At 43.9% G+C, this 72,089-nt stretch overlaps 1 protein-coding gene across 4 annotated transcripts; it reads right to left on the bottom strand.

The window, feature by feature from the left end:
- Positions 1 to 15,875: 15,875 nt before the first annotated feature.
- Positions 15,876 to 68,301, bottom strand: C2H11orf65 (chromosome 2 C11orf65 homolog). Of its 4 annotated transcripts, none has more exons than XM_040340573.1 (10): positions 68,021 to 68,301; positions 67,767 to 67,875; positions 59,238 to 59,355; positions 54,361 to 54,453; positions 51,995 to 52,048; positions 49,837 to 50,046; positions 44,454 to 44,587; positions 28,636 to 28,806; positions 23,608 to 23,663; positions 15,876 to 16,082 (listed from the first exon to the last, which is right to left on the bottom strand). In XM_040340573.1, the coding sequence occupies exons 3-10, from the start codon at positions 59,337 to 59,339 to the stop codon at positions 15,982 to 15,984; spliced, it is 921 nt and encodes a 306-aa protein (XP_040196507.1). In that variant the 5' UTR covers positions 59,340 to 59,355; positions 67,767 to 67,875; positions 68,021 to 68,301; the 3' UTR covers positions 15,876 to 15,981. The 4 variants fall into 4 exon arrangements, with proteins under 4 accessions (XP_040196507.1, XP_040196508.1, XP_040196510.1 ...); XM_040340574.1 differs by having other exon boundaries at positions 67,767 to 67,866; XM_040340576.1 differs by lacking the exon at positions 23,608 to 23,663.
- Between the last annotated feature and the right edge of the window lie 3,788 nt (positions 68,302 to 72,089).

Here is a 72,089-nt window from a genome sequence, read left to right as displayed (position 1 = left end):
TTTTTCTTTTTTTTTTTTAAACATTTTTATATTAGCAGATTATTTCTCTCACACAGCATATGCATACCACAAATTACACCCCAAAACACATTCTGCTATTCCTCCCGAGTATGGCAATACCGCATGTGTGAGACTTTTACACAGCGTGGCCACATACAGAGGCCCAACATGCAGGGAGCACCATCAGGCGTTCTGGAGCACCCAGAACAATTCTGACATTCCTCTCCTACATGTAAAAATCATCATTTATTTGCTAAAAAATTACATAGAACCCCAAAACTTTATATATGCTTTTTTAGCAAAGACCCTAGAGAATACAATGGCGGCCATTACAACTTTTTATCTCGCACAGTATTTGCGCAGCAATTTTTTGAACGCGTTTTAAAAAAAAAATTTGTGCTTAAAAAAAAAAAAAACAGTAAAGTTAGCCCAATGTTTTTGCATAATGTGAAAGATGAAGTTACGCTGAGTAAATAGATACCTAACATGTCACCCTTAAAAATTGCACATGCTCGTTGAATGGCGCGAAACTTCGCTACTTAAAAATCCCCATAGGCGACGCTTTAATTTTTTTTATTGGTTACATGTTTTTAGTTACAGAGGAGGTCTAGGGCCAAAATTATTGCTCTCACTCTAACGTTCGCAGTGATACCTCACATGTGTAGCTTGAACACCGTTTTCATTTGTCGGCGGGAATTAAGTATGCGTACGCTTCTGCATGCGACCACACTGGGACAGGGGCGCTTTATTTTAGTTTGACATTCCCCCCCCCCCCCCAAAAAATACATATGGCATGACAGGTCCTCTTTACAGTGAGATGTGGGGCCAATAAGACCCCACATCTTACCTCTCATAAAAAATAAAAAAATTATCCTGGCTTTGATCGTAGCGGTGAGTCGGTAAAAGCACCGGAGGGTGGCGGGGGGGGGGTGTATTGAGGAGTATTGCACAGGGTATTGGAGTATTGCACAGGGTATTGGAGTATTGCACAGGGTATTGGTCAGGGATGGATGGCTGGATCTGTGAATGCAATTGTCGCAGATCCAGCCCACAGTGCTGCTGCTGCCTCCACTCTCTCCCCCTGGCGTCATCACATTTTACAAGTGATCGCTCCGTCATTTGACGGAGCGATCACGTGGTAAACGGCCTGCTATCAGCTGCAATTTACCGCGATCCGTGATGTGTCTGGTCTTCTAGACCCGGCGGTCACGGATGATTCCGGGGAGCGTGCACCAGGGGGCGCACAGGAGCAAGATTCTGGGAGGACATCCCAGGGACATCCTTCCAGAATAACTCGACCGCGCTGTAAACGTATTTTGTCTATAGCGGGGTCGGCAAGTGGTTAAAGCTAGTGCATTGTTGGTTCACTTACTTTTTCCTTCGATTTCCCTTCTAAATGTTTTTTTTTTTCTTTGTCTGAATTTCTCACTTCCTGTTGCTCCTCAGTAAGCTGTTCTGACTGACCACCGCTCGGATGATGGTGGCAAGTTTACTGAGGAGAAACAGGAAGTGAGAAATTCAGACAAAGAAAAAAACATTTAGAAGGGAAATCGAAGCAAAAGGTAAGTGAACCAACAATGCACTAGCCTAAAGGAACCTTTTTAGAAAATAAAAAACGAACCTTTACAACCCCTTTAATATTTTTGAAGCAGGCTAAGGTCTGGTAAGCATCAGTAAATTGTAGTTTTGTTTTTGGATTTAGATACACTTTACTGATGAGTTAGAATAAGGTAGAACTTGTGAAGTTGTGTGTAGAATGATATCTGTGACATAAACCTAACATTTCATTGTAAGTTTATCCTTAACCATATTAACATATAATAAATGCATTGTGATAATATCTAACAGAAAAGCCACTTGATTCGCCAAGCAGCGGTTACTACTTTTTGATAAAGTTTCTATCAATGTATTTAACAGCTGTCATGGATGAACTATATCAAAAAGTTCTAGAGGACGTTGATAAACCAATGGAAATTTTAAATAGAAATTTAGGAGGCTCATCCAGAGAAAATAATGGTAAGTTTTCATGGCTATACTGTCTTTATATTTTAACTATAAGTGTAATCAACCAAAAACATGTCAGTATTGAGAACGTTTCATTCAAACATACCAATAGCTGGAGAAGCTAAAATAAAAATGTTCACAGGCTGGTTACCACCCATTGGTTGCTGTAGACCAGTACCTTCAATGAGGGTACGGAATTCAGAGCTTTCATGTTGTACATGAGAGGGAGATGCTCTGTGCAGGCTGGCAGCACCCAGCACTGCCTGGCTGGTGATCACAGCCTAGTTCTATCCTTGACATCAGCCGGCCAGTAAAAGAGCAGTGTGGGACATAGATCATATCCACCCACTAACTCACTCACTGCCAGGAGATTGCTAGTCACTTAAAAAATATGAAATCTCCACTCTATAGGTATCTCCCCCACTTAACATACCATGTGAACAGGTACAATTAACACTCCCCTTATTCAAACCTGCTACTATTGACAAATTTGCTAAACTAATTTCCAATGCCCACCTGTCCCCTGGACCCTATACGCTCTCAAATACTACGGTTACCCTCCTACACTCTCTAACCCACACCTTCAATCTCTCCCTCTCTTCTGGCATCTTCCCCAATGCTTTAAAACATGCACTGATCACCCCCATACTTAAAAAGCTGTCCTGGAACCCAACCAATCTTAACAATCTACGCCCTCCTTGCTCCCATTTTATTCTAAACTTCTTTAACGCCTGGTCTATAACCAGATGAGTGACCATCTCATTACATTAAGATTAACCTTCTTTATACCCTTCAGTCTGGTTTTTGCCCTCAACCCTCCACAGAAACTAAAAAGCAAAAAATGCGGCGCTAGTGACAACGGAACACTCACTGGTGTCCCAAATACATAAAAATGGACACAGAAGTGTCCAGCAAAAACTGTGAGTGTCACAATTCCAAAGGCACCATATGGTGCTATTACCATGTGAAAATAAGATATGTGCACTGAGTGATCCAATAAACAAAATAGATAATAATAAAGACAGTGAAATGACACCAGTGGAATGGGATGCACAAAAGTGTTACAGTTCTACAATGTGGTCAAATGATAGATTCCCTTAGGAGAGGCATCAAAGATTGAGAGTCTTTGTTATGCAGCTGTAGCCAACATACTGGATGAACTGCTTCAACCATAGAGCTTGCACTTGAATGGAAACCAACATCTAAGCAAAAGGATAAGAAATGGGTACTCTTACCATAAGTAGAGGACACACACGCCTGGCGACGGTGTGTCAAATATGCATAAACAGAATCTCCTGGGCTTGACCTGGGCTTGAAGTAATAGTGTTGAAACAGGGACGCTGGATATCTCAAAGAATGCTGTCACAATCCGATGTTATCGATCAGAGTGAAACATGGATGCCAACATTAGCTTCTCATTGGATGAAAGACGGGGTCATCCAAAGCGGATGAAAAGCGGATAGTTGGAGGGTTTTCCCAGAAATTCCAACTCTTCCTTTCCATCTGCTGTGCATCTTCCACTTACATCAATGCCATTGATAGAGAGCACAGAGTGTCCAACTCGGATGTTGTCTCTCTGACCGAACGACACCAACACCCGATTGCCATGTACTTTGAGAACGAAGTCCAGCGGGTAGCTGAAGGTCTTCTCAGTCTCGGCTTGGGGGGTTCTGGTTGTCCAGCTGGTAGATGAGTCCTCCAGCCTTGTTCACCACATACACACTGAAGATCGCCTAGATCACAGAAACTGCTCTTCTAAAACTTATGAATTACTTACTAACAGCAAAAACCATGGACACTGTTCTATACTCCTACTTCTGGAACTTTCAGCTTCATTTGATATGGTTGACCACCCCCTCCTCCTCAATAAACTTTACTCCCTCGGTCTCCGTGACTGTGCTCTTCATTGGCTATCATCCTACCTATCCCACTGCACCTTCAGTGTCACCTACAATTCTACTTCCTCCTTTCCTCTTCATTTTTCTGTCGGGTCTCTCCAAGGTTCTGTTCTTGGACCTCTCCTATTTTTAATCTACACCTCCTTTCTGGGTCAGCTGATAGCCTCCCATGGCTTCCAGTATAATTTGTACGCTGATGACACCCAAATCTATCTCTCCACCCTTCAGCTCACTCCATCAGTCTCCTTACGCATCACTAACTTACTAACATACATATCTGTATGGATGTCACACCACTTCCTCAAACTCAACTCCAAAACTGTGCTCATAATATTTTTTCCCCCATGTGCCTCTTCCCCTGACTTCTCTGTCAAAAGCAATGGCGCAACCATCCACCCATTACCACATGCCAGGGTGCTATCCTGGGTTCTAAACTCTCCTTTTGGCCCCACATCCAATGCCTTTGCATAGCTTGCCGCCTCAACTTCCGCAACATCTCCAAACTACGTCCCTTTCTAAAGCTCCTGATTGCCTCCCTGGTTGTCTCTCACCTCGACTACTGTAACTCACTCCTCATTGGCTTACCTTTAACTAGGCTATCCCCCTTCAGTCCATCATGAATGCTGCTGCCAGACTCATCCACCTTACAAACTGCTCAGTGTCTGCTACCTCTCTCTGCCAATCCCTCCATTGGCTGCCATTTACCTAACAAATTAAATTCAAAATACTAACAATAACTTACAAAGCCATCCATAACTCTGCCCCCAGCTACATTACTATCCTAGTCTCAAAATACCAACCTAATCGTCCTCTTCATTCCTCCCAAGACCACCTATTCTCTAGCTCCCTCATCGCCTCCTCTCATACTCACCTCCAGGACTTCTCCCAAGCCTCTACCATCCTCTGGAGTTCCCTACCCCATCCTGTCTATCTCCAAATCTATCCACTTTTAGGCGATCCCTGAAAACTTTTCTCTTAAGAGAAGCCTATCCTGCCTCCACAATTTTCTTCATTAGATCACAGTTTTTTACCGTTTTGTATCACTTGACCCTCCCTCTTAGATTGTAAGCTCTAATGAGCAGGGCCCTCTGATTCCGCCTTCATTGAATTGTTTTGCAATTGTACTGTCTGTCCTAACATTGTAAAGTGCTGCTATATATAAATCCTGTATAATAATAGTGGGGCTTTCCAAATCCCACGGACACCAAAAGCGTAAATTATTCCTCTCACAGACACCAGTTATGGAGCACTGTTCTTTGCACTGAGACCAACAATGGGGAACCATTCCTCATTTGATACCAACAATGCCCTGGCGTCAGCAGGAGTAAAAAATTCTATCAGGATATTTTTTACTCCTACTGCCCATGACAAGGATTTTTTTACATCCACTGGCAGAGAGCATTTTTTACTCCTGCTGACGCCGGGCCTTTTTTTTTACTCCCGCTGATGCCAGGGCATTTTTTTACTTTCGCTGATGCCAGGGCATTTTTTACTCCCGCCAACTACAGGCCATTATTTACCTCCACTGACACAGGATGCAGGGAAAACTAACATTGCTCTTTTAGGGAGGGTGCATTTTTTTTTAAATTACCGTATTTATCGGGGTATTGAGCGCTCCGGCGTATAGCGCGCACCCCTAAAGTGGACCCGCATTCCTGTAAAAAAACACATTTTAGTACTTACAGTTTTGGTGTCTTACATGGCGGCCTGGTCGGGTCCAGCGTCCGTCTGCGGCTTTGGGTGTCCTCTTCGTCGGGTCCGGCGTCCGTCGTCCTGCGCCGAGTTTGAACACTGATTTTCAGGGCAAAAAAGTGTGCTGTATACGCCAATAAATACGGTATATGTAAAGTTCTGAGTGGAAGACGCTGCTCAAACCCACCCAGTGATCTCTCAGTGGGTGGTCTCAGCCAGCACTGCTCCGGGCATACCTCCTGTGGTGTTTCACCCCACCCAAAAGGAAATTGAGAAAACAAAAGATGTAAAAAAGAGAAATAAAAAAAGGGGGGGTGTTAATATTAATGTGGAAAAACAAAACTATAAAAATATGGAAAAATTAAAAAGGGGAATAAACAAGATTCATAGAAAAGAAAAGTGTTTAATGAAAAATAAAAAATGAAATAGATGCTAATAAAATTACAAAGACAAAAGAAATTAATAAAGGCAATGGAGAATAAATAAATTAATAATGTAGTGTGAAAATGTGAAGAAAATAAAATTGTCACTAAATAAAGAGGCAAGAAAAAATGGGAGTAAAAAAAGAGTAAGGAAGATTATGTAGTATAGTGTAAAGAAAAAAGGGGATAGAAAGGAAGTGAGAAACATAAAAAATAAAAAAAAATTGATGCATCCCCTGGCCAGGGATGTCATATAGGACATTAGAGAATACTAATTTAAAGGAACATACAAAATACAATATGTTACAGATCTTGAGCAAAATACACAAACTATATACTCATGGATGTAAAAAATTCAAGAAGGCTAAGGCCCCATACACACCATAGAATCTATCCGCAGATAAATCCCATCAAATGGGTTTCTGCGGATAGATTCTATGGTGTGTACACTCCGTCGGATATCTATCCGCAGATAAATCTCCCCTGGAATGGATTTCCAGCAGATGGATATTTGCTGACATGCTCAACAAATCCATCTGCTGGAATCCATTCCAACGGATGGATCCGCTCGTCTGTACAGACTTACCGGATCCATCCGTCCAAAGGGATTCCCCGCACGCGTCGTAATGATTTGACGCATGCGTGGAATTCCTTATATGACAGCGTCGCGCCCGTCGCCGCGTCATAATAGCGGCGACGGCGCGACACGTCATCGGCAGAGGATTTCAGCAGGGATTTCAATGCGATGGTGTGTACACGCCATCGCATAGAAATCTTCTGAAATCCTCGAGAGGATTTATCCGCGGATACGGTCCGCTGGACCGTATCTGCAGATAAATCCTCTCGTGTGTATGGGGCCTCAGATGCAAAGGTATATTACAAATGTATTTCAAAAATTTGAATTTCAGAAAACCTTTTTCAAAAATATATTCCAAAGGTTGATGGAAGTGAGAGGGTGCACTAAAATGAGGGGGGTGGCATAAGAGAAAAAAGTACAGAAGGGGGGAGAAAAAGAGAGAGAAGTGTGGGGGGGATAGGGGAAAGAAGCAGTTTTGAAGGAGCTGGTGTCAAAACAATGGCAGAATCTGAAATGTTTAGCGACGTTCGTATCCTTATTAATATTTACATAGGATGCATGAACTTGGTTACACACCACAGGCGTCTTCAAGTGTAATGCCACCCATTGCTCCAGCTGTTGCTATACTGGGGATTTGCATATTATAAAATAATATCGAGTATAACATCAGGCAATTGGTCAACTGCCAAACCAGGTATGTGATTTATGTAATCACTTGTGTAAAATGTAATATCCAATATGTTGGTTGAAAGACTCCTCTTTTCCTTTTTTTGCCATTCCCCTTATACTCCTTTTAGTGTCTCCTCTCACATACATCAACCTCTGCAATACATTTTTGAAAATGTTTTTTTTTTTGTAATTCAATTTTGTTAAATTATTTTTTTGTATACATTTGTTTTCATTTATACCTTCTTATTTTTTACATCCATGAGTATATGCTTTTTATATTTTACACAAGATCTATAACATATATTTCATCACTCTGTGGAGCGATCTTTTTTTTTTTTTTTAATTGGTATTCTCTAATGTCTACAGAGTTTTGTTTTTACTCTTCATTTTTGTTTTTTGCGCATTCCATTTTTTTTAGGTTTTTCACTTCCTATCTATTGCCTTCATCCTTTTATTCACCTTTTTTCTACTTATTCACGCCACACTACATGATCTTTCTTCTCCTTTTTTTTATCATCATGTGGTCATAGCTTTATTTTCTTCACATCTTTACTTTACATTATTTATTCTCCATAGTCTATTTTTTTTCTTTTTTGTCAGCATTCTTTGTTTTTCTCTTTCGTTTTTTCTTCTTCTGTTTTTTAAATTTTTCGTTTGAATCTTATTCCCCTTTTTTATTCTTCTATATTTTTTTCTACACCTCTATCTTTCCCTCCTTTTTTTTTTCTTTTTTTTTACTTTTGTCTTCTTAATTTCCTTTTAGCGCTCATCACAATATTTTTATATCGCTGACCCATTAACCACTTAAGACCCGGACCTTTAGGCAGCTAAAGGACCCGGCCAGGTTTTGCGATTCAGCACTGCGTCGCTTTAACAGACAATTGCGCGGTCGTGCGACGTGGCTCCCAAACAAAATTGGCGTCTTTTTTTCCCACAAATAGAGCTTTCTTTTGGTGGTATTTGATCACCTCTGCGGTTTTTATTTTTTGCGCTATAAACAAAAATAGAGCAACAATTTTGAAAAAAATGCAATATTTTTTACTTGTTGCTATAATAAATATCCCCCAAAAATATATAAAAAAAACTTTTTTTTCCTCAGTTTAGGCCGATAGGTATTCTTCTACCTATTTTTGGTAAAAAAAATCACAATAAGCGTTTATCGGTTGGTTTGCGCAAAATTTATAGCGTTTACAAAATAGGGGATAGTTTTATTGCATTTTTATTAATTATTTTTTTTTTACTACTAATGGCGGCGATCAGCGATTTTTTTCATGACTGCGACAATATGGCGGACACTTCAGACAATTTTGACACATTTTTGGGACCATTGTCATTTTCACAGCAAAAAATGCATTCAAAATGCATTGTTTACTGTGAAAATGACAATTGCAGTTTGGGAGTTAACCACAAGGGGGCGCTGAAGGGGTTATGTATGACCTAATATGTGTTTCTAACTGTAGGGGGGGTGTGGCTGTAGGTGTGACGTCATCGATTGTGTATCCCTATAAAAGGGATCACACGATCGATGACGCCGCCACAGTGAAGAATGGGGAAGCTGTGTTTACCAACAGCTCTCCCCGTTCTTCAGCTCCGGGGACCGATCGCGGTACTCCAGCGGCGATCGGGTCCACGGGTCCCAGTCACCGAGCTTCGGACCGGGTCGCCGGCCCACGGCTGGGTACTAGTACAGGACAGGACGTACCTGTACGTGCATGTGCCCAGCCGTGCCATTCTGCCGACGTAAATGTTCAGGAGGCGGTCCTTAAGTGGTTAACACTCATTATGCGGCCGATCATGCACATATGAACTCTTCTCCAGTGGCGTCCCGTCCGCCGCCCCCCTAATCCCTGTGTCCCCAGCCCCTAATCTACAAATGAGGATGCATGGATTTAATTTTCTATTTTTTAAGCACTTGATTGGAGAATGCGGCTCTAACTGGCTTAAAAAAGGCTGGGCTTGGGGCACAGAGCACTGTGTCCTGAGCCCACCCAGTTGTGTGACAATATCTCTTAATATTCACTATTGTCTTCCTTATTAATAATATGAGTCTTAGGACTGCAGTGACTCTGGGTAGGCGTGTCCTCCGTGCCTGAAGCCGCGGCCAAAGGGGCGTGTTTCGGGCGGCAGTGGTGGAGAATGGATCGGGAAGATGGCAGCCTGCCCTGTGCACCCTCTTCATTGTCCTCATCGTACCCAGCCTGACCCATTACATCGAGCTAAGCCCGGTACATGTGACGTATAATGTCCATCCCCGGGGACACCGCAGGAGCTGTCATGGTGGTAGAAATATATTCACCTGTATGGGAAGGAGAGCATGGCCTCTGTGTGTGCAGTGAATACATGGACTGGCTTTTGTATAGACTGCATACCCTCTTGGTTTACAGTGTGTGTGTGTGTGTGTGTATATATATATATTCATTTGCATTTGACATTGATACCCAAAAGTGTTGGAAGGCACAGAGAAAATTCAATTTTAGTTTTACATTTTTTCAAGTTTTAGAAATAGACCAACTTTTGTCTTATTGCCCACAAAGATTCTATGCTGCATGTCATAACATCAAAACACATAATGGTCATGAGAATCAATTTCTTTCTATTGACACCCTGTGGCGCTACTCTTGGCCTCTAAACTTGGCACATAAATTGGGCATTTTACCTTTTTATGTGTACTAATGTGTTTTCTTTTCTATATCTGTTATCTCCTTTCATCCTTTCTGGACCTACAGTCCCCACGTTGGATGTACCGGACGGCACACTATAGTGCATATTCTGTATTTCGATGAGCCAGTCTTATTTGACAATGTTTGATTGCATGACCTGCTTATGCCGCGTACACACCATCACTTTATGTGATGAAAAAAAACGACACTTTCTGTGAAGTAAAAAATGACGTTTTTGAAACTTCAATTTTCAAAGACGAAGTTGCCTACACACCATCGTTTTCTCACAATGATCTTGCAAAGTGAGGTTACGTTCCACCACGTTTTACCATTGAAGCTTGCTTCATAAGTAGCTTCTGGGCATGCGTGGATGAAAAAACGTCTTAGAAAACGACGTTTTTTGCTACACACGGTCAATTTCTGTGAAGTAAAAAGTGCACTTTTGAAAAACGACACATAAAATTGAAGCATGCTTCAATTTTTTTTGGTCGTTTTTTACAAGACATAAAATGACGTTTTCCCCCACACACAGTCAATTAAAGTGACGTTTTTAAAAACGTCATTTTTTTTCATCACATAAAGTGATGGTGTGTACGCGGCATTATTGTACATCCTTTCCATATATATGTATTGTTCATTTTGAAACTTAATAACATTTTATGCAGGAAAAAAAATGTGGGCATTTTATATATTTTTTATATCTGGTAACAACCTGTTTTTATGTTCTTATAGGGGATGAAGATGAGGATGAACTCGTTATTTTAAGAAAAGAACTCCCTCCTGACCAATCTGTGTCTTTAAGCTTGATCTTCTCAATATGGTTTTTGTCACTAGTTGTGATACCTTTATTTTCCTTAATTGTAGGTGCTCTTTGCACATGTTGTGTCCTTGGGATAATGAATGTCTTAAAGCGGATGTGCCACTAAAAAAATATATTAAAAGCCAGCAGCTACAAATACTGCAGCTGCTGACTTTTAATATAAGGACACTTACCTGTCCTGGAGTCCAGCGCCGTCCGCAGCAGATGACGAGCGATCGCTCGTCACCCTGCTGCTCCCCCCTCCATCCACGGTGAGGGAACCAGGAAGTGAAGCGCTCCGGCTTCACTGCCCGGTTCCCTACGGCGCATGCGCGAGTCGCGCTGCGCCCGCCGATTGGCTCCCGCTGTGTGCTGGGAGCCGAGTGTTCCCAGCATACAACGGGGGACGGACGGGAAGCAAGGAAAAAACCCGTCTTTTGCCCGTATTGTAGGGCCGCAAGTGGGTGCAGATACCTGTCTGTAGACAGGTATCTGCACCCCCTCCCCCCTGAAAGGTGTCAAATGTGACACCGGAGGGGGGGGGGGTGCCGATCAGCGCAATTTCACTTTAGAGTGGAGATCCGCTTTAAATAAATAATGCCTTACCTTTGCTCAGAATTGAATCTGTGATAGGCACACGTCACACAAATACTAACAAGTTCTTGGCTATTGGTATGTGACCCAAGAAGGCATTTTTAAAGATATTAAGGCAATTTTCAGTTTATTTAGGTAAATTTAGCAACAATTCTGGTAATGTAAAAGCGGGAGTTCACTGATAAATGCTGTTTTTTACTCTTTTACCCTTAGTCTGATGCTCATTTAGTCTAGGGGAATCGGCTAGTTGTTTTAAAATCCGAGCATTACTTACCGTTGTAGAGGGCGATCTTCTCCGCCACTTCCGGGTATGGGTCTTCGGGAGTGGGCGTTCCTTCTTGATTGACAGTCTTCCGAAAGGCTTCCGACAGTCGCATCCATCGCGTCACGAGTAGCCGAAAGAAGCCGAACGTCGGTGCGGCTCTATACTGCGCCTGCGCACCGACGTTCGGCTACTTTCGGAAAACCGTGGCGCGATGGATGCGACCGTCGGAAGCCTGTCGGAAGACTGTCAATCAAGAAGGAACGCCCAGTCCCGAAGACCCATACCCGGAAGTGGCGGAGAAGATCGCCCTCTACAACGGTAAGTACTGCTCGGATTTTAAAACAACTAGCCGATTCCCCTAGACTAAATGAGCATCAGACTAAGGGTAAAAACAGGATTTTACTGGTGAACCTCCGCTTTAAGCAATTTAAAGAGTTTTAATAAATAATAAGCTATATACAAAGCAAATGTGAGTAAGCAAGTTTATTTAAATTCATCTCTGGGCAGAACTTATAGAAATGTATTAAATTGCTCACCCGTGTAGGGTCTTTATTTGTATGTAAGCTCTTCCAAGTTTCCTCAAGCTTTATTCAAATTCAGGTTTCCATCCCAGTCAGGGCTGGTGCTACCACTAGGCAGCCGCTGAGGGCGCACTGGTGTTCCTACTCTCTTCTCTCTGTAGCAAGCAACTAAGTCTCAGCATCAGCAAGTAGCCGCCTCTTCGTTCGCACATAGTGTCAGAGGCGCAGCGGAGGACTGTGCCCTGAGTGAATGGAAGCAAGCAAACATTCATTGATGGTCGCTGGTGAGGCTGCATTTGATGGGCGCTGGTGAGGCTGCATTTGATGGGCGCTGGTGAGGCTGCATTTGATGGGCGCTGGTGAGGCTGCATTTGATGGGCGCTGGTGAGGCTGCATTTGATGGGCGCTGGTGAGGCTGCATTTGATGGGCGCTGGTGAGGCTGCATTTGATGGGCGCTGGTGAGGCTGCATTTGATGGGCGCTGGTGAGGCTGCATTTGATGGGCGCTGGTGAGGCTGCATTTGATGGGCGCTAGTGAGGCTGCATTTGATGGATTCTGGTGAAGGCTGCATTTGATGGGCGCTTCATTAAAAAGGTGGGGTATACATGGCAGGGCAAAGGGGGTGGAGCTGAAAAATGAGGTTTCGCCTAGTGTCAAAAATTCTTCCACCAGCCCTGATCCCAGCATTCCCAGTGGGGAAGACTGGTCACTTCTACCTTTTACAACTTTACACAGCAGGAAAACAAAATATTTATGAAATACCTGCTGAAGGTTTATGTGGATGGATAGAGAGTGGATGGGGTAAACCTAAAAATGAGCTTGCAAAACAACAGATTGTTTAAAAACATGAAACGGAAGATCTGCTCTATTGAAAGCCCACCTCTACAGTCAAGTAATTTCCTAAGGTGTTTTAAAAAGAAAACCTACCTTGGCCCCAGCTTCTGAAGCACGGGAGATATCACCATGCCTCATTCCTACCTCCTGGAATAGCTGGACAAGTAAAATCCTTTGAAAAGGTGCCCCTGCAATGGGCTGAAGTGCATTCTCACAAGAGACCCCAGCTATAGCAGGAGGCAGCAGATAGACATAATGGGCCAGATCCACGTACCTCTGCGCTTCTTTACGTCCGGCGTACACTACGCCATCGTAACTTACAGCGTATTTCCTGTATCCACAAAGAATTCGCGCCGTAAGTTACGGCGGCATAGTGTAACTGTGTCGGCGTAAGGGCGCGCAATTCAAATGGATGAGATGGGGGCGTGTTTTATGTTAATACGTCTTGACCCGACGTAAATTACGTTTTTTCTGCGCCGTCCGTGGGGGTATCCCAGTGCGCATGCTCCAAATTAACCCGCAACAAGCCAATGCTTTTGACGTGAACGTCATTCTACGCAAAGCCCCATTCGCGAACATTTTATGCAAACGACGTACGCGACGGAAAATTCAACGCTGGCCCGACGTCCATACTTAACATTGGCTGCGCCTCCTTCAGCAGGGGTAACGTTACGACGAAAAAAGCCTTACGGAAACAATGTAAAAAAATGCGCCGGCCCGACGTACGTTTGTGGATTCGCTTATCTAGCTAATTTGCATACTCGACACAGAAATCTACGGAAGCACCACCTAGCGGCCAACGTAAATATGCACCTTAGATCCGACGGCGTACGAAGACGTACGCCAGTCGGATCTAGCCCAGCTTCAGGCGGATCTTGTTTTGTGGATACAAAACAAAGATACGCCAGAGCAACCTAGCAGTTACGCGGCGTATCAATAGATACGCCAGCGTAACTGCTTCGTGGATCTGGCCCTCACCTCCTGGAAGAATCTAATGCTGGGGCAAGGGTATTTTTTTCTTCTTATAGCCGTAGCAAAATTTTTAGATTGTTGGCAATTAAACTAATTAAGCGGACCTTGCTATTTAAAATACAATATCTGCTTTAAATGTAGCCGAGAAATCAGGTCCCCTGCTCTGCCAAACAGAGATGTGTTGAGGGGCAGAGCTGTGTAAGCTCAGTACAAGCTGGACAGAATCACAAATCATTTGAAACGTAATCCAACTCCTTTATACAGTGGGTAAAATAAGCATTGAATGCGTCACAATTTTTGTAGCTAAATAGATTTTTAAAGGTGCTATTGACATGAAATTTTCACCACATGTTGGTAACAACCCATGCAATCCAAACATACAAAGAAACAAAAAATGTAGGTTCATTAAGTTATGTGTAATAAAATGGAATAACGCAGGGAAAAAGTATTGACGCAGAGAAAAAGGCATGGAAAGCCAAGACACCAGCTTAAATCTATCAGTAATTAGAAAGCAATCCTGCCCCTTGTCAGTGCAAATTAATATCAGCTGGTTCAGTCTCAACTGATGGCCTATAAAAAGGTGTCTCATTACCAAGGTGTCACACAAGAAACGTCTCATGATGGGTAAAAGCAAACAGCTCTCTCAAGACCTTTTCAAACTTATTGTTGCAAAAAGATACTGATGGCATTGGTTGTAGAAGGATTAACCGATTACAGGAGAAACACCATCCCAACAGTGAAGTTTAGAGGTGGGAACATCATGATGGGGGCTGTTTTTCAGCACACAGTACTAGCAAACATCATGTCTTTAAAGGAAGGATAAATTGAAAAATGTACCAAGACATTCTTGATAAAAATCTGCTGTCATCTCCTAGGATGATAAAGCTGAAACAAGGGTGGAAATTTCAGCAAGGCAATGATCCCAAACACAAAGCTAAGGATACTCTCAGTCAACTAAAGATCAGAGTTCATAGAAGAGGCCCACGGAACCTTTCAGATTTGAGGACTGAGTGGACAAATGGGCAAAAATCACACCTGAGCAATGCATGTGATTAGTTTCTCCATACAGGAGACATCTTGAAGCTGTTATTACCAACAAAGGATTTTGTATGAAGTATTAAATACATTTCAGTTGTTCAATACTTTTTCCCTGTGGCATCCCATTTTATTACACGTAACTTAATTGCTGAACTTATTTATTTTGGTTTCATTGTATGTATGGATTGCATGAGTTGTTACCGATGTTGTGTAAATTGCATGTCAATAGTACCTTCGAAAATATATTTACCTAGCAAAATGGTGACGTGTTCAATACTTATTTTACCCACTGTATGTGTTTCATCTGTTTATTTAGCTGGCTGGAGGATAAACATTCAACAGCTGAATATGGTTAACATCGAGAGTGGCTGCCACATATTGCCAGTGGAACAATAGAAAAATTACAGTGTTTGGTTTCTTAGTATAGTTTAGGAATGAAGTAGCAGCACTGGGTCTAAGGATGGACATCAATAAGTACTTGAATGGATGATGGTTGGTCTGATATCTGGCAGGAAGAGGAAGTCCTATAACTTTATTTTGAATTGTAGAGTTTGTGACTGCCAATGTGATTGATGTGGGTGCAGAGAAAGTTCCATCATCAAATCATAGGCACTTCAGTATGAAAGGTGTGCCAACGATACGTCTTGGTGCCTATAGACAAGCTATATTGCACTTTATGGTACATTCATCAGAGCTGTAAATTACACCAGCTTATTTTTATCTCCAGCTCTCATAATTTCTGTGCCATCCTTGACCTGCTTGGAGTTTTACATGCCTATCTGTCTTTACCATACCATAACAAAAATAGAATCCCAGCACAGACACTGGGGCCCTCTCAGTGCAGTTTCAGCAGGTGAGTGGAGCCCGGAACTCCGGAGCAGAGATTTAATTACTGGTGATAATTAAGTGAAACTGGTGGCTTCAACTCGTTTAATGTTCAACCAAAACTGATTTTTTTTTTTTTTTTTGTGGACTAAGCCTTTAATTTCAAATTACAAAAACATATTCTGTGAACAGACACTTTATTTCTTGTGGTCATTCCTGCTCTTTTTCACTGGAGTCCAACGTCAGTGGGCTACATTGTGATAGCTGAGAAAATTCATACTGATCATATGGAGACTGGATGAAGGTTGTTCCTGTACAGATCATTGGAAAAATATTTTTAGAATTAACAAGAAAAAACATGCCTCTTGTTAACAGTCTTATATAAAGTTAGAAACACATCTGGAGGTGTGAAGAATGATAATATAAAGCTTACTTCAGACAAAGTACATTGCAAAACCCTTAAAATCTGCCGATAGCTACTTGGTACTGCTGCACACTGGCATTTTCTAAGCTGCTATTACAAGGGAATTCAAGCCTGGCACAGTTATACGTTTATGGAAAACCTAGGACACCCTGGGGCATACAGAGGGAAGTTATGACAGCCATACATGGAGCGAAATTAAGCCGGTTCAGCAAGGACCGTATGAATTTAAATCCATATATAGGCAGGCTGATTGTACCCAAGTTGATGCATCAGTTGCCTTTGGTACAACTAGCCTGTCGGATTTTTCTACATATGGTTTCTGTCAGCAGCTATACTCGCTGGCAGTAACTATGGTATGCTGCCGCCCAGAAAGGCTTCCTACCCTCCCAGTTGGCAGAATACAATAGTGCAGCGGGAGGCATTCCCTCATCAACACTGACTGAGATGGTGGGGGGGGGGGGGTCAATAAAAAAAAAATTCCTTCCATCCATGGTGGAAGGAAAGAAAATTGTATCATCTTTGGCCTGCTTAATTCACATGGTGCAGCAAATTGTAAGTGTAGCTGGACCAGGTCTAACAATCAGAGTTAAGGGTCCTTTCACACGGAGCGGACCGTTTCTGTGTCCGCTCCGTGTGTCCACCAAAGCTCAGCGGGGATCATCCGTCATCCCCGCTGAGCTGTCGGCGGTCCCCGCACACAGTGCAGAGACCGCCCTGTCTCTGCTCCGCTCTCCCCTATGGGGGATCGGATGCAGACGGCGTTCCGCCGGACGGAAGAAAAATAGGGTTTCTTCCGTTCGCAAAAGCGGATCCCGACGGACGCGGATGGTCGCGGACGTTAGCGGATGCTCCATCTGCTAACGGACGCGATCCCATAGGGATTCATTACAAGTCCGTAAACGGACTTGTAATGAACGGACGAGCGGAGCAGACGTCTGAAAGGGGCCTATTGGTAAATAGAGTCTGATCCTACTACTCACTGTATACACTGCCCGTGTCCTTGTACTGACGAAACATGCTTAAATCGCTGTGCCATACGCGACAGTCTCACAAGCACATATAAATTTCAGGACACCGGTTCATTCAGGCTTGGTTCACACCATCGCCGCATGTGGCTCCCAGCAGGGGTCCGGTGCATACTGGTTCACAATTTCAGTTCCGATTTCAACCCCAATTTTTGTCTGAATTCGGACCTGAAACAGACCAAAATAAGCACAGGGCCCCTGTGCAAATTCACAACAGTGATATGTGAACTGGCTCCATAGGTAGAGCCAGTCAAAATTTCCTGCTATTGCAAATTGGATGTGGCAAACCCTGTATCCATTTCGCAATGGTGTGAACCCAGCCTTAAAAAAAAAAATAAAAAAAAAAAACCTAGATCATTTTGTACAGTATGCTTTATGCACACAGCATAAAGGGTAAGCGGTAACACTGTTTGATACTACCTTAAAGAAAGGCGGTCATGAGGAATAGGGAACGTACAATCCAGCATGGAGATTGAGGCAGTGTTAAATACAGAAAACTCAGAATGAGAGGCTGAAATAGTAAAGTACAACACGACAAACCAAATGAGCTGCTGTGGAATATGGAAAATGCATTGAAGGAGGCGCTGCGGAATACGGAATGTACAGCACAGTGTAAAGAATTAGGAAGAGTGGAACAGGGAATGTACTACAGCATAGAGAGGCGTCGTGGAATAGGAAATTTACAGTGCAGCCTGTTCAAAAGGGCGGTGTGGAACATGGAATATATAGTGCCACGGACAGAATTATGTGCTGTGGACAAGGAATTGTACAATGCATTTTACAGCATGATAGCGTTAGAATAAGGTGCTTACAGCTCAGTCTGCAGAATGGTGTGGAATAGGAAATGTACAGTGAACAGAAGCAGGTGGTACAGCTTTACTGCAGACACCTTTAAACATGAGGCCCAGAACCATGTTGATTTTTTTAACAAGTATGTTTTGTTTACCAGCCAGGGCCACAAATATGTAGGTCAGGGAACGTGTGCTAATATCACACTTTCCTTGACCCACATGCAAAATTAGCTTAACGGCAGCCCCATGTATCAAAACACGCTGTGTGTTTTTGACTGTGAAACCACATAGGGCCATAGCACCATGTGGTTCTATGTGGTCCTGTTTATTTTAAAAAGTGTCAGGGACCCCCCCCCCCCCCCATGTTTCCCACAGGTACAGCAGCCCTTTCAAATGAATGGGCCACTATGCGCGTGCAAATTCGGTACACAGGACCCACATATGTGTGAACCTAGGCTTATGGTGAAGATGCAGAAGGTTCTTGCTGGATTACTGCCCTATCTTGTTCAGGCTTCCCAAGTAATGAATGAGCTACATGGTTCAGGAGAAGATACAGAACACTTCCTGAACTTAGAAGTACTGCAGTATATTTGTTCATGCTTCTGTTCTAGCTGCCTGATGCTTTTGGAACACGAACAGCCACTCCATCTGAAGTCCGACAGGCAGTGTGAGTAGCAGCTACAGTGGGGAGATGTCGCAGGATCCAGAAAAGAAATGACAAAGAAAAAAACAGCAGTTGTGAAATCAGGTTTAGGGGCACCCATGGAGAGGTGGAGGACACAAGCCCAGGGTGTCATGCCCATAATTTCAGCTTATATTGTTTAAAAATATATAATAAATAGTACCAGACCTTTAACAGTATGTTGTAAACCCTACATGAATGAAATATATAGGCTAAAAGTGTTATGTATCAAACAATTTATTGGTGACAACAGTGGAACAGGCCTATATCATATGGTGAAATGACCACTTGCCTTCGCCATCAGGGGAGCATATGATGGGGTGACAACATAGAAGCACAAGTGGGAGAGGTTTCATGAGATTTTATTTAATCCGCACTCCACTATTTTGTAAATGATTAAAATTACTTTAACATGTTAAAGTAAACATGTGACTGTCTCTAATCTAAATTAAAGCCTAACCCTAACTGGGTGTCATTTAGTTTTACTAAAGTGCTGTGTATTAAATACAATTATTTTAGTTTTTTTTAATTAATACCTTTGTACCCCTGATCTATAATCATTAACTTCAAGTACCGTATGTAAAACTTCCTTCCTGTACATTTTCAGCAGGCAGTGTCCTAAAACCTCAGTGTATGGCAGATTGCCAGCCTCTTCTGGTATGCAATACTTCAAGGAGTGTCAAATACCTGGTCCCTGCCACGTGCTGTCCTTCCTCACATCAGTCCCTATGCCACTACAGGACACAATGGTGATTTAGGAGTTAACAGGAACCTTAATACCCCAACACGATATTGTACCCAGAAGAGTAGGATCACTTTTCTGATCTTTCTATTTCTTTAGGGAGCCTCAGCTCTGCTTCCCAACATGCCTAAACACGTAGTAACTAATACATGGCACTGTCAGGACTGTTGTAAAACTGACTTGAAATTTCAGTTGGTGTTTAGGGGATGTTTGCAAATGTATATAAGGTACTGGCAATAGGAAGAAGTATATAATTCCTGTATATTTTTATTTCAAGGTATCTCAAGTGTGCAGGAGACCGCCACAAGCAAAGCAATGCTTGGGTTCTTCTTCTGAACTGGTTGCCTAGCAACCAAAGTTGGTTGCATCCTAGGTGCTTAGAAATTGGACTGATAAGCAACACTCTGTACTGTAATAAATTGAATTGTGCCTGTTCCCCTGAGAACCAGGCTTAATCAAACGCCAGTTATAAATCTCATCCGTTGTAGCGTACTTCACAGCAGACTACGGCTTGTGTAAAAATATCCTACCGGGTACAAAACTATAGATTTATCTGAGCTACTAATCCAGAGAAGAGTGGATCTCACACTGAAATGGCTGTAAATGGATTACATTACATGAATGTTATACACTGCCTTAGTTTGAAGCGTTACTGAAATTCACTAACGTAACCATGTTGTAAGTTTTATTGTGTCCTGCTCTTTCTGGGACTCTTGGGAACCTTCTACTGGCCAGGTAAAACAAAATCGCAATAATCTTCAAAGACTGCCTGCAGAGCTTTGACATAGACCTGGTAATACCTACTTTGGTTCTGAGCCCAGCAATATTCAATAGTTACGTAGATGGTAAGGTTCATTTATGTCACTATCAATCTCACTTTCAATATCTCTGTACATTGTGTTCACTAAGAAACACATCTAAGATTTAGTTTTATTTATCTACACTCCCCGTTGACAACACCAACTATGGAAGGGAGTTCCAACTCATTATGCATTTTAAGATTGAACAGCTTCTCATCCAGTTTCATTGTCTTCTTTCAAGACCCTAGGTTAAATAGTTTTCTCCCAATGCTAGAGTCTCTACTAAAGGATTTTTATATTGCAATCATATGCCCACTTTGGTGTCTTTTCACTAAGGGGAGAATAAGTTTAATGTTTGACAAAAATTCAAAAACCAATCTCTTAGTATCACAGATGTATGTTAGAAAAGAAGAGGCTCCTGATGGTCCACGCAACTGTAATGCCTCGTACACACGGTCAGACTTTCCGAGAAAAAAGTCAGACAGGCTTTTTTTCTTGGAAAGTCCGGCCGTGTGTAGTCGCCATCTGACCTTTTTTCTCGGAAGTCCAACGGACCTTAGATAGAGAACCTGTTCTCTATCTTTCCGACGGACTTACGGCAAACTTTTACATGGTCAAAAGTCCGATCGTGTGTACAAGGCATTAAAGACACTCGGAGCAGTGAACTTAATGCCAAAACCACTGACACAGACAACGTGGTTTAGTAAATTACTTTTTTTTTAATACCAGTCAGTGGTTTTGGCATTACCCTATAGTTAATCCAATATGGAACTCCAAACAGATGTATTATCACCCAGAGGTCCTAAATGCTGTTTGTCTGGTGGTTAAGTTTAATGTTTGTAGTCATTCCTCATAACTTGGATCCTCCAGATTAGCTTTGTTGTCCTCATCTGGATTCTCTCCAGTTCAAGAACATACGGTACTTCCTGAGGATTGGTACCCAAAACAGAATGTTATACTCAAGATGTAACCCCACAAACTTCACAATTATTAAATTCAGACTGTTCTCAATTGGTACTAAAGTAGTTACATGAGTTAGACTGGTCTTCTACCAGACAGAACAGGATAACTTGACCACCAATAAATGAAAGGGGGCAAAGCAAAAGATATTGTTATAAAAATGAGTGATAAGGGACCTGCAACTTGAGGAGCAGTATGTTGAAGAAATAATAAGGTAATTGGATGGCACACGATATTATGCTCAATTAAAAAGTGTTAAAGGTGAAAAAGGCCAAAATCCTGCTATGGATCACAGGACTGCAGTTCGTTCTTCACTCCCATGATCTGTTTTCAGCTGACGGCAGGCGGACATAACAGAGCCAGTCAAGGCTCTGAAAGGATCCCCACCATATGGTCAGATTCGCCCAAAAGCCTGGACCAGCGGTGTCTCAGTAACCCGCTGAGAGCCTGAGCTGGCAACTCCCGCCCCATCCACAGCCCACCGCTCCAGTGAGCGCTGGAAGGGAGAGTAGGTGACTGACAGTCACAGTTTTCTGCTTGGAGCAGAGGGGGAGAACTGAGCGATCAACACTGTTCTGACTGCAGAGCCGCCAGGGGGACAGATGCAGCATTGAATTGATGCTGCATCCAACTAGCTGAGTATAATTGTTTTTTTAAATCCCAAACTTCTCTTTAGAGCATTGAAAATTATAATATACTTGCCTTCTACACAATTCTAAAAGTAAGAAGAAAACTGGTATGCTTTGGGTGGGAAACTTCAACCCCTGGGGTGGTGAGATTAAATTCACATGTACAAGACTTTCAAACATGTTTTGATGAAGTTCCTTGAAGTAGAAGTTGGTTGGATTAGTAGTGGAGCATCATATGATTCAATTCACTATCAAGTGGAAGCTTGTAACGCTATGCTAGAGAAAGGATACCCAATATGTTTTGAGCATAAAAAATTTGTGTTGGATATGCTACGATTTGTACTCTGTTTAATTTTTAATTGGCTATTGTGCCGGTGGCCTGATTTTAATATTTTATATATCCAGAAGTACCAAGTATTTTTTTGTTTGCTCATGGCAGCTGAACAAAGCGGCGGAGGAGTGAAGGATGGGTGAGTATATGCTGCTGAGGAAGGGGGAGACATTGGTGCAAAACCTGTTGCTTGCCACTCATGTATTAGTTTGAATTGCCAAAGCACAGGATTGCTTTACTCTTGAAAAACCACATATATTATTGTCCAAGTTTCTTCCAGATCTTTTCAAATCTTCTTCAGAATATCTTGAATAATAAAGTGATACAGATTGGTATTATGCCTTTGGCTATACTGTGCCCCCTAACAATTTACATTTCTTCTGCATGCTGTTGGGTGGGCAGCTAAACTAGAGATGCACCTTTTCTGCTTTCATTTTATGAGTGTGTTTGTTATGATGTTATCTCTCACACACAAGTCCTCCATGCTCAAGTCCTGTGTGTTCATGTCAAGGGTCAGAGTGGATCAACCCAAGGCTGTTGACAGCAATGCATATGTGTGTTTCATCTTATCATTATCATTTTTATCAATTTTATATCATCATTATTATTTATATGGTGCCAGTGTTACTATCCCAAACAACTTTACTTGTTTAACAACATATATATGAGAAAGCAGTAGTTGTGTGTGTGCTGAATGTTATTAGTCCTTCCCAATTCTCCCCATGGACTACATTACCCCCTTCCTTCTATATGGATGAGGATAGAGGGAGGTGTAGTTCAAAGCAGGAATGTAGGGTAACAACGCTGCTTATTTACAGATACAGTGTAATGGGCAAGCATTGTCCCCCTAGGACAAGAAGTGTGTTAATGGCAGGATTGCCAGGTGAAAAGAAGAAAAAGAGACCGAAATTTAGAAAACAATGCAGTCACCCACATCTAAGCAGTGGTAAGCCTTTGATACACTTTAAGCAGACTATACAATTAGACTGTGATGTGTTTATGTAATGTAAAACTCTCTCTTACGCCTAGTTTACACTTGCTGTCGAGAAGTGGTAAAAATAGGCAGTTGAGCTGTGTTTTTTACCACCCCATAAGCTAAAAAAGCAACAGGCAGGGATGTACATATGCCAAGCCAAGATTTACATCCTCTGTCACATTTGGCAGGCAGTACTGCCACCAAATGCAGACCACCCAAGTGAATGGGGGGGGGCACACCCTACCTGCCCTGCAATTACAATCGCAATGCACACAGCAGTGGCGGTGGGGGTTTGGGCTTTATAGGGTTCAAACACGCAGTGAGGAGGTGACATAATTCTTCCTAACCACCTGTCAAATGTTCTTTGGAAAGCGATCCCCCACGGATTGCTCTTCGGAGGGCAACGCAGGCGTAAATAAGGCTTCTTTACACATATGTTTAGCCTGATATTTCCATCTAATGAGAATGTGTCTTACCGCCGAATGCACAGGATGATTTACTTGTTCCAGTTGCCTTCCATGTGTTGATGTACCTTTAAAAAAAATATATATATATATATATATATTATTCTGTTTGGGATAAAAAGCGAAATATTAAGATACCATATTCTGTACTGAGCACTGCTACAAATGTCTGTACAGTTCATTACTGATAACAGCATGGAGTCAGGAGTTATGGGTGGACAGAGAGCATTAGGGTTAACTTGATCAAACCCACAATGCTCCTTTTCTATCTGTCACTGGGAACAAATTTAGGATTCACTTATTTTCACAAAGATACAGGCTGGGTTCACACTGGTGCGACAAACGCTCCAACATTGGGAGCTCATGACGCATGACGTGTGAAAATCAATGTTTCCCTATGGGAGCCGACTTTCAAAATGCTCCCTGTACTACTTTGGTCCGACTTTGATCCTACTTCAGCCCATTGAATATCATTGAAGTCGGACCGCTGTCTTGCATGATCCGACTTTGGCATGAGACTTGTGCTCTGCTGATCTTAAGGGGGAACTCCACGCCAAATTTTAAATAAAAAACGGCATTGGTTCCCCTTCCAGGAGAATACCAGGCCCTTGGGTCTGGTATGGATTTAAAGGGGAACCCCTTGTAAAAAAACAGTGTGGGGGTCCCCCCAAGATCCATACCAGACCCTTATCTGAGCACGCAGCCCAGCCTGTCAGGAAAGGTGGTGGGGACGAGCAAGTGCCCCCCTGAACCATACCAGGCCGCATGCCCTCAACATGGGGGTGGGTGCTTTGGGACAGGGGGGCGCCCTGTGGCCCCCCCACCCCAAAGAACCTTGTCCCCATGTTGATGAGGACAAGGGCCTCTTCCCGACAATTGGTTGTTGAGGTCTGCAGGGGGAGGGGCTTATCGGAAACCGGGAGCCCCCTTTAATAAGGGGGGCGCCAGATCCCAACCCCCCACCCTATGTGAATGAGTATGGGGTACATCGTACCCCTACCCATTCACCTGGGGGGAAAAAAGTGTCAAGAAAAGTGTCAAGAAAAAAACTACTACACACTAAAACACACTACACAGGTTTCATTTATTAGGCAGCTCCTGGGGTCTTCTTCCAATTCTCCGCTCTCTTCTCCCGCTCTCCAGTGCCTTCTCCCGCTCTCCGGTGCCTTCTGCTGGGCTCCTCCGCTATCTTCTTCCAGCTCGTCCCTACGCCCTTTCCTGACCAGCCAGGCTGCGTGCTCGGATAAGGGTCTGGTATGGATCTTGGGGGGACCCCCACACCGTTTTTCAGCATTGGGGTTCCCCTTAAATCCATACCAGGCCCTTGGGCCTGGAGGGGGAAACCATGCCGGTTTTTTTATTAAATATTTGGCGTGGAGTTCCTCCTCGAGATTTATACCAAACACAGTGCCTGGTATTGGCGGGGATCCAAGTCGGATCCCCATTCATTGAAAGTCGGACGTATGTCGGCTTCAAGTAGGAAGGCAAAGTCAGATCCAAAGTAGGACGGCTGTCGTGTCGCACCAGTGTGAACCCAGCCTCATGCTATATTCAGTTGTCATTTTCACAAATAAAACCATTTTACTGTTATTTTAAACAGGATATATTTTAGAAATACTTTTTCATTTACAGTAAACTATTTTTGTTTAATTTGTCTATTGAGTACATAGAGAATTGAACAATTCTTGTAAGAACAGCAAAAAAATACTGCCAAAAGAAAGTCTAGTTGGTCCCCAAAATAAAGAAAGAAAGAAAGAAAGAATTTCATGGAAGAGTTGAGTTTTTTTGCTGCATGTGGAAATTTGCATATAAACCACCAAAATCAGTTACTATCATCACTGAGCAATAATTATACTTCCACCAGAGGTCACACACTGACTCTTACCGGAACTCCACATCTCTTATTACAGGAGATCATAGACAGCGTATGATAATGGTATCCTCACAGCATATCACCAAGCTGGGACGGTCACAGTGATGGATGGCCTCAAGCAGCTTGGTGATATGCTGTGAGGATACCATTATCATACGCTGTCTATGATCTCCTGTAATAAGAGATCGTGGAGTTCCGGTAAGAGTCAGTGTGTGACCTAGGTGGAGGTGCTTCTATCATCACTTTTTTCAGGAGTTGGGATTATCTTTCTTTCACTTTGGAGACCATCATTATTCAATCTGCTATGGACTTTTTTGTGGACTGTGATTAACCCATCAGGGTTCATTTGTTTCCTTACCAAGTTCACGGTGTGATCACTGTTTGCTATATACTTTTTGTAATATTTGCGCTGATTTCAGTGCATTATATATTAGCGCAGCTTCTTTTTTGTATATTGTGTTTTGGTGTTGAATAACATTTTTTAGTTGCAGCTTTTTTTGTAGTTAAATTAGAGTAAGCGCAGTATTTTTTTTTCCCCAATACTTCCACCAGAGCATCTTCTCGGCTCTAGCTGGAAAAAAGCACAGTGCAAATCTCTCATAGTGCTGCAGCATATTACTGTTTAAAGAAGAAATAATGTGTTTTCAGTGCACATAATTCAAAAAATGCAGCAGGTTGCACAGCGTAAGCACATATATCCCTACGGGTTTCTCTTTGCTAACAAGCTTATATGAGTGTATATTTTCTTTACTGCCACAATACAAGCTCCCAGAACTCCAGTCATTTTCTTCTTATGGCGCTCACTGATTTTAATTCTGTTCCTGTTGTCGGCAGTTAAAGCCCAATTGGACCTTCAGTTCAAATCCACCAAATACATCCCAGGTGCATTAAACCAAAAGGAAAAAAGAGGATTTTAGAAAATTCCTCATTGGTTGGTATTTACTAATCACTGTTTTTTTTTTTTTTTAATTTGTTTATATAATTCTTTACTATATAGAGATAAAAAAAACAATATATAAAAATGCTTCCCTTACGTTCTTTTAAAAATAAAAATGCCAGGAGAGTATAAATATCCCTCAAAATGTGGAAGATAGACACCCCAAGGTGTCACAATTTTTTTTTTAAATGTTGGTATTGAGGGGATTAAAACATGAAGCTCATACTTGTTAAAAAAATAAATAAAATCATGAATCTTGGCAACGGTGCATCTAAACACAATGGGGTAGATCCACAAAGAAATTACGCCGGCGTATCTCTTGATAATTTAAAATTTTGCACGTCGTATCTTTGTTTTGGTATCCATAAAACAAGATACGACAGCATCTGTGTTAGATCCGACAGGCGTACGCCGTTGGATCTAAGATGCAATTTTCCGCCGGCCGCCAGGTGGCTTTTCCATCGTATTCCGCGTCGAGTATGCAAATTAGCTATTTCCGACGATCCACGAACGTACGAGCGGCCGTCGCATTCTTTTACGTCGTTTCCGTTCGGCTTTTTCCGAAGCTGCTATATGGTGGCGTACTCAATGTTAAGTATGGCCGTCCTTCCCGTGTCTAATTTTGAAAATTTTACGTCGTTTGCGTAAGTCGTCCGTGAATGGGGCTAAACGCCATTTATGTTCACGTCAAAACCAATGAAGTCCTTGCGACATTTAGAAATTTTAGGGACGGCGCATGCGCAGTTCGTTCGGCGCGGGGATGCGCTTCATTTAAATGAAACACGCCCCCTACCCGCCACATTTGAATTCCGCGCCCTTACGCCGCGAGAGATACACTACGCCGCCGTAACTTACGGGCGCGAATTCGTTGAGGATTCATACCAAAGCCAAGTAAGTTACGGCGGCGTAGCGTATCTTAGATACGCTGCGCTGGTGCAGATCTTTGTGGATCTGCCCCAGTGTATACATGTACAGGTGACATAGTTAGGAGGGAGATGATGGGGCCAATACACACATAGGCAGATAAAGAAGGTGTAGGATTAAGATACAGATCAACCAAATCAAATGTATAAGGGGGGGGGGAATAAAAGAATTCAAATAAAATAAACTTTACTTGCAGCTACTGCTGCCATGACCTGCGCTGTGATAAGGAACTAATAAATGGTTCATTCGTTCGTTCTTGGTCATCCTCCATTGTAAGGGGAAGGGGCGGGTTAACAGATGTAAACACTTAACTGTTTACAACTGTGATCACTGGGACCAATCACAATGACCACCCGAAAGTGCTTTATCCAGTGTCATATTTAAATAACTATTGACCACCTTTGCTCCCGACCTATAGCTGTGTAATCATCAAAGCTCCCCCCCCCCCTGCTGATTGGAGATCTCTGGCTTTGACTCAGTACGGGGTCTGTCAGACTTTTGAAAGAGATCATCGTGTTCACACAAAGAGCGACGACAAAGAGCGACGACATGAAAAGGATTGCACCCGCAATTAGCAGATCGCTGGTGCAATGTAGGGCTCCTACAGACTGTCAATGTAAGATGTCTGCCCATAGATTGTACATCATATGGGCAGACAGTTTCACATTGACAGACTCAATTAACTACTAGAGCGCTCAACATTACCCTGGTAGTTCATTGAGAACTACAAGCCGACACCCGCAAAGGCTGTTGGTACTTGTAGTTTTCACATTCACAGAACCCTGTGAATGAATGATGTGGCCAGCCGGGCGACACTCTTGTGTCACAATGGCAGATCTGGAGGGTTCCGGGGCGGTGCTACAGTAACATGTTACCCTCCAAATCGGTTACAAAGGTGAACTTATACTTTAAGTATTTTAAACCTAAATTGCAATTGAGCTTTAAAATGTATTTAAAGCCAAAACTTTTTATTTTGTGTAGAATAGGGAATGTTTTTTTTTGGGTCTCATTTGAAATATCGGCTTTCACTACCTGTTTGCTCTAGAAAATTTGGTTTGGTTGGAGATACAGGACTTTTAAGGTGCGTAGTTCCTGTTTGCTCTGTTTTAGATTCTCTCACTTTTTGAATCCTCCTAATGGGGAAAGAGACAGCAATAAAACTTGTCAGGGGTTCTACCCCCTCACCACTCTAAATGTAAAAAAAAGAAGAAAAGTTTTGGTTTTAGTTGCATTTGAAAGTGAAATGCGAGCCCTACTTATGTTGGCAGCAAGTTATTTCACAGCTGAAAGAAATCAATATATTTACTCCTCATAGTTGAGCGCGTTGGTCCAGTTCAGCAGTTCATCCACTTCCCAGTCTAAAACAGCTTGGGTGCCATGTTGCTCTACAGACTGAATCACACCTTGTGTAGCGCGCTGTACCAAGATGGCGGTGTTGGGGTCTGTAGTCTGGGCATGAAGGCTTCCTTCATAATACCTGATGAAAAAAAATACAATAATAATACAAGACATGTACCAATTTCATGGGCCAATTTAAATAGGTAATTGAAACTGCAATAAGAATGCTGGCTGTAGGTTACTACATTTTATGCAATCAGCTTTCAAAAAGTCTATAGCGGTAAAAGATGATTTCTGATTGGTTGCTTTGTGGTATTACACTTTGCACAATGTTGTTTAATTTAGAAAATAAGTCAATAGTAACAAAAATATATACAATGGGCCAGATTCACATAGAACTGCGGCGGCGTAACGTATCGTAGGTACGTTACACCGCCGCAAGTTTTCATCGCAAGTGCCCGATTCACAAAGCACTTGCGATGAAAACTACGCCGGCGGCCCAATTCAAATGGGCGTGTGCCATTTAAATTAGGCGCGCTCCCACCCTGGACCTACTGCGCATGCTCCGTTTCCTAACTCCCGACGTGCTTTGCATGCCGTGACGTCATTTTTTTCGAACGGCGACGCGCGTAGCGTACTTCCGTATTACACAAACGACGTTAAATTTTAAATTTCGACGCGGGAACAACGGCCATACTTTAGACAGCAATACGATTGCTGACTAAAGTTAGTGCAGGTCAATTAACGACCAAAATTTGCAACGGGAAAATCTGTCGGGGATCCGCCGTAACTTCTAATTTGCATACCCGACGCTGGTTTACGACGCAAACTCCATCGAGCGGCGGACGCGTTATTGCATCCTAAGATCCGACAGTGTAAAACAATTACACCTGTCGGATCTTATGGATATCTATGTGTAACTGATTCTATGAATCAGTCGCATAGATAGAAACAGAGATACGACGGCGTATCAGGAGAAACGCCGTCGTATCTCTTTGGTGAATCTGGCCCAAAGTACATAATTAGAAGTGTAAGAAGCAATGACACAGGAAGTGACCCTTGCAAGTATAATGATAATAATGTGCCAGGTAACCAGGCATAGTGTATTGGTTGAGTTTGGGTTCTTAAAGTGAACCGGACCTGGACTATAAATTGCCTAGGCTAAAATGAACAGACATCAAATAACGATATTGGTCTTTAGACCAATCTCTGAAGTCCTAGACCCAAAGGTAAGTCAACTTTTCTCTAAGCCCTTCCAATTACACCAAACCCTGCTAATGTAATGTATCTGTCAACTGCCAGAGCCTTTACTGCCAGATGATGTTGGGAAGGGTGTAGCGCTGGGATGGGCCCAGGACTTCTAGGATATCTAAATCCCAAAATGTTATATTTTGCAGTGTATAAGTCCTTAGATGTGGTGGCTGCATTTGTTTTTGTTTTTAGGTCATTTTCTGCAAGTACAGAAAATTCCAGTTGATCTTGTGAGAAACGCAGTGTCCATATAACTTCTTGAGTTGAATCCAAAAAGCATAGTTGTCACGCCTAGGACAGAAAGGAAGTTATTTGCTGGATTTCCAAAGGAAAATTAAGAAAGTAAATCCTGAAAAAAAAAACAATGCAACCCACCTCATCCAAGAACAAATTAGCTGCTATAGATTACATTTTTGGTTTTGGATTTTGATTCACTTTAAAATTAACTTTGGGAGAAACCAGGGCCCTGCATAGAGTCTGGGTTGAGGCAATGAAGAATAATGTGAAAAGAACCCAGGTATTTACAGATGTCAATATATATATATAAAGATAAAATAATATTCAACATTATGTGACCAGTGCAGATCAATGTTCTGCAGCTAGTACAGGTTTGAAAAATAGGACGACAGACAGCATTAGCATTTTGTGTATTTTGAAATGAACCTGTCCTCAAAGAAACAAGGGGCCAGATTCAGGAATAATTACGGCGGCGTAATGTATCCCCTTTACGTTACGCCGCCGCAATTTTTCGGCGTAAGTGCCTGATTCACAAAGCACTTGCCTGTAAACTTGCGGCGACCTAACGTAAATCTGTCCGGCGCAAGCCCGCCTAATTCAAATGGGGCGTGTACCATTTAAATTAGGCGCGTTCCCGCGCCGAACGTTCTGCACATGCTCCGTTTGGAAATTTCCGCCGTGCTTTGTGCGAAATTACGGCGCCCGACGTGTTTTTTGAACGGCGACGTGCGTAACGTACTTTCGTATTCCCGGACGTCTTACGCAAAAAAAATGTTTTAAATTCGACGTGGGAACGACGGCCATACTTTAACATGGATGGTGTAATTTTACACCATCTAAATAGCTCTCTTAACTTTACGACAGGAAAAACCGACTAGCGACGACGTAAGAGATTGCGACGAATGCGCGTATCTTTGTGGATCGCCGTAACCAGCTAATTGGCATACCCGACGCTGGAAAACGACGCGAACTCCACCCAGCGGCCGCCGGAAAATTACACCTAAGATCGGAAGGCGTACGAAGCCGTACGCCTGTCGGATCTTAGCCAAAAGCCGTCGTATCTTTGTTTGTGAATTACAAATAAAGATACGACGCAACAAATTTGAAAGTACGCCGGAGTATCAGCAGATACTCCGGCATACTTTTTCTGTGAATCTGGCCCAAGGAGACCAACCTCTCCATCTGAAAATGTTAATTTAATCAGAAGTAGGCATTTTTGGAGAGGTGGAGATCATGAACAACCTGGAAAAGACCAAAGATCACCTTGGGGCACTGCTTTTTTAAGTAGATAATCTACAAGATCCTTATAAAACGTAAGGAAAGTTTGAAGATTTCCGGGGTTAGTAATAATTAAAGCAGAGTTCAGAGGTCAGCAGTAAGTTACGCAGAGTGCTGGGGTCAGCAGTAGATAATTCAAAGTGCAGGAGTCATTAGTAAATAACACGGGGTCTAGAGGTGAGAAGAATGGAATGCAGAGTTCATAGGTCAGCAGTAGATAATGCAAAGTTCAGGGGTCAGTGGTAAGTAATGCAGAGTCAAGAGGTGAGAAGAATGTAACATAGAGGTCAGGAGAAAGTAATGCAAGGTGCAGGTTTCAATAGAAAGTAACATAGTCTAGAGGTGAGAAGAATGTAACAGAGTTCAGGAGCAAGTAATGCAAGGTGCAGGGGTCAATAGTAAGTAACAGAGTTCAGAGGTCATCAGTAGATAATGCAAAGTGCAGTGGTCAGCAGTAAGTAACATGGAGTACTGGGGTCAGTAGTAGGTAATGCAGAGTTCAGAGGTATGAAGTAAGTAATGCAAAGTGCAGGGGTCAGGAGTAAGTAATGCAGAGTGCTGGGGTCAATAATAAGTAACACAGGGCCAGATCCACAGACAGAGTACGCCGGCGTATCTACTGATACGCCGGCGTACTTTCAAATTACCCGCGTCGTATCTTTGGTTTGAATCCTCAAACCAAGATACGACGGCATCTGGGTTAGATCCGACAGGTATACGTCCTCGTACGCCTTTTGGATCTAAGATGCAATACTTCGGCGTCCGCTGGGTTGGCGTTCACGTAATTTTCCGTGTCGGGTATGCAAATTAGCTATTTCCGACGATCCACGAACATACGTGCGGCCGTCGCATTCTCTTACGTCGTCTCTAGTCGGCTTTTTCCGGCGTATAGTTAAAGCTGCTTTTTTTGCGGCGTATAGTTAGATTTGCCATGTTAAGTATGGCCGTCGTTCCCGCGTCGAAATTTGAATTTTTTCTTTTTTTTGCGTAAGTCGTCCGTGAATAGGGATGGACGTAAGTCACGTCTAACTTAAAAAAATGACGTTGTTGCGTCATTTCGCGCAAAGCACAGCGGGAAATTTTGCAACGGAGCATGCACAGTTCATTCGGCGCGGGGACGCGCTTCATTTAAATGAATTACGCCCCCTAATCGCCGATTTGAATTACGCCACCAGAGATACACCACGCCGCCGTAACTTACGGCGCAAATTTGTTGTGGATTTGAAACAAAGCCAAGTAAGTTACGGCGGCGTAGCGTATCTTAGATACGCTGCGCCGGTGCCGATCTATGTGGATCTGGCCCATAGAGTCTAATGGTAAGAAGAATGCAATGCAGAGTTCAGAGGTCATCAGTAGATAATGCAGAGTGCAGGGGTCAGGAGTAATTTAATTGCAATTTTTAGGTCAGCTATGGCAGGGAGCAGCTCCCTTATTTCTTTCTTTCACGACAGGTTTACTTTACAGAGGAATTGCACTCTTGAAACTGTGCCTGCGGTCTTCCTGCAAGCAGATCTTCAGAGCCTCAAGCAAGGAGAAGAGAGAGCAGCACAGTAGTGACCTGCAGTCAAAGGCAGTAGAGCCTTGGCTGTCGCACAGCTTTAAGGCTGTAGGTACAGGAGTGTCTAGGCACACTCACATACCAGGAACAGCACTGCTATTTTTCTGGAGGAATTTCAGAAAAAAAGGTACACCTTTTCAGGGTACTGATTAGGCACAGTGGGGCAGATTCATAAAAGAGATACGACGGTGTATCTCCTGATACGCCGTCGTATCTCTGAGATACGAAGGTCGTATCTATGCGCCTGATTCATAGAATCAGGTTACGCATAGATCTCCCTAAGATCCGACAGTGTAAGTGACTTACACTGTCGGATCTTAGGCTGTAATTCTAGGCCGGCCGCTAGGTGGCGATTCCATTGCGGTCGGTGTAGAATATGCAAATGACTAGTTACGCCGATTCACGAACGTACGCTTTGCCCGTCGCTGTAAATTTACGTCGTTTCCGTAGAGATACGCGTCGTAAAGATAAAGCTGCCCCCTAGGTGGTCTAGCCAATGTTAAGTATGGTCGTCGTTCCCGCGTCGAAATTTGAAATTTCACGTTGTTTGCGTAAGTCGTCCGTGAATGGCGCTGGACGCCATTTACGTTAACGTCGAAACAAATGACGTCCTTGCGATGTCATTTAGTGCAATGCACGTCGGGAAATTTTAGGGACGGAGCATGCGCATTACGTTCGGCGCGGGAACGCGCCTAATTTAAATGGTCCCCGCCCCATTTGAATTAGGCGGGCTTGCGCCGGGCGGATTTACGCTACGCCGCCGCAACTTTACAGGCAAGTGCTTTGTGAATCAAGCACTTGCCCGTAAAACTTGCGGCGGTGTAATGTAAATGTAATACGTTACGCCGCCGCAGAGTAAGCCGATTCTACCTGAATCTGGCCCAGTGAATATTTCTTATGTTCTCTATATCATAGCAAATCTTCACTTTTTGAATTTAGTTCCAATTCAAGTGAGATTTGGTACAGGGAGTTGGGAGACACGTGTACAAAATGTAAATGAATAAAACAAAATGAAAATGACACACAAATGAATGCATGTTCAGTGGCGTCACTAGGGTTGGTGTCACCCGGTGCGGTAAAATATGGTGTCACCCCCCCCCCCCCCCCCCCCCACCAATAACATTTTTCAAATATTTTTTACCCTACTGTTTGCTCTCTGTTCTCCTTTCTTCCCCTTTTCTCTCTCTCCCTATCTTTCTTGTTCGTTCTACCCCTTCTTCTATCCCTTCTTCTTTCTCTCCATTTTTCTTTGTCCCCTCCCCCCACCTCTCTTTCTCCAGGACCGGAATTCACATCTCAGGAGCCTATAGGCCAGGGGCGTACCTAGAGCATTTGGCACCCAGGGCGGATCCAATATCTGGCACCCCCCCCCCCCCACACGTTAAAAAGGTAAAAACACCCCACTGTGCCCCCTGCATACCTCTGCATCCTTTAATATCTCTGTTACTACTGTGTACCCCTCTCCACAACTGCACCTCTGGACCTCTTTACATTACACAGCCCCCTGCATCACTGGACCCCTTTAAAATTACACAGTACCCTGCATCACTGGACCCCTTTAAAATTACACAGCACCCTGCATCACTGGACCCCTTTACATCTCACAGCCCCCTTCACCCCTGGACCCTTTACATTACACAGCACCCTGCACCTCTTTACATTACACAGCCCCTGCACCACTGGACCCCTTTACATCACATAGCCCCCTGCACCTCTGGACCCCTTTACATTACACAGCACCCTGCACCACTGGACCCCTTTACATTACACAGCACCCTGCATCACTGGACCCCTTTACATTACACAGCACCCTGCATCACTGGACCCCTTTACATCTCATAGCATCCTGCATCTCTGGACCCTTTTACATTGCACAGCACCCTGCATCACTGCACCCCTTTTACATTACACAGCCACCTGCACCTCTGCACCCCTTTACATCACATAGCCCCCTGCACCCCTGGACCCTTTTACACTACACAGCCCTCTGCACCCCTTTACATTACACAGCACCCTGCATCACTGCACCCCTTTTACATTACACAGCCACCTGCACCTCTGGACCCCTGCATGTTACACAGACCCCCCTTCAGTGCAGACACCCCCCTCCTTAGTGCAACCCCCCCCCTCAGTGCAAATCCCCCCTCAGTGCAACCCCCCCTCAGTGCAACACCCCAGTGCAAACACCCCCCCTTAGTAGAACACCCCCTCAGTGCAAACACCCCCTTAGTACATCCCCCCCACCCCTTCAGTGAAATCCCCCCAGGTGCAAACACCCTCCCTCCCCATTCAGTACCTCAGATCATCGCAGGCAGCGCCACGGCACATGGACAGAAGGTCCCCTCGGCCCCTCCCCCTCTGTACACACAAACAGAGAGGAGGGGGCTGTGCCTGTGTGCCGACTGCCGACCACCGCTAACAGCCGTGGCTGTGAGAGGAGGGGATGGATGGTGATGCGGTGTCACCCTGCAACCCCCATCCTCTTGTACCGCGGCTCTCGGCGCTCCGATTCCACGGCGCTCATCGCTGCAGTCGCGGGGGGGAGCCGCCCCCCCCCCCCCCACATGTCAGCAAAAAAAAAAAAAAAAAAAAAGTTTTTTTTTTTTTTAAATCGGGATGGTGTCACCCCTCTAGTGGGTGTCACCCGGGGCGGCCCGCACCCCCCTAGCAACGCCTCTGTGCATGTTCCTTGTGTTGCCAGTGTTACTGTTTTATATTTCTGTATAGATCACTCCCTTCCATCAGACTCCTTTCCTGAGAGTGTGCTAAAATATCCCTACTGACCTGAACCATTAAAATAACCATATAGTATGTACACAGGGAAAAAACTACAAAGAATCAGAGTTTTTTTCCACATTATTCATCTGCTTCATTTTCTTACTGTCAGAAATGTACAATTACATTTGAATAGCATTTCCTTTTTAAGTGCATGATTTACAATAGTAATAAGGTAGCTATATCAGACTGAACATATTTTCTGCAGGCGGTCCTTGTAAATTTCCCCAATAGCCTGCATGAAAAATAAATGAACACTTTTAGCAATGTATCATTGTAGTAAATGTTTTGGATAAAATTCATAATAGTTTAATTAAAGAAAGTATATATTTAATATATAATTATGCATAATGTTGCTTATTATGTCAGAATTAATGTTGATGAGCAAGCATTATTTATTATAATCATTTTGGATTCTTTTTTTTTTTTTTTGGCTAAAAGGCTTGCCAGAGAAAACTCCACCAGATGGCGCTATATATACAGTCATCGTCATTCATGGAGACATCAAGTTGGGTTTTCAGGATTCTTAGTTCTTCCACAGAGGGAACACAGTGTGCTGTTCCTACACAGCCCTGGTACGTTCTAATCTGAAATATTACATTTTAAACAGCATTAGGTCTTAAGATATTAGACCTTATTTAGTACTAATATAATTTATTTATAAAGTACAAAACCCACAGCTCCTGTATAGTAGAGTATTTCTAGTAGTAGATCTGACATTGTAGGGAGCATAGGCGTGCTCACAGGGTGTGCCAGGGCACACCCTAATCACCCTCTGTGGTGCAGTTTGCACCGAAATATACTGTGTTAAATGTGCAATAACGCACAGAAAAATACAGCATTAAACGGCACATAACACACTGAAATATACAACGTTAAACATGCCCTAATGCACTGAAATATACTGCATTAAACATGCAGCGATGCACAGAAATATACAGCATTAAACGTGCAGTAACGCACAGAAATAGACCCCTGATATTTCACCAAAGCTCCCTAATGGGGCTCCTAAAATAAAAAAAATATAATAAAAATAAAAACTGCTGACACTGTCCACTGCCCGACTGACACCAATCTCTGCCATACTGACACTGTCCACCGCTCTACTGACACCATCAGTATACTGAATATACACATGCACACACATGCAAATATGTTTGCGCTTTGGGGTGCACACCCTAATGCAATAGGCTGCGCACACCTATGGTAGGGAGTCAGTTTCCCAGCAACCCCTCCTGTACCTTCACATGACTTTCCTCTTCCTTCTCTCTTTCTGCTCCAAGAATCTAAAGCCCTGTACACCCGGTCGGACCTTTGTCCCACCAAAATCACATCGGAATTCCGACAGAATTCCATCGGCGTAAAATAGAACATGTTCTCTATCTAAACTCAGACGGAATTCCTCGGAATTTCCGATGGAAATAATCCGATGAGGCATACACATGGTCGGAATTTCCGATGGAAAAAGTCAGTCTGGCATAACTTTTTCTAGATCGCTTCTTGAGATGACAACTCTCTCTAAAGCCCCATTCACACCTAGCATGTTTTTTTTTTGCATGCTTTTTGAGTAACACGCATAGGGCAGCCCATTGATTTTATTTGATTGCCCTATAGGTGACAAATGAGTCAAAAGCAGTTCATGGAGGTTTTTGCCAAGTTCCAGTTTGCACATTTATTAATGTTTGTTTTGTCACATATGTTGTGCGTTTTTACTTGTGGCAAAACAAGCATTTGTTTCCCACATTTGGGGTGCCATTAACAATCCATAGCGCCGCACGGGTAACGCATGGAGCCTAGGTTCACACTGCTGCGAATTCAAAATCGCGGTAAAATGCGCGATTTTACCGCGATTTCGCGGCTGCAATTTTGCCGCAATTTTGCCGCGATTTCGGCCGCAATTTAATGTAAATCGCGGCCCGAAATCGCAAAAAGTAGTACAGGAACTACTTTTTGAAATCGCAGATGCGGCGTCGCACTGATTAGGACAGTGCCATTGCCGCTGATTTGAGATGCGATTTGACATGTCAAATCGCATCTCAAATCGTTCCAAATCGTACCCAGTGTGAACCAAGGCGGAAACTGTTTTTTTTTTTTTTTTTATGGAAAAATAGTGATATTGCAAGGAAGCTGGAAAAAGAAAATATTCTATATGATATGCAGTGGATATAAAAAGTCTATACACCCCTGTTAAAATGTCAGGTTTCTGTTATGTAAAAAAAAATGAGACAAAGATAAATCATTTCAGAACTTTTCCCACCTTTTAACCACTTGCCGCCTGCCCACCATCAAATGATATGTTGGCGGACCCAATGGGCTGCTCCCACTTGCCCGCGGTGGTGTGCAGTAGCGGCTTGTTGGTAGGACACAGCGTGACCCCAATCCCTGTAAAGAGCCGTGGCTCTTTAACCATGTGATCGACTGTGTCTAATTGCAGCCGGTCACATGTAAATAAAGGACGTGCCAGTAATCTATTTATTTATTTATTTATTAAAATGCTTATAAAACAACAGCGCAGTCTTGCACACGTGCCTCGATGCGCTGGCGGGATAAAAACAGAACAGAAAAGGGGCAAAAACTACATCGACCAAACAAGTGACAATAAAACAATAACAATCAGCGAACAAGAAAATATAAAACATACAAAGTTAAATATATAAAATTTAGAGCTATTAGAATACATAATATTTAAGTCACCCCGAAAGCCTGGATATATAGCCATGTTTTTAACAATCTCCTAAACTTTAGGAGATCATTTTCCAGTCTTATGTGAAGGGGCAAGGAGTTCCAGAACTGAGCTCCTTGAACTTCCAGGGTCCTCCCACCACATTTGTTTTTAGCAAATTTGGGGATGTTCAACAAAGCCAAATTCTCAGACCGCAGCGATCTAGTAGGCACATGTCTGATGAATTTTTCTCTGAGATAGCCCGGTCCAAAACCATGGATGGCCTTATGCACAAGACACCCCGTCTTGAACTGAGCCCGTTGTGCCACGGGCAGCCAGTGTAAGGCTTGTAGGGATGGAGTGATGTGATCGTACCGGCCCACGCCCGTGAGTAGCCTGGCAGCCGCATTCTGCACCAGCTGAAGCTTGTGCAAGATGTTCTTAGACACACCCATATACAGGGCATTGCAATAATCAAGTCGACTACCAACCATTGCATTGACCATAGAGATTTTGTCAGAGTCCTCGATAAAGCGAAACGTAGATCTCAGGAGTCTCAAGTGGAAGTGGCATACACTTACCACCTGATTCACCTGGCTACGCAATGCCAACTTAGAATCAAGGATAACCTGGCCAGTCTGGCATCTTACTAGGGCAATCATGGTTACTGAAGATCATAGTTTCAGTTTTGGAGCCATTAAGCTTAAGGTAATTAGCTCCCATCCAGGTTCTAATCTCCTCCAAACAAGAGGCAAGATCAACTTGCCTCTCGTTGGTCCTGGGAAGGCGGAAGTATATCTGGGTGTCGTCTGCATAGACGTGGAAGAGAAGGTTATGGCGGCGTATGATGTACAACAATGGTCTCATGTAGATATTAAACAGGATGGGCGATAATGCCGAACCCTGAGGGACCCCACAGGAGAGAGAACTATCAGCAGAGTAATACGGTCCCAATCTTACCCGCTGAACTCTCTCCTGCAGAAAAGAGGCCATCCATGCCAAAGCAGTACCATCAGTGCCAGCCACAGTCTCTAATCATCTCTCATCGCCTCACACTGACAGAGTGTGCGGTGAGGAGAGCCAATCAGCTGCATCTCCTCACAGGGGAGAACAGGGCATGTAATCAGGGCACTGATCATCAGTGCCCTGATTACAGTAAAGCCCCAGAAGTGCCACCAATCAGTACCCATCGGTGACACAAATCAGTGCCCATTACTGGTGCCAGTCAGTGCTGCCCATCAATTCCCATCAGTGCTGCCTATCTGTGCCATCTATCAGTGCTCATCAGTGTGGCATAATAGTACCTGCTCATCAGTGCCCATAAGTGCCACCTCTATCAGTCCCCATCAGTGCAGCCTATCGGTGCCCATCAGTGAAGAAAAATTACTTATTTACAACATTTACTGACAGAAATTAAGAAAAAAAAATGTTTTCAACATTTTCGATCTTTTTTTTTTTTTTTATAAAAAAAATTAAAATAAAAACAGCAGTGATTAAATACCACCAAAAGAAAAAGCTGTGTTTGTGTGAAGAAAATGATAAAAAAAAATTATTTGTGTACAGTGTTTCATGGCCGCCCAATTGTCATTCAAAGTAAAAATAAAAATACCGTATTTATCGGCGTATAACACGCACCGGCGTATAACACGCACCCTAATTTTAAGAGGGAAGTTACAGGAAAAAAACTCAACAGCCCCTTTTATATTCCAAAGCCCCCCTGCACATTACACAGACCAAAGCCCCCCCCCCCCCCCCCCGCACATTACACAGATCCCAGCACATTACACATAGATCCCAGCACATTACACATATGATAAATACGGTAATATGGATGCATAAGTGTACACACCCTTAAACTAACACTTTGTTGAAGAACTTTTTGATTTTATTACAGCACTCAGTCTTTTTGGGTATGAGTCTATCAGCATGGCACATCTTGACTTGGCAATATTTGCCCACTCTTCTTTGCAAAAACACTCCTGGGCACAGCCCTCTTCAGATCACCCCACAGATTTTCAAATTAGATTCATGTCTGGGCTCTGGCTGGGCCATTCCAAAACTTTATTCTCCCTCTGGTGAAGCCATTCCTTTGTTGATTTGGATGTATGCTTTGGGACGTTGTCATACTGAAAGATGAAGTTTCTCTTCATGTTCAGCGTTCTAGCAGAAATATAATCGTATAATCAGCTATGTACAATTGTTGTGGATAAACATTATAGATTGTATTTTTGCTATATTAATGATGGATGTTGCTATACATTCCTTTTCCTAAACATATTACTATTTGATATGCATAGTGGTTTCAATATGTTTTTTTGGCTGTCAGAAGTGTCTGCTCACACAGTAATAAGGTGACAGCCTCATATATATATTTGTCACCAAGATAAGCATATATTAATCGTACAGTTTGCATAAAATTGTTACAAAACTTTATTTATCATAATAATATGAGTTTTAAAAGAAAGTTTTTCTATAAAAATCCTTTCAAATAATTAGTTCAAACAAATATGAATTATAAATAATTTTTTAAATGATCCCCTTCCTTTCTCTTTTCCCCACTAGGATTAACGAAAATGCGAGAGCATTAAGTGAACCAGAGGGGCTAATAAGGAAGGATATATGCCTCTATAAATCGCATAGGAATGACCAGAGTGCGAGTACTCATCAGCCGTTTACACACATCAGCTTATACAAGCGATGGCTAAAACGAGGGCTGGTTACAGTGATTGGAACGCACGGCTAGCAAGGTGGGAGTGTCTCCTCCAAGGCTATTGACGTGTGACCAATCAGTATAGCAGAGGGGTGGGAACTCTGTATCCCGATCCCTCGGACCATGTGACCGCCGCGCACCAATCAGAGGTGAGCGGTAGACGTCACTGACAATGAACTCATAATAACGGCGCACAGCTGATGGGGAGTTACTCTACAGCCCTGTCAAAGGCTGACCAATAGGGTCCACGGAGGGGAGGTACCAAGATCAGAGCTCCCACTATAAATTAAACAGTCTAAGACGTGTAGCCACGCCCTCTGAAGACGTGGACCTATCACGAAACGCGTCAGGGCGTGACTACACGACGATTCAGCTTGCAAGGCAGCCGAGCTTCTACCCGGGACTTACGAGGGGAAATTTGAGCCTGAGTATTTTGGAGCCATATTCCTGAGTGAGCAGAGGCAGCAGCCTTCATGACAAGCGCTTTTTATCTTTAATCTTGTGTAAGCATGAGCGGGTAGCAGGGGTTTTATGATTATAAATAAAAAGGATTTTACACTATGCAAAGTCTCTCTTGCTTCCCTGCATGATTGCCAAGCTACACTGATTGAAGAGCGTACGGATCATCACTATACACCAGAGGAGGAGAACCGATGAGTGATTACCACCAGTGGATGTATCCAATGCTTTTAAAGTACTACTTTTTGGTGAGTACAATACCTTAGGGGGAAATCACAGACAGCTTCAATCAGCATTTGAATGAACAAACAGCTATACTGTGAAATCACTCCACACAAAGAACAGCATATTAGAGGAAGTGCAAGGACTATCATTAATTGATTCACAAAGAGTGTGGACACATGCTACATAATATCTTTACGCATACATAACTTTATAAACTTTTTCCTCAACTAATCATTGCAGTATATGAGTATTGGACTCATAAGCCATTTGATAGACTTTTTTTAGCGCTGTTAATGTTTTATTAATATTTTTTAATAACACATCTTTTTTATGTTCTAGCAGAAACCTGAAGGTTTTGTGCCAATATTGACTGGTATTTGGAACTGTACATAATTCCCTCTACCTTGTCTAAGGCCCCTGTTCCAGCTGAAGGAAAACAGCCACAAAGCATGATGCTGCCACCACCATGCTTCACTGTGGGTATGGTGTTCTTTTGGTGATGTGCAGTGTTGTTTTTATGCCAAACATATTGTAGCGCTACCCCCGAAGGAGCCGCTGGTTGATTTGGGATCTACTCTCTTCTGTTCAGCTCACCCCTATTTAAATAGCTCGAACCCTCCCCTGACACATCAGAAACCTGGTGGTGAGGTATGGTGACCCCCTGCTGGGCTGGAGTCACAATAGCTGAACCCCAGTATGCAATGACAATATGACAGTATATTACTTACTGCACTGGTACGATCCCTCTGGGCAAGAAAAATATTCTCCACACAGTGTATAAATTTGAGTATAGAAGGAGTAAGTTTACTGTAAAAGACCTTGAAACAATGGTCATAGGGATTGAACATGAATACAATCACTCAATAATAACTCAATCTGATTCGCAAGGGCCCTTGCAAGAATCCGCAATTTAAAACTAGTTAATAAGACATTCTGGACCTAAGAATGGTACCATTCACCTAAACTAGAAATCAGTCTATACTCGCGAGCGCCCCTAGCGGACAGTCTCTCTAATTAGTCGGTGTTCCGTGGCGGCCGGTAGGTGCACATTAAATTGTAATCCAAAGGGTAACGGTAACAGGATGTCTATGATGACCAGGGATTTAGAAGCTGAGCAAGTGCTCTCTCACCTGACAGGCCGAACCGCCTGATCTCTCCTCGGGAATCAGGATGCACTGATGAAAAGCTGTTCCCAGACACACAGGATCCCGGACGAGAGCGCTCCACTGCTACAGTTGTCAGCTGGACCGTTTCTTCAACTCCGGGGACACTGACGTGACACTGGGGTCTTGCTTCCGTCTGGATGGCTGGTCTCTCAGCAAATCTAGGCCCAGGCTTCTGGCCTGAAAGCACAGCTGTCTCCGTCCGTAGCTCCGCACAGGAGAGAAAGCTGGTCCCGAGAGGGCGAAAAAACACCACCCCTCCTCCTTAAGTAACCTCCCTCAACGGTCCGAGCTAAACGTCACATCCTCCTGGAGGGCAAAGCATTGCGGGAAATGTAGTCCATTTCTCCTACGAGTCAAATGGAGTCCATGTCTCCTGCTACTTGTAGTCCCGCAATGCATAACATGTGTAAAGGTATCCAACATATTTACAGGTGTAGGTAAAGTTCCAGCGGGGGAGGACCTGCCACAGGACTCTGGCAGAATGACCCCGCTACAATATCTTTTGGAATTATGGCCAAAAAGTTCAAGTTTGGTTTCATCAGACCATAACACATACTCCACGTGCTTTTGGGAGACTTCAGATGTGTTTTTGCAAAATTTAGCCGGTCTTGGATGTTTTGTTTTGTTTTTGTAAGAAAAGGCTTCCGTCTTGCCACTCTGCCCCATAGTCCAGACATATGAAGAATGCTGGAGATTGTTGTCACATGTTTCACACAGCCAGTACTTTCCAGATATTCCTGCAGCTCCTTTAATGTTGCTGTAGGCCTCTTGGCAGCCTCCCTGACCAGTTTTCTTCTCGTCTTGTCATCAATTTTGGAGGGACGTCCAGTCCTTGGTAATGTCACTATTGTGCCATATTTTCTCCACTTGATGATGACTGTCTTCACTGTGTTCCATGGTAGATCTAATGCATTGGAAATTCTTTTGTACCCTTCTCCTGACTGAAACCCTTCAACAATGAGATCACTCTGATGCTTTGGAAGCTCTCTGCTGATTATGGCTTCTGCTGTAGGATGCGACTAAGAAAATGTCAGGAAAGACCTACTAAAACAGCTGAACTTTATTTGGGGTTAATCAGAGGCACTTGACATTATGGCAGGTGTGTACAGACTCCTATTTAACATGAGTTTGAATAAGATTGCTTAATTCTGAGCACAGCTACATCCCCAGTTATAAGAGGGTGTGCACACTTATGTAACCACATTATTTTAGTTTATTTTTCAATTGAGTTGTACAGTTTATAGGTCACATTTAAAAGGTGGAAAAAGTCCTGAAACTATTTCTTTGTCTTATTTTTTTACATCACAGAAACCTTACATTTTAACAGAGCAGAAAAGACCTATGTACATTTACAGTTATTATATGGAAGGTTCATCTAAGTTTTTCCAATCAATTACCTTTTTCATTCGTTCTAGAGAGGCCTTTAAAAGGTTCTACATAACATACAGCTGTTCTATCTACTCACATCTTTCTCATCCAGTCAATTTTTCGTTGCTTTTGTTTTTTTAATACATCCTGTATCCTCTGCAGTTTGTTGTGGTTGAATTTGACCCTCTTCTTATTATCAGCGGCAGTCACTTCATCTAAGCTGTCAAAGACCTGAGGAGATAAGGAAATGGGGTTAGTAAAAATGTATCATTGGGCATGTAATATCCTGCGGAGCTACTGAGCAATTCCAGCAAATGCAGCAAGGATCTATAATGAGCCTGTCTCCTTCTAGGTAGGTAGATAGACATTGGCTTTAATTCCCCATATTTTTTAACCACTTAAGGACCCATTCACGCCGATATACGTCGGCAGAATGACACGGCTGGGCACATCCACGTACATGGCTCTTTAAGCCCAGCCGTGGGGTCACGCGCCCCGGTCCGAAGCTCCATGACCGTGGGACTCGCGGACCCGATCGCCGCTGGAGTCCCGCGATCGGTCCCCGGAGCTGAAGAATGGGGAGAGCTGTATGTAAACACAGCTTCCCCGTTCTTCACTGTGGCGCTGACATCGATCGTGTGATGCCTTTTATAGGGATACACAATCGATGACGTCACACCTACAGCCACACCCCCTACAGTTAGAAACACAAATGAGGTCATACATAACTCCATCAGCGCCCCCTTGTGGTTAACTCCCAAACTGCAACTGTCATTTTCACAGTAAACAATGCATTTTTTGCTGTGAAAATGACAATGGTCCCAAAAATGTGTCAAAATTGTCCGAAGTGTCCGCCATAATGTCGCAGTCACGAAAAAAATCGCTGATCGCCACCATTAGTAGTAAAAATAAATAAATAATAAAAACGCAATAAAACTATCCCCTTTTTTGTAAACGCTATAAATTTTGCGCAAACCAATCGATAAATGCTTATTGCGATTTTTTTTTTACCAAAAATAGGTAGAAGAATACGTATCGGCCTAAACTGAAGAAAAAAAATAATGTTTTATATATTTTGGGGGGATATTTATTATAGAAAAAAGTAAAAAATATAAAAAAAAAATCAAAATTGTCGCTCTATTTTTGTTTATAGCGCAAAAAAAGAAAGACCGCCGAGGTGATCAAATACCACCAAAAGAAAGCTCTATTTGTGGGAAAAAAAGGACGCCAATTTTGTTTGGGAGCCACGTCGCACGACCGCGCAATTGTCAGTTAAAGCGACGCAGTGCCGAATCGCAAAAACTGGCCGGGTCCTTTAGCTGCCTAAAGGTCCGGGTCTTAAGTGGTTAAAATACAGACAAAATGTATTACAGTAAACAATTAAAAATTAAAAGGGGCCACTAAATACAAAATACAGCTCTCAGCCATGTTCCACAGCAAAATAAACCTAATTAAATACTTTTTTAGTCCATGGGTACTCTCAGAGATAATTTTATCTTCATAAACGTATTTTTTTTTAATTATTTCTACCGCCAACTTAAAGTCCTGTACTCGACTGTCCACACTCATGGCAGATACATGCTGTATGAACCATGGGGAACTGAACAGCAGCTGCTGGTAAGGAAGTAAAGAAATAAAAAATCTACACAGGCAGCAATAAAAAGTTCACAGGGTTTAAATCTTTCCTTACTGTAATAAAAGGTAAAATAAAAATACCGATGTTGGATGATAAGGCCTATCTCACAAATAGCATTTTAATCATCTGTTCAGTAGGGTTGATGTCAAGGCTTTGCGCAGGACCCTTCAGTTCCCCCACATAAAACCGAAGATTTTCTAAAACTGGCGCACTCAGAATCTGGTGCAGCTGTGCATGGTAGCCAATCAGCTTCTAACTTTAGCTTGTTTAATTAAGCTTTGACAATGGGCTAGATTCAGGTAGAATAAGGCGGGCGTAGCGTATCTCAGATACACTACGCCGCCGTAAGTTTGAGCAGCAAGTCCTGTATTTACATAGAACATGCGCTGAAACTTACGGCGGCGCAGTGTAACTTGGCCGGCGTAAGCCCGCCGAATTCAAAATAGGCTGGTTGGGGGCGTGTTCGATGTAAAATACTAGTGACCCCCACGTATTTGACGTTTTTAATGAACGGCGCATGCGCCGTCCATGGACCTATCCCAGTGCGCATACTCCAAATGACGTCGGCAAATCATCATGCTTTCGACGTGAACGTAAATTACGGCCAGTCCCATTCACGGACGAGTTACGCAAACGACGTAAAATTTTTAAATTTCGACGCGGGAACGACCGCCATACTTAACATTGGCTGCGCCATGTATTTGGTGGAATAACTTTATGCCTAAAAACCCCTTACTAAACGGCGTATCTTTACTGCGACGGCCGGGCGTACGTTCGTGAATCGGCGTATCTAGCTGATTTACATATTCTAGGCGTAAATCAGCGTACACACCCCTAGCGGCCAGCGTAAATATGCAGTTAAGATACGACGGCGTAGGAGACTTACGCCAGACGTATCTTAGCAACATTTAAGCGTATCTCAGTTTGAGCATACGCTTAAAGTTGCGACGGCGGGGAATCGGACTTACGACGGCGTATCTACTGATACGCCCTTTTGTAAGTCTATGTGAATCTACCCCATTATGTTCATGTTCAAATTGGGCTGATTTGGCATGCAAATTGACATGTACCGCAAATCGGCGGCTATAGCCGGCAATGGCAATGTTCGAATCTTTGTGATGCTGCACCAATTCTCAAAAGTAGTTCCTGTACTACTTTTGATGACTTCGGGGGGGGGGGGGGGCGCGATTTGAATAGACATCTGTCCATGATCCCGCACGGGTGTCTGTCAAATCACCCCTGATGTCGGATTACATTGCCGGTTTGAAATCGCGTTAGTTCAGTTGAACTCACACGATTTCAATCCGTATCAGTGTGAACCTGGGCTAAAACCTGGAAGCTGATTGGTTTCTTTGCAGAAATGAGCCTGATTTTGCAATATCCAGCTTTAGTAAATAAACCCCAATGTCTTTATGGACCCAGGGCACTGATATGTTGCAAACCTTGCCACAAAAAAGGAAACACAATTGTCCAAAATGTATTTTTAAGCTGTATCAAAAACAGTACCTTTTGATGGAAATGCCAGGCCTCAGTTTACAGGCGGATCCAGATACTTTTGTCTGTATAGTGCATTTCAACATTTTTGTTTCTTTGCTGGCTAATAATGGGGCGTAGTGTCTAGTATTGCCAGGACTAGGTTACCTCACCTCTGTAACTGGCACCACCTCTGCCCTCTTTGTTGTTTCCTCTCTAATTTTGAGTTTTAGACCCCTTTCACACTGGGGCGGTTTGCAGGCGCTATTGCGCTAAAAATAGCGCCTGCAAACCGACCTAAAACAGCGGCTGCTTTTTCTCCAGTGTGAAAGTCTCGAGGGCTTTCACACTGGAGCGGTGCGCTGGCAGGATGGAAAAAAAAGTCCTGCTAGCCGCATTTTTGGAGCGGTGAAGGAGCGGTGTGTATACCGCTTCTGCCCATTGAAATCAATGGGACACCGCGGCTATACCGCCGGCAATGTGCCTCTGCAGAGGTGCATTGTGGGCAGTTTTAACTCTAGCCCCACCCCGCTAGCGGCCGAATAGCACCGCTAAAAATAGCAGCGCTTTACTGCCACCGCACCTCGGTTATATTTTTCATATGCACATCTTTTTCTGTTTTCTCGAAGCACATGGAATCTCCATATTGGTATATCCTCATCCTTACTATTAACTGTATATACAAATGGATACCCAAATATGTGCAAATATATATGTCAATGTCTTTTTCTTTCTCATTAATGTTTATGTAAATCACATGTGGCTAGAAAGAAGTCTGCAATTTTAATGATCTGTATCACCTGTTGCTAGATTTGTTAGGTTTATATAAGGAGACTAATGCTGACTTATCTTTGTAATGAATAAGCACATCTTTGTGTGAAACGCGTCTACCATTTGAACTGTCTGTAAACACTTGGGATGTTCGTTCATTAACCTCCCTGGCGGTATGATTATTTCAGATTTTAGGTGCTGAAAGTGGTACCAATATTTGCAAGGAAATTTGGTGTTTTATACTGTAGGCCTGTAATTCTTAGGAATAACTCACTTAAATCTGTCCAAACAAGATTCTAATAGGCATCCCGGGTATGACATTTTTTTAAAAACAAAATCATAAATTATAATATAATAAATAACTATAAATAATTATAACAAATAATAATATAATTATAATAAAAATCATTCAATAATGTAATGAACTCAAAATCACTGAAATTTGCTCAGTTGCAGAATTGTCGCTGTCATTACTTTTATTTTTTTATGACAAATTTCCCCACAAATCGCTATCACTCAATTCTGCAAGTGATTTATAATTTATTATCGCTGTTTTCTAGCTGCTCTAAAACCATTTTTGACATAAAGGGACACTTTTGGACAATCTACAGTTTTCAGGCAGAAAGAACAGTTTTTATTATATAAAAGTACATGTAGGGCACTGGACAGACCACTAGGGACAGGGGGGATGTGTATTTTTTACATACAGTACTGTAATCTATAAGATTACAGTATACTGTATGTAATGTGTTTGTTTACCTTTTTGAATTTGGCGCCGTTCTCCGCCCCCGTGCGTCGTAACGTCGCAGGGAACGGAGATCGGCGGCACACAGAGGCACTGTGTGAATCAAGCGAGCACCCGCTTGCTCACACAGCGCGGTGGCATCACTGGATCCAGGGACAAGGTAAGTAAACCATGCCTGTGGATTCTGCGAGGCGAGCCCGAGTCTGACTCGGGGTTACCGATCGCAGCAGAAAAATTTAACCCCGAGTCAGACTCGGGAATACCGCCAGGGGGGTTAAATAAGAATTTTGATGGATCTTGGAGTGCTGCCATTTCTTTAGGGTTCACTGCACCTCCCACCCCAGTGTGAAAGGGGCCTTATAGAAACTATTTGGAGTAGAGTGAGAAGGAGGCTATGGATCAGATACCCAGGGGGAGGGCTTATGATAGCCAAAAAGTAATAAAGTCTGGGTTGCTTGCAGTCATATTAGGCTGGGTTCATACCTATGCATCCAACTCTCAGGACATTTCAAAATGCAAAATACATTCATTTTAATGACGCTGGTTCCCATATCTGCGGTGCATTCGCACTCCGCATTGCCCAAAAGACGTGTGCGTTTTCTAAGCTGTTCGGTCCGGCTCAGGTGCAAATTCAGGCTAAATATCTTCTATGGCACGCATCTGATTCGCAGATGTTTTTTTTCCATTGTGAACAGGATAAAATACTGATGCAATCCTGACCTGATCCTGATCAAAAACTGACGTGAAACAGGGAAAATGGAGTTGGAATTCGCACATGACGTGTGAACCCAGCCTAAAACAAACAGAATACATGTATTATAAAGTAATGCAACAGACAGTAATGCAATCACTGACCCTGAGTGTGAGGAGCCTCCAGCCATTGTTCTCTACCCGTGTGTACCAGCCGCTGTGGGTGTCCTCTGGAATGGCTCCATGGTTATGGATTTGTTTTGGCAGCAGCTGTTTCACACATTGTTTGGTGTAGTCTTTAGGACTATTGGCACACATATCCACAATTGGTCTGTGAGTAAACAACTTATAATATATGTTGGGTGGGAATTTTGTCTGCAAATGGAATTCAAACAATTCAGTATAATTGTTGCATTATTATACATGAGCATTTTAATTTCATTTTAGGGTTTTGATCCAATCTACGCAGCTAAATTTGAAGTGGACTCTACACTTTGTATAAGATAAATAGTACAGAAGGCAGACCTCTCCTCCACCTCATCCCTGAGCTGTCTTTACCACAATCTGACAGATCCCAATATAGACCTCTAGTCATAATAGCAGATAATGAACAGATAGAAGATAAACATTGTGGGAAGCCAAGTAACTGACATTTTCTCACGCTTCGCTATATATGTTTATTGTACTTCTACAAACATCTGGTAAACCAGATAAAAGATCGTACTGCTGCTGTTATCTTATCTCTAGTTTACACAGTTCCATACAGTCAGAATAATGTTTTGTATTACAGTAAAACCTTGGTTTGCAAGCATAATTCGTTCCAGAAACATGCTTGTAATCCAAAACACTTGTATAGCAAAGCATTTGTTTTTACCGGGTATAAAAGAGAAGAGAGGCACCTCTAAGTGTAGCAATAAGTTACTAAATGTTGCACCTTCATTAAATGTAACCATATTGCTACACTTAGAGGCTCCTCTCTTGAATACTCAGTTGGGACATGACGCTACTCTTATATCAAGACATCGCTTGTATATCAAGGCAAAATGTATTAAAATATTTAGCTTGTCTTGCAAAACGCTCTCAAAGCAAGGTTTTACTGAATAGATGTTTGGACTCAGTTATGTTGATAAATGAATATTTAACAGATCAACAAAAAAAGAAAAATAACAGCAGAAACATGAGCTGTAAAGAGTTGGATTAGAAACCAATCAGCTTCTAGGTTTGTTTTTTTCAAAGCTTAAAGTGATATTAAAGGTTCCCGTTTTTATTTTTTTTAAATAACAAACATGTCATACTTACCTTCACTGTGCAGTTAGTTTTCACAGTGTGGCCCCGATCCACCTGTTCTGGGGTCCCACAGTGGCTCTCGCTGCTCCTCCCTGCAATTACATTGCAGGCACGCTCCCGTGTCATACACTCAGCCCCACCCCCCGCATCATTGGATTTGATTGACAGCAGCGGGAGCCAATGGCTGCGCTGCTATCAGTCAATGAAGAGCCGAGAACCCATGGAGAGAGCGACGCGGGATCGCACCCACAAAAAATTGGGGCTCAAATAAGTAAAACGGGGGGGCCGGACACTGCAAGGTGTTTTTTCACCTTAATGCACAGGATGCATTAAGGTGAAAAAACATGTAGGTTTACAACCCCTTTAACTGAACAAGCTAAAGTTAGAAGCTGATTGGCCACACTGCAAAGTTGCACCGGATTTTGCACTTTCCAGTTTTAGTAAATCAACCCCATTGTGTGCCCTAATTATTCTTGTTTGGCAAACTGTAGACAGCCAGTCCAAACGAAAAACATGCCAAGGCCATGTTTGAAAGCATCAGTTCACTTGATTCTATGGGATAGATATTAGGATTATTTTACCAGATATCTGTCAAACTCTTTGAACAGAATGTTTATAAGCCCATCTCTTATTTCAGACATTCCTCCAGAATTCCTTACCTAGGCCCAGAGTTTTGGATAGCCAAACATAAAACAAACCATACATAGATGTATCCAGAGCTTTTTTTCTCAGAAAATAGGTGCAGGAGCTCAACCACGACCCCGTTCAGATTTCAAAAACAGTAGAAGGGTCTTAAAGGGGCAATAAATACAAGGATTGTATTACATACAGAGTGCAGAGTTCAAGGGGCTACACACAGAGTGCAGAGCTGTCACTTGTAAACACAGGAACCAGACTTCTGTGTTTACAAGTGATAGTGGTGAGCAGGCACCAAAGGGTCTGAGCCAGAGGTGGTGGAACTGAGTTCCCCCAAGTTCCCCCTAAAAAAAAGCCCTGGATGTATCCATTAGAAATGTATAATGAAAATTGTACTTACTCCTCCTAGTCTGAATCTGACATGTACCCCAGCTGCAGCATCGATAAGTTCTGCCTGCCAAAAGAATGATGACAAATGAGATGTTACACCCTGATAATGATCCCCATCTAGAGCTAGGCAATCTAAGGTTCTCCAACAATTGTGAATCTATGGAACCCAGCTTTCCATGGAGACCTGTTTTACACAATAACAGCTAAAATCCACAGCCTATCCCCTCTGCAGGGTCGGGGTGGGGAGGATATGATAAGCAGGATAGAAACCTTGGCCAATTCCACTTGGAGATTCCCAGATCAACCAGTGCCTGAACTATCATGCTGCATCTTGGTTATATTAGCCCAGTCAGTGCTTTAACTGGGCCGGAACGCGGCGGTACTCAGTACCGCCACTTCCAAAAATGGCCCTTCAGAGTACCAGCACCTCTCCGTGCGCCCAGTACGTGGGTTTCCCGTACCGGAACGCAGCCCCAGGATGACCGATTTTTTTTTTCTCGCCGCTGCCGCCGCCGAGTGTCTAGTGCGGGTATCGGCAAACTGCGGCTCCGGAGCCTGCATGCGGCTCTTTTGTACCTTTGCTGCGGCTTCGGGCCGCGGAGGATTTAAAAAAGAGCGCGCCGCGCTGTGATACATGTCCCGCCCTCCTCCTCCTAGAGAAGACTAGCTCGTGACGTGTGATAGAGCCAGTGCGCTGTCTGTCACACTAGCTGGTCTAGAGGAGGAGGGCGGGACATGTATCAGCGCGCCAGAACCCAGTGGGGGAGCATCGTGACAGATGACCGCCGTGAGCGTGAGTCACAGCTGAGTGAGGGGGACCTGATGTTTTTTTGATGATAATGATGGTGGGGGGGCTGGCTTGCGATGGTGCAGGAACCTGCTATTTTTTTAATGATGATGGGGGGGGGGGGTCTGGCTTGCAATGGTGAGGGGACCTGCTATTTTTTTAATGATGGTGGGGGGGGGGGGCGCACAGGCGCCTAATAGAGTACCGGCACCTCTTTTGGCCCACTTAAAGCACTGAGCCCAGTGATGGCAAACCTTGGCACCCCAGATGTTTTGGAACTACATTTCACATGATGCTCATGTTCTCTGCAATGTAGTTGAGCATCATGGGAAATGTAGTTCCGAAACATCTGGGGTGCCAGGGTTCGCCATCACTGTATTAGCCCCTCTCCTCTACATAAAGTATAACTGGAAACTTGGCAAACTCAAGTCTGCACATTTTGGCATCATTTTCTGTTCCTTTTCCCTGTGAGGTGGTCAGATCTTGCCTATGTGCTGACCACCTTTTTACTACTTTCTGCAGGTATGTCCACCTCTAAGTTTCTGCACTTCTTACCAGTACTAGTTTGCCCCTTTCTTCTATTAAGTGTCTTTATTTGCTCACTTGACAGGACCATCTACTGTCTATGGCACCAGAGGAATTCTTCGGTTGGTTAACTTTTGGGGTAAAAGATTGATTGGAGAAAATGAAAACATTTTGGGTCACCCAATCAATCACCTTTCTCTGAAAAAGATATGGACTGAACTAAGACATTCATTCCCCCCACCCCCACTCCATAATAAATCCTAGTATACCTAAACTGATGGGCCCAGATTCACAGAGCGCGGGCGCACATTACGCCACCGTAGCGCAAATAATATACGCTACGCCGATGCAGCGCAGAGAGGCAAGTATGGAATTCAGAAAGCCAGTGCTCCCAAAACTGCGCTGGGTTTCTAAGGCGCAAGCCGGCATAGGTGGAAGTGGACGTGAGCCATGCAAATGAGGCGTGACCCCATGCAAATGATGGGCCGAGTGCCAGACAGATACGTATAACGAACCGCGCATGCGCCGTGACGTGGACGCATCCCAGTGCGCATGCTCACAACCACGTCGGAACAACTGCCTAAGATACGCCGGATGACTGCGTACGCCCTGAACGTAATCTACGCCCAGTCACACACGTCCAACGTAAATTACGCCGGCTTGGGTTCCCTGGTTCAGCCCTTTGCATGGCTGCTGCTGAGTTACACCTCCTTTATGGGGCATAACTTTACGTCGGACAAATAACTTACGCGCACTGCGCCGGGCGCACGTACGTTCGTGAATCTGCGTATTTTCCTCATTTGCATATTTGAATGGCTGATCAATGTGGGCGCCACCATGCGTCCAGCGTAAATGTGCGCCCACCCTACGCCGGCGTAGACAAGTTACGTCGGCGGGATGAAGCCTGTTTTTCGGCGCATCTTAGTTTGTGGGTACGGCGCATATTTGCACTACGTCGGCGTAAAGTGATTTACGTCGGCATAAGTGCTTTGTGAATCCGGGCCATAGTATCAGCAATAGGAGCAAGATATCAATTAAAAAAGGCAAACACACAATGTACTTACCTCTATAGGATTTATACATTTAAGCAAAAGCTTTGGGTCTCCTTGTGCTTTAAAATTGATGAGATTTTTGAGATACCTAAAAACATTCATGTCCTAAAAAAGAGAAGAAGAGCATGTGAAATGCAGGAAAGACCTTTTGGAAAGGGATGAGTGAGAGGGCCATATGTGGCCCCAAACACACTACTCTGATATGTCTGCTTTATGGAAGCCATAGTTTCTGTATAGTGCACTGATGAGGCGAATAAGCTCAAAATAGCTGTAAGGTAAGTGATTCTATATTTAACCTATATCTGTGCTATAAACTAGCTAAATACATGGTTTGCCATACAAGGAGTAAACAAAGTATTTGTATGACTCTATGCAATTGTAAATGCAATTTAAAATTTGCAATGACACATACAAATACCCAACAAAGATATCAAATCCTGCAACTATAAAAGTCCAAATGATAAAACAGCGCTAAAATTGGATAGATGTCCAATTACACATAAAACATTTGAATGAGGACGTGGCAACAAAAAAGGTCCTAAAGTGGTAAGTGCTTCTAGGAATTGGATCAGTGGTGCATCCTACACCTGCTCCCAATCTTCACCACACATGAGGCACTCTCCCCCTCCGGGGTACTAGTTTCTGGTCCAAAGAAGCGCCCATGTTGCTATACGCGGCGTCAGAGTACTCCTTCCTTTTTGGTTACAGTAACGCCATTGTAGCCACACCCTGACTGGTTTCATCACTAATCGACTTACCTATTTGCAGCCATTTTCTTGCCTTTATCCGGCCCTCGAGGCACTATTCTTCCCACTGACACCAACAAGGAGGCAGCATTCCTTCCACTGATACCCAACAGTGGGGAAACATTCCACTCACCAACATCAGCAATAGGGCATTTTTACTTCCACTAACACCAATGATGGGACAATGGGCCAGATCCACAAAAGAGATACGACGGAGTAACTGCTGTTACTCCGTCGTATCCCTGGTCCTAACTATGGAACTGATCCACAGAATCAGTTTTCCATAGTTAGGGAGAAGATCCGGCATGTGTAATTGAATTACACTGCCGGATCTTAGGATGCAGTACCGCATCCGCCACTGGGGGCATTTCGTGTCGAAATGCTGCCTCGGGTATGCAAATTAGCACTTACGGAGATCCACTAAGCTTTTCTGCTTCGTTTTTTCTCCGTAAGTATTAAGTTGCATACGCAAAATTAGGGCTGCTTTTACATGGTGTAAAGTTAGTACACCATGTAAAAGCAGACCCTTCTGTCCAGCGACGCGTTTTTTTTTCAAATTTGAATTTTATTTTTTCGTGCCGTATCTTTTTTTTTTCCCGACGCAACTTTATTGACCCGTCGCAATCCACAAAGCCCGGCGTAACGTAATTTCGCGCTATGCATGTCGGGAAAATGACGTCACGAGCATGCGCAGTACGGCCGGCGCGGGAGCGCGCCTCATTTAAATGGGAATCGCCCCCATGAAATGAGGAACGCCTTGCGCCGGCGAAATTTAAGTTACACGGGCAGAAATTTCTAGGTAAGTGCTTTGTGGATCGGGCACTTAGGTAGAAATTTTAAGGCAGTGTAACTTAAATTAGAATTTCGCCGTTACGCCGGGTCTTTGTGGATTTGGCCCTAAATGCTTACTTCCTTTCAGTCCGGCCGGGAACAGGAAACTGAATCTCCTGTAGCGCAGGGACCCGGCCGGTGTTCTGCCGAATAAGTTCTGCCCTGGGGATAAGGACCCCCCTTGTACTGCGCATGCGCGACGCCGAGTCTCTGAAAATACGGCAGGACACCTGACTGACAGGAGGAAGAGGAGCTTGGCCACGCTACAGGTAAGAAGGGGAGGTGAGAATAGAACAAAACATGGGGGGGAACTATCATTTCAACCTGCAGATATACATATTCCTCCCACTGGCATCTTTATGCTTCCCACATTGCTTTTATTCATATTTTACCATTTTGTGATAACTTTTATTGGCTATATTTACACTGATTTGTAAGATATTTTTATAAATAAACCTCATTGGTTGATCTACACCATATGGAGCCCTCTTTTATATTTCATGCTATGCTGGGGCACTAGTGATTCATCTTGCCCCACCATCACCACTTCCATCCACCCAGTTGTTGGTTTTCTGCTTGCTGTGGTTCTGCGATGTGCATGCGGGGGGGGGGGGCTCCATGTCCATTTTGCTTGGGGCCCCCTAATTCCTTCAAACGGCCCTGACTGCGGCCCATGGGACGATTGCAGCCCTTTTCTTGCCTTTATCCAGCCCTCGAGGCACTATTCTTCCCACTGACACCAACAAGGGGGCAGCATTCCTTCCACTGATACCCAACAGTGGGGAAACATTTCACTCACCAACATCATCAATGGGGCATTTTTACTTCCACTAACACCAATGATGGGACAATATTCCTCCCACTGACCCTATAATTGGGCCTAATTCCTCCCACTGATATAAACAATTAGGCACTATTCCTCCCACTAATGCCAATGATGGGACACTATTCCTACCACTAATGCCAATGATGGGGCACTATTCCTCCCACTAATGGCAATGATGGGGCACTATTCCTCCCACTAATGCCGATGATGGGGCACTATTCCTCCCACTAATACCAATGATGGGGCACTATTCCTCCCACTAATGCCAATGATGGGGCACTATTACTCCCAATAAATGCCAATGATGGGGCACTATTCCTCCTACTAATGCCAATTATGGGGCACTATTCCTCCCACTAATACCAATGATGGAGCACTATTCCTCCCACTAATACCAATGATAGAGCACTATTCCTCCCACTAATGCCAATGATGGGGCACTATTACTCCCACTAATGCCAATGATGGGGCACTATTACTCCCACTAATGCCAATGATGGGGCACTATTACTCCCACTAATGCCAATGATGGGGCACTATTCCTCCCACTAATACCAATGATGAAGCACTATTTCTCCTCCTACTGACTACAGGCACTATGTAGTTTTTTTTACTCCTACTGACGCTGGGGCATTTTATACTTCCACTAGCCACAGTCTAAAGGACAGTAAACCGGCCCTTTGTTTAGAAAGTTTGGAGACCCCCTGCTTTAGGCAGTGCTGTACTTCACAATATTTTCAAGAAAGGACCTTATAGCTCATTTAGAACTACCTCACTATAATCTTAATGGCTTAAGAGTTCAAGGAAAGCAGAAGGCCAAGAACTAGTCACTAGTATTGCCTGTAGACCCTCTGCAACCAAGAAAGCAGAATTCCATAGACTGAATTAAGTACCAAGATCCTTGCACTGCAAGTCCTCAGGCAGAGGTTCCTCTCCAGCAGAGAGGAAGCAGCAGTGCCCTGGATGATCTCACACTGCAGATATACAATTATGAGGCTCAAGGCACGAGTGTGTCTAGGTGCAGGAATTGTACTACCAATTTTCAGGATGAATTTAGAGCATAAAGTAAATTTTCACTTTGGGTGTAGGTCCCCTCAACTGTATCATTTTAACTGTAGGAAAAAGAGGAAACAAAAATGTTTTTTTCCCCTGCAGTTACAATCACGGAGTGATCAGACAAGGGACAGTAAGTGGGCCTTAAATAGAGCATCCGATTTTTTTTTTTTTTACGGCTTGTGGTTCACAATATGCTTTATCTTCCTTAAAGTTTGCTTTTACCTGAAGTTCTGCACACAAGCTGCACAATATAGGATAAGGGCTCATAGCAAGTATTCTTAGTATCGAGTACAGTAAAACCTTGGTTTGCGAGCAAAATTTGTTCCAGAAACATGCTTGTAATCCAAAGCACTTGTATATCAAAGCATTTTTTTTACAGCGTATAAAAGAGAAAAGAGGCACCTCTTAAGCCCTGTATCCACGATCGGATACCTGATGGAATCTAATCCGATGGATTTTTTCGCCGGATATCCGATGAAGCTGACTTTCATCAGTCTTGCCTACACACCATCAGTCAAAAATCCGACCGTGCCAAAACGCGGTGACGTAAAACACTACGATGTGCTGAGAAAAATTAAGTTCAATGCTTCCGAGCATGTGTTGACTTGATTCTGAGCATGCGTGGATTTTTCTCCGATGGAGTTCCACACAGATGATCGGATTTTTCTATCAGTTTTTTATCCATAGGAAAAATTTAAAACATGTTCTATTTTTTTTCACCGATGAAAAAAAGACTGATGGGGCCCATACACGATCGGTTTGTCCGATGAAAACAGACTGTTTTCATCAGACAAACTGATCGTGTGTACACGGCTTAAGTGTAGCAATACGTTGCTAAATGTTGTACCTTCATTAAATGTAACCATATTGCTTAGAGGCTCCTCTCTTCTTTTTTATACTCAGTTGTGACATGACGCTACTCTTATATCAAGACATCATTTGTATATCAAGGCAAAATTTATTAAAACATTTTGCTTTTCTTGCAAAATGCTCTCAAACCAAGTTACTCTCAAACCAAGGTTTTACTGTATTGACCTTTGGGAGAGCCTTGCATTCCTGGGCAAATATGCCCCAATTCTGCTGTGGTTGTGTAGTGATATTCTTATTACTATGCCAGAATAAAAAAAAAATCTCCGTTCATCTATTTTTGAACAGATGCTATAAACACAGCTCTAAGGACAAAAATGTGCAAATCATATTTTATGAAACTATTAACATAGCTCTATATAAATTACTATGCTTACACAAACACCTGTAATATGTATGACATGGGGCCTTGGTATTTTATTAAAGAAAAATAATTTATGCTTAATTGGATGTTAACAAGACTTCCATATATAGTGTCCTGAACACGGTCATAATTGTGCACAGCTGATGTGACACGGAGGCCATTATCCACATCATAAAACATATTTGTCTTTAATACTTACTAGAATCCTGCGGAACGCCCTCTGGATTACACGAGCGGCTTTGTCCTGCTCCACACCGTACACATCAGGACAACTTGTCACTGAACCACTCAGGTCTTCCATTGTGATTTGTTCACCGCTAAAACATAAAGTTGTAATGGAAGTCATGAGCTATGATGACAATATATATATATTTTATTTACTACTTTATTTACTTGGTGTAAAAAGAAGTATCTGCAAAGAAGATAGTAGATACTCACCTATGCTGCTGACCACTGCTACGATGAAGAGAAACCATTGAGTGAAGTTTCTTTAAAAAACGACACTTCTAAGGCCCCGTACACACGGTCGGACCAAACCGATGAGACTGGCCCGTCGGACCGTTTTCATCGGTTCACCTCTGAAGTGGCCGTACGGCCTGATATGTGTACACACCATCAGTCCAAAATCCGATCGGGTCAGAACGCGGTGACGTCAAACACACAACGTGCTGAATAAAACAAAGTTCAATGCTTCCAAGCATGCGTCGACTTGATTCTGAGCATGCGCGGGTTTTGAACCGATGCTTTTCTGTACTAACCATCGGTTTGGTCCGATGGGGCAGCGGTCCATCGGTTTGGTTTTGAAGCATGTTTAGAAATTTTGGACCGAAGGAAACCAGACCAGCCTATACACACGGTCGGTTTGGTCCGATGAAAATGAACTTCAGTTAATTCTCAGGGGACCAAACCGACCGTGTGTACGGGGCCTAAGAGTGTCAGTTTTCTGTGTCCTCACTGCACTCAGAACAGTAGCAGTATGAACTGCTGAGTACAGTGAGGGACAGAGCAGATAGACACTCCTAGAAGTCATCAGGAGACGACTGTCTCTTCCGAGTTTTGTAGCCAGCCCCTGATGTCATGCTGCTGGGTCCACTTACAGCCCATTGTGTGCTCCTGCCCCTGCAGCCTCCTGGGATATGTGACATGAATATCTCAGGAGTCTGCGGGACAGGGACATGTCATTCTCACCTAGACAAGAATGGCTGTGGGAGGGCAGGGCTGGATGAAAAAAAATGTAAACAAATAGAAGCATATATTATGGAGGAAGAGATAAGTGAAGGAAGCTAAAAGTAGATCTGAGAGGGGAAGGTAATCTGTACTAAACCCATCGATTTAAAGGTTTCAAAAAACAGTTACATTCCTGACATGCCAGGAATTCTGTCACATTTGCTTGTTAAACTATTAAATGGCTGGTGTCATAACTGATCATATGTGCAGTACAATGGCCGTTGCAGATCAAACAGAGGCCAAGATGGCAGTTTCCTTGGCTGAAATAGACAGAAGGGTTTAGTTTTGCTTTAAATACTTTTTTTGCAGCTACTTCTTTTGCCAGTGAGCTTGTTTGGTTGGTGGAGTCATAATAAAGTGAAACTCTGGGCAAACAGTTTAATGTACAGTTTAACTAGCTTGGTCATAATTTGTCTATAGGCTGGGCAGGAAATTCACTGTTACGGGTGAATGTCATATAATGTCCTTCTGGAACGTACCTCGAGTGCGCCCCTCGGTCCACGCTGCAGTACGATCTGTCACCTGCTGTGTCCACCAGACACAGCTAATGACCGATCAGTGTACTGGCTGCTGCTGGTATCATGTGACTGCTGTGACCAAACCAAAAAATTGGTAAAAATATGACAACTTCAAAAAACTCGCCATGCCTCTTACTAAATACCTCGGACTGTCTACTTTTTCAAAAAAGGGATCATTTGGGTACGTTTTCAGGCCTCAAGAAATGAGATCAGTACATCAGGATTGATCAATTTTTCAGATATAGACCACAGTTTGTGCCCCCACAGCTTCTTGATGTGGGGGTACTTGGCAGGAGGGAGGGGCCAGGAGCTCCAGCCCTGATCCTCTGATTGAGGCTGCTCTGTGCAAACCACTGCACAGAGCAGGTAAGTATAACACGTTTGTTATTTTTAAATGAAGAAAACAGACATTAGTTTCACTTTAAAGAGGTGGAGATTTAGTCAAAGATCAAGGAAAGCTGCAGGTACACTGCACCCGTGATGTGGGTAAACCACAGCACATCAGTTTGAAAGCAGCCCTATACTATTATGCCCAGTGTATTTCTTCACACTGACTCACTCCACGTGGGACAGGAGCCAGCACAACAGAGGAAGTATCAGCTTATGCGACTCTTGCTCCCTACTACAGCTTCACCTTTACAAGTAATTCCTCTGCATTGGACTCTGATGCTCTAGGATGGGGGGACAGAAATCCCAGACTGCGATATACCAGTCACCTGGCCGCATTCTACAGGTTGCTGACCCCTAAATTACTGAATAAACAGAATTTTTTTTATCTGCAGTTACTTTTGAACAATTACTGCTCAGAAAAAGTGTGTTTTGTTTAGTGTTTTTTTTTTTGTGTCAAAGGATTGCGAGAAAAAATAATTATTGTTGCAAGACAATATCACAAAAATAAAGCCTTGTTTGATCTAAAAAAACAAAAAAAAAAAACAATATACATTATATTGCCAAAAGTATTGGGATGCCTGCCTTTAGAGCCGGTTCACACTGCAGCGGCACGACTTCGGGGGCGACTCTGCAAGTCGTCCTGAAGGCAACTTCAGAGGCGATTAGCAAAATGACTTCTGTATTGAAGTCAATGCAAATCGCCCCGAGCCGCCCTCAAAGTCGTACAAGAACCAGTGGAGGTCCGTCCATAGGGGGCGCCCGGGCGCCGCCCCCCCCCTCCTGTAGTCACAAAAAAAAAACGGGCCCTTTAAGAATTTTTATTTTACTTGTTCTGTCATTTTACTTTAACTTTAACTGCAGTTGTGGCGGCCGTCTATAGAGGGCGCTGCAGCGCCACCCTCTCTCGCAAATAACATACATTCATGTATTGCATGAATGTATGTTGTTATTGTTGTCAGCTGCCTCTGGACCTTAGGGCGCCGATTACATGAATGGCTGAGCGGAAGTGCGGCTCTGATAGGCTTTCCAAGTACAGCCCTCTGGCTCTCGGAAGTCTATGTAAGGAACGCAGCCTACTTGCGTTCCTTAAATAAGACTGACGGCCGTTTCAGCCAATCAGGTTCCGAATTCTTGTTATTGGTAACCTGATTGGCTAAAGCGTCACCAAGGCAGGAGAAGATTGAAGACATCGCTTCCTGTTTTCTCTCTGAAGTATGAGGACGGAGCGGACCAGTGGAAGAAGACACAAGGAGCCTGGAGGACAACATTTGATGGGGGGGGGGGGGCTGCATTTGATAGGAGGAGGATGCATTTGATGGGGGACAGGCTGCATTTGATGGGGGACAGGCTGCATTTGATGGGGGGGAAGGCTGCATTTGATGAGGCGGACAGGCTGCATTTGATGAGGCGGACAGGCTGCATTTGATGAGGCGGACAGGCTGCATTTGATGGGGGGGACAGGCTGCATTTGATGGGGGGGACAGGCTGCATTTGATGGGGCGGACATGCTGCATTTGATGGGGGGGACAGGCTGCATTTGATGGGGGGGGACAGGCTGCATTTGATGGGGGGGACAGGCTGCATTTGATGGGGGGGACAGGCTGCATTTGATGGGGGAGACAGGCTGCATTTGATGGGGGGGACAGGCTGCATTTGATGGGGCGGACAGGCTGCATTTTGATGGGGGGGGGGGACAGGCTGCATTTGACGGGGGACAGGCTGCATTTGATGGGAGGGGCAGGCTGCATTTGATGGGGGGGCCTGCATTAAATGGGGGGGGAGGCTGCATTTGATGGGGGAGAAGGGCTGCATTTGATGTGACACAGGGCTGCATTTGATGTGACACAGGGCTGTATGTAAGGAGGGACTCCGCTGTGGGCACCTGATGGCAGGCGACACGCTCAGGGCTCCCACTGATTCTGCATTATGGTGAGTTGAATGATTTAATTTTATATTACAATGTAATAATAGAAATAATGTGCTTCAATCATCCTGACACCATAACAACCATGGTGCCGGGATGATTGAAGTATCTTTATCTGCTGAATGTTAAACTTTCTAGAATACACATATTTATATATATATCTCTCTCTCTCCACACCACCTTAGAGCTACGCCCACTATTTTGCTGAACCACACCCATTTCCACCAAGTGGGAGGGGTCAAAAAGGAAGGGCGGGGTCTGGCGCCCCCCCATCCTAAAACTTCACCAGCCGCTACTGACAAGAACCTTTTTCTAAGTCGGAGCGACTTGCGTCGCTCCTATTAGAACGGTTCTATTGCATAGAATGGGACGCGACTCGTCAGGCGGCCCAGTGTTAACCGGCTCCTACATTAACTTTAGGGGTAAGGGGACTGTTTTAGGTTTTGCTGGAATTCTACTTTAACCACTTTTCCTCCCACAGCTATAGACCAGACCAACTTTTGCAATTCTGCTACAGACTTGTTTGTTCTATGATATATTTGTTATTTAAGATAATAAGGTAACACATACTGTATTCCAGAAAAACCTAACTTCTCCTAAAACTGTCCCCATACCCCTTCTAACACCTATGCTAACTAATCTGCAGAAGAAAGATATAGTAAGATATATAATTACCCTTTTTCAGGCCATTCCGGTTTGGTTACGTAATCCAGCTCTCCTGTGTTCGCCAGTGCCGCTGCAGGGGAGAGGAGGGACTGCTGACAACAGATGGATCATTAAAGCCTATGAGTGATGTCACCACTCCCGGCATAACCAGCCGTTGTCAGAATGCCCTCTCTATTGCTGTGCTGCTGGCCAGGGCTGCTGTTAGAAATCACGGGGCCCTGTACAGCCTACCTGACAGGGCCCCCTTAAATATATCAAAACAACATTTTCACAATAAATATACTAAAATCATTCTTAGCGGACACAAAGATAACAGAGAAGCTGTGTGAATTGGCCCTTTTTTTAAATCGTTTTTTTTACATTTTTGAACAAAAACATTTTATAATTTTAAAAAGTTGAAATGTTTTTTAAAATGATTTTATTTTACAATTTTTACAAATAATTTTTGAACAATTTTTCTTTTTTTTACAAGGGATTAAAACAATACAGGGTTACAATTTGTTAGCCGACAGTGTCTGTGTCTCTCCCTACAGCAGCTGGAAATTGGCGGGGGGAAGTGAAACCGTTTTTTAGCTGTTGCAGAGAGCCACACAGGGCATCCTGTAATTGCCCTTCCTTCTCTCTGGTGTTTGGGCCCCCCTCTGTGCCTGGGGCCCCCTACAGGAGGACTGGTGGTCCCCCCCTATCAACGGCCCCGCTGCTGGCTGGCACAGGGGAGATCACTAGACCAAAGAGGCCTGAAAAAAAATTCTTACACAGGTAGTCAGAATAGGTGTTAGGAGAGGGGAGGGGACAGTTTTAAGATTACCTTGATACATCCCTGAATTCTACTTTATGTTTATTCTACTTTACTTTATTTATATAAGAAAATTAGATTTAGATTGTGATGTTCCTAACCTCCCTATACAAAATTATTTTGTAATGGTACTGTCTCCCTTTATATTGTAAAGCACTGCACAAACTGTGGCGCTATATGATGTATAATGATAATATCAGTAGTGGGGTCAGTGGCGGGACAAGGTCATCCACCACAAGATGCCAAACAGTGCCCCCCCCCCCCCCCACATTCATGATGTGCAAGCTTAGGGGATCAAATGCCTAGTAGTCTCTCAGTTGTCAAAATTCACTGTGCAGCTCAATTTTAACACTGGGCACATGCTTGTTGATGGCTTTCTCCTCCACTCCTGACTCTCTCCTGGATACTTCTCCACTCAGTGGTACGGGCTGTGCTCCCTTTCCCCTCCTCCTTCCTGCTAGTGCAGCTCCTGTGAACACCACTGCCTGCTTGTTAATACAGGAATGCTACACTGTTACAAAGGAGGAGGGGGAGTCTGCACCACGTCCTGGCTCTCTCCTCCTCTCCTTGCTTCTCCCAATGCTGGGTTGAAAGGAGTAGTGATGCTGTTGTCACTACTCCTGTCAGTCTTGTAACAGAAGGAAAGTGCCCCCATCCCTACAGTAAACCATTACGCCAAGGCAGCCGTCCCTACCGCTTACCCCTGAGTGGGGTTATGGCATACCTCCAGGGGCGGACTGACAACTCATGGGGCCCCCGGGCAATAGAAGATTATGGGGCCCCTGGGCTTACAGATGGCCACCATGCCAGGAGGCAGTGCAGAGGCGGGGCAGCTAAAATCTCGGGATTTTCACATCAAAAGCATGTTGGTTTCGGACATATCAGGGACAGATGTAAAAAAAAACAAAAAAAAAAAAAACACACATTTTTACATACTGTCCCTGGTTTTACTGAGCCTGGCAACCCTGATGGGGCCCCTTAGTGGCATGGGGCCCTCGGGCAGTGCCCGAGTGCCTCAATGGTCAGTCCGCCCCTGCATACCTCCCAACTTTTTGAGGGACACCTATCAGCAAAAGTATGTAGGCATATGACACTGCCCCTGCCACGTCCATTTAAAGGAGAATTGTACAAAAAAGCAAGATTGGTTAAACCCAAAAGTGCTTTTTTTTACCACTACTATTCCTTTATATTGGCTTTTGGAATTTACAAATGCAGATATTTAGAAATCAGATCAAAGGTTTAGCGCTGGAAAACACTTTTTGATAGATAAAAAGTGCATTTTATATACATCTATATTAGGGTTGTCCCGATACCACTTTTTTAGGACTGAGTACAAGTACCGATACTTTTTTTCAAGTAGTCGCCGATACCGAATACCGATACTTTTTTTAAAATGTGTCCCCAAATGCAGCGACTTCCCCCCACAGATGCAGCCATGTATCCCCCCATCCAGCCATTGTCTCCCCCCATGCAGCCATTGTCTCCCCCCATGCAGCCATTGTCACCCCCCATGCAGCCATTGTCACCCCCCATGCAGCCATTGTCACCCCCCATGCAGCCATTGTCTCCCCCCATGCAGCCATGTATCCCCCCATCCAGCCATTGTCACCCCCCATCCAGCAATGTATTCCCCCAGCCATTGTCACCCCCCATGCAGCCATTGTCACCCCCCATCCAGCCAGCGTCACCCCCCATCCAGCCAGCGTCACCCCCCATCCAGCCAGCGTCACCCCCCATCCAGCCAGCGTCACCCCCCATCCAGCCAGCGTCACCCCCCATCCAGCCAGCGTCTCCCCCCAACCAGCCAGCGTCTCCCCCCAACCAGCCAGCGTCTCCCCCCATGCAGCAATGTATCCCCCCATCCAGCCATTGTCACCCCCCATCCAGCAATGTATTCCCCCAGCCATTGTCACCCCCCATGCAGCCATTGTCTCCCCCCATGCAGCCATGTATCCCCCCATCCAGCCATTGTCTCCCCCCATTCAGCAATGTCTCCCCCCATGCAGCCATTGTCACCCCCCATCCAGCAATGTATTCCCCCAGCCATTGTCACCCCCCATCCAGCCATTGTCACCCCCCATCCAGCCATTGTCACCCCCCATCCAGCCATTGTCACCCCCCATCCAGCCATTGTCACCCCCCATCCAGCCATTGTCACCCCCCATCCAGCCATTGTCACCCCCCATCCAGCCATTGTCACCCCCCATCCAGCCAGCGTCACCCCCCATCCAGCCAGCGTCTCCCCCCATCCAGCCAGCGTCTCCCCCCATGCAGCCATTGTCTCCCCCCATGCAGCCATTGTCACCCCCCATCCAGCAATGTATTCCCCCAGCCATTGTCACCCCCCATGCAGCCATTGTCACCCCCCATGCAGCCATTGTCATCCCCCATGCAGCCAGCGTCACCCCCCATCCAGCCAGCGTCACCCCCCATCCAGCCAGCGTCACCCCCCATCCAGCCAGCGTCTCCCCCCATCCAGCCAGCGTCTCCCCCCATCCAGCCAGCGTCTCCCCCCATCCAGCGTCACCCCCCCATCCAGCCAGCGTCACCCCCCATCCAGCCAGCGTCTCCCCCCATCCAGCCAGCGTCTCCCCCCATCCAGCGTCTCCCCCCATCCAGCCATGTCACGCTTACCTGCATCCCCGCTGCCGCCGACTGTGTAATACGCCGGGAACATTACAACTTTGAATCGCTGTAATGATTGGCGCCGCGCTGCGTATAGACACTCCCCCTCGCTCGGGATTGGACAGTTCACCCGAGCGAGGGGGAGTGTCTATGCGTGGTGCGAATCATTACAGCTATTCAAAGCTGTAATGTTCCCGGCGTATTACACAGTCGGCGGCAGCGGGGAACACAGCGTATTACACAGCGTATTACACAGTCGGCGGCGGATCGCGGCGGATTGCGGCTATGGTGGCGGCGGTCGGCGGCAAGTATTCTATTTGTGTATCGGGGCCGGGTATCGGCGTCTGAGTACCGCCGAAAAAACTCGGAATCGGTCCCGATACCGATACTAGTATCGGTATCGGGACAACCCTAATCTATATAGATCAGACCAAAACGAGGGACAAATGAGGAGGAATGAGGGACAGAGGGGCATTGCTCCAAATCAGGGACAGTTGGGAGCTATAGTATCCATCTACGTATATGTATGCATGCCCCCTAACTGCATATTATTACTCATTACAGAACTATTTGTGAAGCTACCTGCAGTTTCACATCCAGTTGTCACTCCCCAACAGGATGTACGTGATCTAGGACTTTCCTGGCAGGATCACCGGGAATTCATTTAATTAAAGCTTCAAATCTGAAAAGACTGAAAGAACATTTTGAGATGACATTGATATCAGGCTTCTGGGAGGTTTTAGTAATTGGGTTTTAATTTACTTTATACATATCTTCAATACAACAAAACATGAATGATTTCTGTAGATTAGAGTAACATGAGGACTCAGCCTTACCTGCACTGTGGTGTGCGATCATCAGACAGATCCTCCTGTACAGTACAAGGTGTCTGCTCTGCCAGGGAGATCCACAGCAAGGAAGTAATGATAAGTATGTGGAGGGCTTTTATTTCACCTAATACATGTAATAATAAAAGAGCATGCAGCAGCCCCTCTCCCTCCCTCCCTCCTGTAGTATCAGAGCTTCTCTCTGCACAATCAGTGAAATCAGCGGAGCAGACAACAGGGAATCACTGCAGCTCCATAGCAAGACATGTGGGATCTGCTCAGCGTCTGGTTGCCATAGCGACGCTCTGTCGACAGACAGGGAGTGGAGGCGACCATGTGATCAGATTTTGTCATGTGACTGGCTGCTATTATGTGTAAGAAAGTTAGTAGGAACATGAAAGAAGCACGTGACCTGTAGTGCTGGGACTTGTCTACACACAGATTCACTAAGTTTTAATACCAGCTACCACACATATAAAGCTTTCTTTTAGTGGTATTTAATCACTACTGGGGCTTTTATTTTTTTGCTCAACAAACAAAAAAGACCAAAAATAGTTTGTTATTTTTTTTTAGAAAACAGGTATTTTTTCCCTCTATTGATGTGTGCTGATGAAGCTGCACTGGTGGGCACTGATGAGGCTGCACTGGTGGGCACTGATGAGGCTGCACTGGTGGGCACTGATGAGGCTGCACCGGTGGGCACTGATGAGGCTGCACTGGTGGGCACTGACAATTTCTCCAATCCGTCAAAAACTCCAACAACGTCACTTCTGGTTTATTTAAACCCTTAGTAAATGGAGATTTTGATGTATTGGTGGTTGGACAAAACACCGACAACCGAATAGAGTCCAGTACAGGAAGACTGAGCTGTTTTGACAGCACATCGGCTAACAAGGACAAAGTTGTCGCCACCTCCTGGCGGCCATTTTGTTGGCTAGTATCAGAGTGGAGTAAGAATCTCCACTCATAATATCCTGCATCGGACTCTATTCGGTTGCCGGTGTTGTGTCCAACCACCAATTCTTCAAAAACTCCAATTACTGATGTTTTAACCACTTCCATACAGGGCATTTTCACCCCCTTCCCGCCCAGACAAATTTTTAGTTTTCAGCGCTTTCACACTTTGAATGACAATTGCGCGATTCTGGGGACCAGCTTTTTTCAAAGGGTAATGCTTGCAAACCAGAATCTGATCAACGCTCCCACTTAGTTAGTCTAGCGACCTCTCCGTTTTTTTTCCCGTTCAGCCTGCTGGGTTGAATGAAAAAAAAACTGAATGTGTGTTTCTGGCCTTACTAATAAAGAGGCAGGCAGCGACATGAATATCAGGAATTTTTGCAGGATGTTCCTTTGCTTTGCCCATGCAGGAAGAGAGCTGATCGGAGCTGTTGCGGTCACATGGCATTTATTATTAAAATGTTTATTAACCACTTCAGCCCCCGACCATTCGGCTGCCAAATGACCGGGCCACTTTTTGCGATTTGGCACTGCGTCGCTTTAACTGACAATTGTGCGGTTGTGCGACGTGACTCTCAAACAACATTTACGTCCCCCCCGCAAATAGAGCTTTCTTTTGGTGGTATTTGATCACCTTTGCGTTTTTTATTTTTTGCGCTATAAACAAAAGAAGAGCGTCAATTTTGAAAAAAACACAATATCTTTTACTTTTTGATTTAATAAATATCCCCAAAAATTAAAAAAAAAATGTTTTTTCTTAGTTTAGGTCGATACGTATTCTTCTACACATTTTTGGTAAAAAAAATCGCAATAAGCGTATTTGATCGGTTTGATCGGTTTGCGCAAAAGTTCTAGCATCTACAAAATAGGGAATAGAATTATGGCATTTTTTTTTTTTTACTAGTAATGGCGGCGATCTGCGATTTTTATTGTGACCGTGACATTGCGGCGAACATATCGGACACTTTTAAAAGAATAAAAGAACTAAAACCTGCGCTGGGACTGGAGTAGTAGGCTGCTGCCCCCCTGAAGTCTGTCCCCCTGATGGTAAAGGTAGATAAGTTGGGGTGGTGGCGCTGCCTGATGCACAGATAAAGGCAGAGCCCAACGGCCTATAGAAAACAGGCCAGTCTAGGCAGTGTCTAGTGCAACCCAAATGGCTATTAGTTAAATACCCAGCAGATGGAAGGGTCTGGAAACCCAATCAACAAATCAGCTGAGGGTGTAGTTTAGATACACATATATGAGTAATCTGCGTGCTGGTGTAGCTGCGTGCTGGTGGAGAGCTCAGAGTCTGTGGTAACAGGGCAGACTACGCAAGCTGCGTAGGGCCCCCGGATTGACTCGGGGCCCCGCTGGGAATCTCTTTGTATCGGAGTCGGATTCCTAAACATTGGCCGCCCGCGGCGCTGAATCAGTAGTGAGAGTCAGATGTCAGGTGACGTCATTGAGACGGCCGCCGCTAATGCTCATGGGAGCTGTAGTCCGCGAGCGGCTACTTGCTATAGCTCCCTGCTCCGGAGGGAGAGGGAAAGGGAGGGGAGGAAGAGTCGTCGGTCACTCTGAGGAGAGGTGAGCGGCACAGCAGTGGTGACGGTGAGATCGCATTTTGCCAGTGCAATGTTATGAGGTGAATGTTATGTGGTAAAAACAATAAAAACCTTGAATGTTATATGGGAAAAAAAAAAGACCCCTGAATGTTATGTGGTTAAAAAAAAAGACCCCTGAATGATATGTGGTAAAAAAAAAAAAAAAACCTGAATGTTATGTGGTAAAAAATAAAAAAAAACCCTGAATGTTATGTGGTAAAAAAAAAAAAAGACCCCTGAATGTTATGTGGTAAAAAAAAAAAGACCCCTGAATGTTATGTGGTAAAAAAAAAAGACCCCTGAATGTTATGTGGTAAAAAAAAAAAGACCCCTGAATGTTATGTGGTAAAAAAAAAAAGACCCCTGAATGTTATGTGGTAAAAAAAAAAAGACCCCTGAATGTTATGTGGTAAAAAAAAAAAGACCCCTGAATGTTATGTGGTAAAAAAAAAAGACCCCTGAATCTTATGTGGTAAAAAAAAACAAAAAAACTGAATGTTGTGTGGAAACAAACCCTGAATGTTATGTAGAAAAAAAAAAAAACCCTGAATGTTATGTGGTAAAAAAAACTGAATGTTCTTTCTCCCCTTCTTTCTTTCTCTCCTTCTTTCTTTCTCTCCCTCTTTCTTTCTCTCCATTTTCATTCTTTCTTTCTCTACCTCCATCTCTCATTCATCTCAGACTCCGACCACACCCCCGGGCCACGCCCATGTAAGCCACGCCCACTATTTCCCGCAAACACGCCCATTTTTCACCACCGTAGAGGGCCCCTTAGCAGAAGTTTGCTTAGGGCCCCAGGGAGGTCAGGATCGGCACTGTGTGGTAATCACATATAAGCAAACAAAGAACTATATATGGTAGATTCATGCATCAGTATCTGCCCTCATGAGCACATAGGTGGTGTATATAAGCAGAGATAATGGTGAATGCATACATCAATGTACTACCATCATGAGCACATCCTGAAAAAATATATATAAAGATGAAAACAAAAACAGCAAGCAGTAAGCAGTAATGTGGGATATAAACCAACAACAGTCCAGGGGCAATACTGACAGTCCAACTCCTGGTATGTTAGTAATCTATCAGATAGTCAGTCCACAATACTGTTGCTCAACACAGCATATACTTCTAATGCATTCAGGATAATGACATATATGGAGTCCAATCGGTTAGACCCTGTGAAGGGGGTGATCCTAACTGCACAGATGTGGAGTGGTCCCGGTGCTCCCCTCAGGGTTCCCCACTCACCAGACAAAGGTCCCCGCTTGGGGTAACAGGCATGCAGTAATTACTCCTGGGTGTCACCGGCTCACTCCACCTCTAGTACGATCGGCTTCCTTCCTGTTGGTCACAAGTGGGTCAGCTGTCCTGCAGGTGATGGTCCTCCAGTGTCTCCGTATCTCAGAAAAAAAGGAACTCCAATAGTGCAATATGTCTTGAATAAAATATATTATAAAATATATGTCTCCAAAAAATATCAGTCTCCGACATAGGAGTAGCTACGTTAAAAAAGCCACTCCGGAACCGGA

Source organism: Rana temporaria, chromosome 2 (assembly GCF_905171775.1).
Source record: "Rana temporaria chromosome 2, aRanTem1.1, whole genome shotgun sequence".
Taxonomy (NCBI): Eukaryota; Metazoa; Chordata; class Amphibia; order Anura; family Ranidae; genus Rana; species Rana temporaria.
This window is presented reverse-complemented; position numbering and strand designations above follow the sequence as displayed.

Excerpts from the sequence above, each read along its gene's own strand:
- C2H11orf65 (XM_040340573.1), bottom strand. The coding sequence starts at position 59,339 with ATGGAAGACCTGAGTGGTTCAGTGACAAGTTGTCCTGATGTGTACGGT. Across the intron at positions 50,047-51,994 it reads TCAGATTCAGACTAGGAGGA|ACAAAATTCCCACCCAACAT; the intron begins GTAAGTACAATT and ends TTCCATTTGCAG. Across the intron at positions 23,664-28,635 it reads AACGCGCTCAACTATGAGGA|GTACATCAACACATGGAAGG; the intron begins GTAAATATATTG and ends TTTTTTTTAAAG.